This window comes from Apus apus, chromosome 1 (assembly GCF_020740795.1).
Source record: "Apus apus isolate bApuApu2 chromosome 1, bApuApu2.pri.cur, whole genome shotgun sequence".
NCBI classification, from domain to species: domain Eukaryota; kingdom Metazoa; phylum Chordata; class Aves; order Apodiformes; family Apodidae; genus Apus; species Apus apus.
Genome location: NC_067282.1, coordinates 151,938,308 through 152,008,877, shown reverse-complemented (window position 1 = coordinate 152,008,877; position 70,570 = coordinate 151,938,308). Strand labels below are relative to the sequence as shown.

Here is a 70,570-nt window from a genome sequence, read left to right as displayed (position 1 = left end):
ACTCCGGTACCACCGCTCACCCACCGGACCGAGCCCTCAGAAGGGGAACGGGGCCACCCCCAAAGCCCTGCAGCTCCTCTTGGCTTCGTCCCGGCTGTAGGAGGCACCGGGGGTGAAGGGCAGCAGGCTGCAGCCCTGCCTCCTTCACTAGGGAAAGGGAAAGGAGAAGATGGGTGAGGAGGCTGCAAGGGAGAGCCGTCCCGCTACATCTCTCTGCCATCCATGGCTGCCTCCGTCAGCTCACAGAAGTCCCACCGCTCAGACACGGGTGGTGGATGAAGTGCACCTGAAGTGTTCTTCTCCGAGGCGGTGGGTGCAGAGAGGCTCCAGCACAGAACAGTGGAGGAAAGGTACTGCCTTCCGCTCCTTGGAAGGACTGCTTAGCCTCAGGTCCAATAGCTGTGTGCCCGTCAGTGCCCAGTGCTGGCACTGTCCCTCCTTCCTTAGCTGTCGGTCCTGGTGGTGTCCCTGTTGCTCAGACAGGCCAGCTCTGAGCATATCCCAGCCATCCCCACCTTGCAGATCGTGTCACCAGGACTTACTTGAAGGTGCTTCCAGTCGAGGCTGTTCCCTTGGCAGATGAGAGGACTGCCTTTAACGGAGAGGACAGCAGCCATTTCAGCACTGCTGCTAGTGGCATGAGGTGGCCATGGCAATGGAGAAGGGCCTGGTGAAGCCCTGATAGGCTGAGACATCGTTGTAAGAGGTGCCCGGCAGCAGACTGTTCTGGAGAAGAGCTTTACACAGGCTGCAGTGCTGCAAAACCTTTCAGGAGACTTGCTGGCAAAGCTTGCAGGAAGCGAAGGATGGCTGCAGCGAGCCCTCTCCTGTCTCCTTAACACCTGGAATCCCTTTGCAAACAGCTCCAGGAGTGCTGCATGCCAGTGCAGGAGGGATCACTAGTGCTGTGCTCAAGGCGAAAGGGAGCAGCACGATGCCTCACGGGCATCACCGGGCTGCAGCCACAAAAATGGAGGTGCTTGAACTGCTGCATGAGCTCTGGACATCTTCCCCATCCTAGAGTAATATTACAGATACATAAGAAACCAGGATTCCCCGGAGCTCTTGGGGAGTCAGGAGGTCTCCCTGGCTCCTCTGCAGAGCCAGCAGGAGCAGAGCACCTTCCTACGTGCTCGGAGAGACTGAGTGCCTTGCGGCTTTGCTGCAATAAATCTGGAGCAGCTATAAATCTGGAGCAGCTGGCTTAAGTTCCTCCAGGGTTCAGAAGAAAACACATCCAGCCTGATGTGTTTTGTTTGCCCACTCACTGTGTTTCTAATTGGAATGTTTGTAGCTTGGGAAATTGCTTCTTTAGACTACAGTACCCACAGTCCTTCACGGGCGGCTCTGAGCAGCCTGTTAGGGCAAAACAAAACCCAGACCTCTGAACTGCTGGGTCTTTCCTTACCTGACCCACGCAGGCAGCTGGAGATCTTCAGTCAAGCCTTGCCTACCAGCAGGTGCATTTGGTCAATTCATTAGGAAAGAACTGGTGATATGAGTGAGTGAGAAATGCAGCTGTGGTTCCCTACCTTCTTCCAGAGGCCATTTCCAGACCCTGGTCCTGGCAAGCAGGGTCTCCTGACTCTGTTTGTCCTCCATTTCTGCAAAGCCCCACCCAGAACTTTTTTCTAAATGAACCCTGAAGTCCAGTTTGGGAGAGATCACAAGGCAGAAACAACAAGCATAATGAACCATATTTAAAATGATATTTTTTCTGCCTTTGGAGTTTGGTTAATTTATAATCTATAAAAGTCTCTGCATAATTGTGTCTTGATTAAAATGGTATAATTAGGTGCTCTGGATCTCTCTCCCCTTTCCCTAAGATTATTTCTGTCTAATTGCTTTAATCTGTGTTTTCATGCACCCACTAGAAAATCAAAGCATGCTCCCATGAGGACACGGGTGAGAGTGAATAAAGCTGACGACTCATTAAGTGCAGCAGAGAGAGGAAACTGCATCTAAATCACCACTACATTAACGAGGTAAAATTAAAAAAAAATAATAAATGAAACGAATAAATAACAAAGAGATAGAGGATTTAAAAAAAAAAAATCCAAACCCCACAACAAAATAACCTGACATAGATTTATTATTAATTAAGAACATATTGAATAGCAAATTGTCTGTCTTTAAAGCCAACTTCTTCCGTTGTTGATGGAGAGGAAAAGGTCTGGGAATTTAAATTCTCCAAATCCAGGGATGTTTTGTGGAGGGAGCAACTTGTGCAGAATACAGCCCGATTGAAGGACCTGGGTAGGAAGGGTGTCAGCCCAATCCAGCGGTTTAAGAGCAGTGTGACAAGTAGCCTGGATTTGAGTGAGAACAGGATCAGGCTCTCGGGATACCAGCACTTGCAGTGCTCTTGGCCCTCAAGAGTTGACCGATTCTGCCCCTTGACCTAAGACCAGAACAACTTCATTTCTCCCTTTCAGGTGACTTTCCATCTTATTATCAATTATGTTCAGGCTACAGTCTCTACCAGTTAGCCCCAGTAACCTGCAAACAAGTCACTTATTCCCCCCAGGTGAGATATCAGGAAAACAAGGTATTTCTAAAAAGCCTCTGGCAATGTGTATGATTTGTTCACATCTGCTCTAGTCTCCTGAGGAGAAGTCCACGGCAGTGCTGTGCTGTCCTCTTGTCTCTCACTGCAGGGGATACTAACCATGCTGTTGGCTATTTGCTTAGCTCAAGTGGAAATTCCCACACTGTATTATTAGTATTACCATTTTTACCCTAGATGTGACTGGAAAACCTTGTCCCCAGGCTATGCACAGTGCTGTTTGTTTTTAGCAGTGCTAAGCAGCCCAGGCAGGTCACTGCATAGGTGCACACCCTTTGTTGTGGGATCTAGAGCTCTGCATTGGCTGGCACAAATGTGGTCCATGGCAGGGCTGGTGATCCAGCTGCCCAAAGCATGGGCACCATGATTTCATTTCCAGTCATCAGTGATTACATGATTTATCATTAACACATCCATTCCCATGATATATATAGGTATGATATACCCATGATATATAGGGTATCATGGAAATGTGCACTCATGTGTGGTTCTGTAAAGATCCTCAGCCAGTAACCTTGGCCAAAAATTCTTTGTCTCCTCGTGACCTTCTTACTCATTGTTATACTCCACATTTTTTCTTGCCATGGATACACAGGTTTTAGAAAGTGAAGGCAAAAGACATGTGAACATGGCAAGGAAAGGCAGGAAGACCACTGCTTGACCCGTGAATAAAGCTGTTGTCTCAGAAGAAAGTTTGTCCCAGCTGCACCCCCTGGATCCTGGTTGTAGGGCAGACCCCAAAGCTTCAACTTGACTGAGAGAATGAGAGAACACTTCACCCCTGCTCCATCAAGTGGGCACTTCAGTGCAGGGTTAGGGGCATGTGTTTAAATACTCTACTGGGTCCCTGCTGGACAACAGCTCTTGGCCCCCAGGGCTTCCCATGAGGACCAGGAGTGGATGGAGACTTGATGGTCACGTCAGCATGGCAGCTGACAGGATAATACTGAAAAAGAAAAGAGGATCAGCTGCTTGCAACCCTTGAATTCAAGAAAAGCCTAACCTAATTAAGTGGAGACCACTATCAAATTACCAGCTCTCTTTTAACGTAGCCATTTTAAGTGATTTGGTGTATTTATAGTAGGTGGGTTCGGGAGAGCTTTTCTCTCTCGAGGTTATCCTTGTGTGTAAGGGAGAGAAGTATAATGTTAAGAAGCCTGCTTTGAATTAGTTCCCATCCCCAGCCTGGAAAACATTTTGCACAAGATTTAAGACACCAAAATCTTATTCCAGCCAGCCTCTTCCTATGCTTACAAAGGATGTGTTTACCTCGGTTGTTTCTGAATCTTGCCCCAGGCCTGCAGCACAGAAGTTTCCTTTTGGGATTAAGCTTTCCTTAAAGCAAATGTACCTTGTGCAATTGTCTCAGGTCAGTGACAGCCTTGAAAGGGCAAGAGGAGGGGCTGGCTTGACATGGTCAGGAACCCATGGCCAGTTTTCTGCTGAACTTTGATGGGAGTGGGATGGACCTGTCACTGTTGGTTAGAGAGTGAGTGGAGAGGATCTCAGCCCCACAGCCTGGGTTGCTGGCTGATGGAGTACCCCCAATTTGTCTTCCCCTGATTAGTGTCCCTGGCAGCTTCGGCCCTTCTGTTACTCTCCCTGTAATTGCATCTCTGAGGGAGTTCCTGTGTGGTGGGATCTGTGTCAGATGATCCCCCCTGGCTCAAAGGAGGGAGGAGGCGGGAAATGCTCGTTAGGAGCAGTTTCCATGCATAACAACAGTAATAATCCTTAGCCCTTTATCTAAAGCTTTTATGAATGTTAATTCATTAACCTCTCCAAATCACCCTCTGAGGTAAGGATTATTATCCACAGGATTGGACAGATGGATGAAGCTGAGATGTGGAGAGCACCCAGCCTGAGCCTGTGGGATGATGCTGTCAGTGCCACCAGGTTCTGTTTTGCCCTCCAAAAACTTCTCTCTCCTCTCTTGGAGAGGGGTGATCTGGCTTCTTCAGGTCACCCTGTCTCTGGCTTTGCTGGCCAAGTTTCTGTTCATGTCTGGCTTGGAAGTGCCTTTCAAAACGAGTTGGGGCACTGAGCCTTGTGCCTCTGTGCCACCACAGGCTGTCACCATGGGATAGCTCGACCTGCATCACACAGAGGCCATGACACTGCCCTTTCTCCAGGTGCTGAGGCCCCTGTGGAGTTTCTGTGTCTCATAGGTCACTACCTATAGTACTGCTAGTAAGCAGAGAGGAAAAAGGAAGTGGGAGAGAGAGAGATGTGGAGAAGAGGAACAAGGCAGAAGGCCTAGAAATAAAAGACCTTTTTTTCTCCTTCACCATTCCCATCTCCCTTCCAACTGGGATTTCTTCTACTCTTAATGGTGTGTCTCATGCCTGATGTGAACAATTAAAAAGAAAGAGATTAAAAGATTACAGACTGTGGATGAGATAAACTTGCTGCCTCCCTCCCTCTTGCTGGGACAGACCTCTGGGAAACCTCTCTCCTGCTGTTCCCACCTTCCTTCCTCTCCTTTACCCTCCCACACCTTGATCTTTACAGTTCAAAAGGCCTTTGCCTTCTTATGGTTTGAGCCACTCTGACGATCTTCAAGGCCACCCTCTGATCCTTGCTCAGGGGCAGGTAGAGAGAGAAAGGATATGTATGATTTGGGGGGAGCTGCTGACATAATGTTCTAGCTGTCCAACTTCATTAACTAACATTTCTCCTCTGAGGAACCCTCCTTTCCCAGGCAATCTTTGTTGCTGGAAAGCTCCATGACAAGGCAAGAAAAAGCTCCAAGGCATTCTGAACCCATTGCAATGAAGGTATTGTCCATGGTGATGTGAAGCCCCTCTTGGAAGGTGAGCATGTTGGAAGAAGGCTGGAGCATGCCAAACTGGTGGTGCATTCATTTGGCTATTCCTCCTCTTGCAGGGCAGGTGCCAGCACAGATGTGGGACCTCTTGAATAGATCTTCAGCTCTGACAAAGGGATTTTTCAACATCGAATCTGTTAGAGCCAAGATTTGCTCCTGTTCATTTCCAAGATGTTGGGTGTCTGGAGAGGAACGTGTCTGTTGCACTTCAGGTTGATCCCCCTGTTCTCTGCTCTTCCTTGGGATAACAGTTGCTCCAGGCTGTCTTCTGCTAACGGAGCCTTTGAGTGCTTGAACTGTCCCATGGTAGTTCCAGACCAGGGCTGGAAAACCCAATGCCCTTCTGTCCTCTAATTTCACTTCTCCCTCCTTGGTTGAGCTCACTATTGCTCTTCTTGATGGCACGATAACCAACAGAGTTAGGAACCAGCCTGGCTGCCCCTGGGCAATGTCTACAATATCCACAGCCAGGAGAGGGAAGAAGGTCAATTCCATGCCTGAAGGTGCTACCTTATAGCAAGAGAACCTCCTAGCTGTGGCATCCTCAGAGATTGCTCAGCCTGATGGAGACAGCAGCTTAGAACCCTTGCCCCCTCCTCTGGGTCCAAAGCTATTAGGGGACAACCTGGAAGGGCTTCCACCCTGGAGGCTGTAAGCAGGTTAATGTCCAATGTGCTCATGGGATGTTATTTCCAAACATGCTCCCCTGTGTAATGAAAAATTCCCCCCCATTTGACAAAGAATGAGGCATCAGCAGAACAGTTCAGGAGCCATTCATGCTACGTAGCACTTACATGGGACTTGACACCTCCCACAGCCATGGCAATGTGCACTTACCCACGTAGAAGGACCCTCACATCTTTCTTCCTGACAGCTGTCAGTCCCTAGAAAACAAGCCCTTCCCTCCCTCCTCCCACAGTCCCAAGGCCAAGCTGGGAGGCTGGGAGCACACGAGCAGCAAAGGAAATCTGCCAACTTTGTCTTTCTCCCTCTCTCTTTAGCTGCCTATGAAGGAAGTTGCAGGAAAATAACGAAATAAAAGCCAAGGCCCAGAGAAAGCTGATTCATCCACAGCCCAGGGCCAGCGGCCGGCTCCAAGCAGAGCTGTAAAATCAATCTGTCACTGCTCACCGCAGTATAGATCAGGGCAGAGATTCTGACTGCAGCGAGGGCAGAGCCCAGCCTCCTCCTGGGGCCTCTTTTCCCCAGCCGTGGGACACACTGTGCCCCTCCCTGGGGAAGATGGGCAGGGGGAAGAGGCAGAGAGGGAGAAGGGTTGATCTGCCGCCTCCGTGAGCTGGAAACTCTCCCAGCCAGACTCCCTTCCCTGGCAGCACACACGGGAGGCAGCGCAGGCAGGCTGCGTGGCTGCCACTCCTGCCTGATGCTTCCCACATTCCCACTGTTCACAAGGGCCAGGTGATGGAGGGAGGGGGGGGGCTGGCTGTGCCCCCGACCCCTACTCCCTAGAGGTACTGCCCTCAGTGGGTATTACCTCCAGTATTACCCCCCATCTGGACACAGAGGGTTAAAAATCCATTTCATCATCACCTTTGTGGCTCCCAGATTCTGGGCTATTCCAGGTCTTGGCAGCTTCCTGGCATATGTCGGGATAACACTAGGGAATTGCTCTAATAAAGTCAGCTCCAAAGAGCATCTCCAGCCTTAGAGGATGTAGTAGCCCAACAGAGCAGCAGCTGAGAAGCAAGGTGTAAACCAAGGTGGTTCTTGGGGCTGTTTCCATCCCCATTAAGGGGCAGAGCAGTCAGGCCTGGCTGGAGGGTGATGGTCTCAGTGACACAGGCACAAAAGAATTAGAAGTTGCTTCTTCTTCTGTAGTGCTGGACAAATAGAATGAGGCATCTCTGCAGCTGACTTGAAGTAGCTATGACATCCTGAGGAGGTTTTTTTCCTTGATGAAATTGTTTGGGTTTTGTTTTTTTTTTCTTTTTACTTCTGAAGTAACGAACAACAGAGTCTTTCCAGGGCGTTTGACAAGGTCAGAACCTCTGCAAAACAAACATGGGGGTGAGCTTCTGTACCCTCTAGGTGGTCCTCTGCAATGGGGAGGCCTGGCTTTGAATGAGATTGAGGACCCAAATGTCCCACACTGCTGGGGGTGTAGTGCTTGCTTCTGCTTGTTTCTCAGGGCTGTTCTGTTCAGCTGGATTTAAGCATTGTTCCTGGGCCAGTAGGACTATGAGCAAATACTGCCTGACTCCCCACAGGCCCTGGCAGCACAACGATCCTGCCCCAGCACTTCTGAGTCCAGGACGGATCTGTGCCAGCAGGAGAATCTCTGGGACACTCATCTGAACAGACTGCAAGATGATCCTGGAGGAACTCAAGCAGAAGCAAATCCTGCATTAATTTGGAGTTGGAAACCTTTTCTTCTACTTCAACATCCCACAAGATTAGATAGTGTCTGTCCTTGAAGAAAGTAGAGAAAGGTGGAATCAAGCCTCTGTTCCTTTAGCTTTTAGTTTCATAAAAGCTTGGAGAAATAACCACATGGCCATAACTCCCCAAAGGGATAAAGGCAAGGAAATGAGCTGCCAAGACAAGCTTCCTTGTCCCAGGTGGAGTAAGTAGCCATGGCATTTAATCCACTGGGAACAGACATCTATAGATGGTCCAGGGAACATCCAGAAGTTTGCTGAGAGCTGCTCACCTCTTGACTCTCTGAGGAGTGTGTGTGTATTTCTGTGTGTGTGTCTGTGCGGCTCTTTCCCAGCTGGGTTTGCAGGTCTGGAGTAAAAGAGGATACAACAAGCTTCCTATGTGTAGTTTTCAACAGAATTGGTGACCTTGTCTGTTGGTACCTGCTGGACCCCCTTGTTTCTTTGTGCCATCTAGGTGGTACATGTGATGCCTGGGGCTAGTTTTGCAGATGGATCCTTGGCACTTGTGCCTGTGCTGTGAGGGAGGCAACTCATTCCTGTAGGGCTACTGTTTGTTTGTTCCCTGGGTACAGTGTTTATGGCTTTGGTGTCCTGTACCTGAGGCTGTTGTACAGAATCACAAAATCATAGAATCATCTTGGTTGGAAAAGGCCTTTAAGGTCATCAAGTCCAACAATTAACCCAGCACTGCCAAGTCCACCACTAAACCGTGTCCCTGAGCACCACACCTACACAGCTTTTAAATCTCTGTAGGGGTGATGACTCCACCACTTCCCTGGACAGCCTGTTCCAGTGCCCGATGTGAGAAGGCTCGGAGCAGTCCTGTACTTACTGGGTTTGGATTTGCATGAGTTTATTTCTCTCCCAACAGAGAGAAAAATATGGAGGAGTGTCAGAGTAGCTCCCCACCCCACTACAGATCTGCAGGTGTGAGATAGCTGGGCCAGTTAAGTTTCTCTGTACTTCTACAAAAACTAGCAGGAGGGAGAGGTGAGCCACAGGTGAGCTTCTTTAGATGCAACCAGACATCACAATATAACCATATTTAGTAACAGTGCTTCTTGCAGTGGGGCCGGTGGCAGTGTGATTCCTCTGTAATTCTTGGACTGCATGGAGAAAGTAACTAGCTTCCCATCAGAGGTTCCATGGGCTTGGATGTCTGCACCCATGTGCATGTGAGCGCTGCAGGCGGCAGGGTTAGGTGCCTGTTTTCCTAGAAGATGTTGTAATCATGTTATTGTTTATGCTGAGGGGAATGTCTTCACCCAGCTGTTGAGTGTGTGGATGTTTGTGTGAGGCAGGGGTGCAGACGGTGCCTTTTCAGCTGCAAGTGGAGGTTTCAGAGCACTTCCATTTGTTATTTCAACCTCTCTGTGTGCACATGTGAAGAACACAGCCAACTGGCAGGTGTGAATTGGTCAGGTGTAAAGGTAGATGTTGGGGCAGGTTTCTAACATCAGAGCAGCCAGGGGCCAGAACAGCTTCTGAGCAGGGAGCAAAGATTCTCACTGTGCTAGGATGGACTTTGAGACATTTCTGAGCAAGATTTTATGAGGTGGTTGCCAGGAAGAGCAGGAGACTGGATTGCAGATCCCAAGGAAGCCAGCTCCCATCCAATGCCCTATGTTCCTAAGTTTCTTTGTAGCTGTTGCATGTCTGCACGTGTCTGAGTGAGTCCTGCCATCCCCTGGGCAGCTGCGGTGAGTGTCAGGGGATGCACCGTGTCCCTCCAGTTGTGGTCTGTATGCCTGCATGTCTGTGCCACGGTTGTTCACATGTGGCTATCATGTGTGTCTGTGCTTTCTGAGAACGAGTAATTTCTTAGAGTCACCCTGTGTTTGGTAAGGTGGTTTCCTAGCAGCTGTTGCCTGTGTGCAATAGCTGGGGGCTGTGCTGTGGCTGGCAGCCCAGCACAGAGAGGTTTGTTTCTGGCTGTAGGCAAGGTCTCCATCAGTGATGACATGTGTGGGTTTGGGCATAGGGAGGTGGAAGGTCCTCCAGGAAGCTGTTGCATGTACATGACGGTATGTGGTTACAGGAGGAGCTGTTGCTTTTCTGTGTGGGTGATTTGAGGAGGTGTATGACAGATAGTCTCTCCAGAGCAGTTGCATGCGTGTGTTTGTGTGTGGATGAAAGGTACCCCCACCTCCTGTTGCATCTTCATGTGTTGATTTCCTTAGCAGATACTGCAGGAGATGTACCAAGGTGTAGTTTCCCACAGCTGTTGCATACACCAGTGTCAGTAGGTGTAGAGCTGTTGCATGCACACGTGTGTGTATGCAGCTCCCCAGGAGCTGTTGCTTATACCTGTGTCATTCCCAGAAGCTGCTGTATTTTCATGCAGATGACTTCATTCTGAGAAGCTGTAGCCTCCGTGCCTGTGTGTGCGTGTGATTCCCCAGCAGCTGCTGCTGCGTGTGTGTTTCCTGGGAAGCTGTTGCATGTCGCGTGTAGCTTTTCAGCAGCTGCTGTAAGGACACGGGGAGTGTGTGTGCAGTTCCCCAGCAGCTGTTGCTCGTGTGCATGTGTGTTTTCGGAGGTGTGCGGTTCCCCAGCAGCTGTTGCATGCGTGCTCATGCCTCCGGTGGAGGCCCACCCCTTTCTGCCTGCACCGGAGCGCTGGCTGGGCAGGAGAGGAGAGCTCGGAGCTGGCTCCATGGGAAAGGGACCTTCGCCTGTCACAGCCTTCCCAGCCGGAAGAAGCAGTGCCGGCTCTGGTCCCAGAGCCCTCTCAGCCGAGACTGTGGCGAATTAAATCACTCGCGTTTTAAATGCCAATACAGCCCTTTTTGCCTTCTTCCCCCAGTGATGCGGATGCGGCGCAGGCAGCAAATCCTCCGGGTGTGCGTGGCCTCCCTGGGCTGCCGCTCCGTCCCCGCCTGCCGTGCTCGCCCCTGTGCGTGGCCGGGAGCGCTGCCTAGGTGCAGCCGGGAATGAGACTGCTGCGGGGCAGGCGACAGCACAGCTCCAAGGGGTGACACGAGGTGGGGGTATATTCCCCTCCACACACACACACACACACACACCCCCCCCAACATCCGCAGGGCTGCAAGTTGCTTGAAGACAGGGGTCTTTTTGTGCCTCCACTCCGTCTCTGTCATGCCCCGCACGGAAGCTGGGACCAATCGCCCCACCAGAAGCAGGTATGTGTGCGTGTGTGTGCGTGACACGTTTTCGTGTGCAGCCCTTGAGCAGCTGCCTCCTCGCCTGTCCTCCGCTCCCTGTTGTCGTCCGTGTCGCCTCTTGGCGAAGCGGCTGAGACTGGAGGGGGAGGACCGAGGAGAGGAGAAGGGCAGGATGGATGGATTGCCTTTCTCCCTCCAGCCCGTGCATGCCCTCCCTGGGGGGCGGATGTCTCTGATCTGAGGATGATGGCAAGGGGTGAGTGCAAGGGAGATGGGGAAGTGGCCGGGAAGGGGTGTGTGTCGGGGGGGAGATAATGCCCACATGGGGTGATGGGAGGGAGAGAGGCTTGGAGACAGGTCTCCCTTTCTGCGTGTGTGTGTGTGCACTCGTTTAGGACTGGGATGCTGAATAGGTCTAGGGCTTGCTGCAGGCAGCCGGGTTTGACTGGTCTGCTGCTACTTAAACCTTGCATGGGAACGGATATATGTACACACACATACACACACACATATATGTATGTGTGTATATATATGTGTTTGCGCTTTGTGTGTGTATACATATATATGTATAGCTATATGCATATACCCCCCCACACACATGCATGTGCACGTACAGATAGAGATGCACAGACATATGTGTATATTGCCTGCAGTTATGGGAGGGAGAAGGATACAGCCTTCTCCATCCAACTAATCCCCTGCTCCCTGCCTCTTTGCAAACTTTGCTGGGAAGCTTTTGCAGACAGTGATATGTGTGTGTGTCTCTGTGTGTGAACATTCGCCTGTTTTGGATGCAGGGGAGTGAGTAAATCTCTGCTCTGCTTTTTACACTGCTCTGCTGGGAGGCTGACTGGCTGCAGAAAAGTCATTGCGTGGTGTCTGTCGGGTGTGTGAGTGTGTATGTGTGGTGATGGGATCTATGTATTTATGCAGGGGCCCAGGACAGCTACTCCAATGCATACGAATGTGTATATGCATTGCTTGCAGGGTGTCTGTGTGCCCATTTATTCCACTAGAGAAAGCATGCCCACATTTTTTATGGATAAGGATCCTCCTGCTTTGGGGCGCGGGATGGGGGGAGGAGAAGCTGAATGAATGAATGGGAGGAAGAGGAGAGGGAAGGAGGAGGCGTGGGGGTGGGGGGAAAAACGAACAGACGCATCCTATTCTCATCCCAGGACAGGCAGGAGTGCACAGCCGCTGCTGTTCCCATTCCAGAGCCTGGATCTGGCTGGAAAGACAGCATAAATCTGCTCATGCTGCAGCAGGCAGCATATTCGGGAGCTGCTGTGCGTAATGCCCTCTCGTGTGTGTGCTGGTGCGGCTCCCCCCTACCTCTGCACGCACGCCTGCAAGCACACGCCTGTGCGTGTGTGTGTGTGTGTGTGTGTGTGTGCGGAGGCGGGGGTGCCTGTGCACAAACAAGATGCTTGCAAACATCCTTGCAAGCACCCAGGGAAGGAGCTGTCGGCGATGGGGAGGAGAGCACGGCCCGTGCGCTGCGGGAGCGTGCATCTGGCAGCCCCGCACAGCCCGCGGTCCATTTGCACCCAACTCTGGGCTCACGCAAGCGTCTGCTGCTGGGGGCTGGTGTGTGCTGACAAAGTGGGTGCAGATGTGCAGGCCAGACTTGGGAGCTGCTCACCCTCCTTTTCCCCTAAAGGCTGGCATGCACAAGCCTTCTCCCCAGCCTGGAGGTAGGGAGCTATAAACCAAGCTTATCGAGCAGGGAGAGGTTTGCTGAGATTGGGCGGGGAGGGGGGGCAAAGATTATGTAGGGCATGGGGAGAAGGAGGGGTCCGTGTCCCTGGAGGGGACCTAGGGAACTGGGGAGCCTGGCTGCATTGCACGCTGCGAGCCAAGGAATTTGTCATGCACCAGGAGGTGGGAGGGTGTGGGAGAGTGTGTGATGTGGGGAAGCTGGGGTGGAGGGAGAGAAAGGGGGCTGTGCGGGGGTATGAAGGGATTTCTGATGAGCTGCATCCCCCTCCCCTCCGCCCGGTCCCCACACACACTGTCGCTCCTGGGTCCCGGGAAGCGCAGCCTGACAGCATCACTAATGTAATATTCAAAGGAAGCTTCATTTGCATGGAACATGCATTATTAATATATTCAAATACAGCCCCCTCTCACCTCCCCCCTCCGCGCAGACGGTACCAGCAGCAGTGAGGAGGCAGCCAGGAGTGGAGGGGTGCCGATGCGGTGCCGGGGGTGAGAAACAGCCGCTTTAATCCCACCGGTTTCCCCAGCCTAGAAACCTTCCTCCCTCCCAACCCCTTCCCCGCCAGCCACCCTCCTCACCCCAACCTTTTCCTTTGGGAAGCCTCTGGCTTTCAGGGCATGCATCCCACAAGCAGGCAGCTTTGTCGGTGGGAGGCAAGCTGCCTTCATTGCTCTTTTTCCCCAAAAAAACTACGACACCGAGGGAAGCACCGTGGATGTGTGGCCTTTCCCTCTCTTCACCCAGCTCCAGGCAAAGTGGGTATTTGGGAATATGCTGTCTGATCTGCTGCACTGGTGGGAAGCTATGCTGTGGAGCAGAAGCTGCTTGGAGGGTAGAGAGGGCATTTGGGAAAGGGGGACATATGGAGGTGTAGTTTTTCCTGGGGGCACAGTTTGTGGTTGAAATCGGAAAGGTAAAAATCATGGGCAGAGGGGGAAGGCAGGAGGGAAGGAAACATAGCTGTGGTGATGTCTGTGACATTTGTTCCTACCTGGGCCATGTCAGAAGCCAGATGCAGCTCCAGACAGAGTGCAGCTGCTTCATCTGACCCTGCTGAAGAGTGGTGGAGAAGATCACTGCTCACCTGGGAAAAAAGCTAGTTGGTCACATCAGGGCCTGTTGAAACCTCCCAGTGGTGTCAGCAGCCGTGTCAGAAAATACCAGCACATCTGCTGAGAGAAACCTGGCTGCTCTCTCCTTCATCCCAAATATTGTGTTTTTACATCCATCCCCTGCAAGTGTGATGTGCTTCTTATATCAGTGTGATGGGGGGAGAGGGCATGCAGGGAACAGCTCCATTCTCACACTCCTGTGAGCATCCAGCTCTGGGAAAGGGATGTGACATCCTCCAAACTCACTTGCAGCCCTCACCCAGGCCCAGGCACCAGAGTAGGATGGGAGCAGCTTAGGTGCAGGGCTAATGTGCTCCAGGAAAATCTTCCTTTTTCTGGGAACAGAGGAGGTTTTTGTTTCTTTGCCACGGAGGAGCAGACCTGTCCTGAGCAATGATGGATTCCAGGCTACCAGCAAGTATGGGGAAAGCTGGAGCTTCCCTGGTAGCACTGTGGGTTTTGCTGATGGAAATTGTCCAGGCTGGTCCTAACGCTGAGTTACAGTGGGTGCTCGAGCTCTCCTTGGGGTTCACCCAGCAGCCTGTGAGCAGGGACAGAGTTTGTTGTCCCCCAGTGCCTTTCCATGCAGGAGAAGGGGTAACCAAGGATGTGGAGTTGAGCCACTGAAGAGAGGCAGGCTGAATGCAAGGGAGGACACCCTGGGGCTGGAAGGTGACAGTACAAAGCTCAGGGAGCAAACCAAAGGGCTGTGACCCACCTCCAGCCCTTTCTCTCTGCTGGGTCAGGATGGATTTCTTGCAGCTGTGAACCAGATGAAGGCTGTATTTAAAGGCTTGGATGAGTCAAGCCTGGTACTTTGGAGGTGACAATGACTGTGGGACTGCTGTTGTATTTGCTTCAGTTGTGAGATGGTACCATAGCAGTTATGGCTTCATGTGAGCAGAGCTGCATTTCTGTCCCAGCTTTCCTGTGATCCCTGGCTGGTGTTAGTTTTGTGGCTTGTTTTGTTGTTCCCCGACATCCTTTTAAAGGGATTATAGCAGTTCTTTGGATCTCCTGGAAGCTTGTGGGTACCTAGCCATTGCCTGAGGTGAACCACTTTCCTTACAGACAGGGCTAACCAAATAATTTTCTGTCACTGAGGAGAAATGACCTCATTTGCTCAACACTCATAAGCCAAGAGGAAACCCAGTTCCAGCTGACCAGCTGAGGTACAGAAGGAGGGCAGGGCAGTTGCCACTCTTCCTCAGCATTATAAGGAATGGGACACAAGCTGTTAAGAGCCAGGTTGAAGTGAATGGCTTGATGGGTTTGGTGCCTAAGTGTTGCTTCTTGCTGGGAGTCTTTAAGGTTCCCTAGTTTGGGCTGGGACAATAGCTACAGGATGCCTTATAACATAGCATCAAATGCCATACAGATAGGCAGGGGATCAAAACTCTGGAGGAGAATCTGTCCTGCAGCTGAAGGTGAGGCCCATCCATCCTTCTGTGCTGATCCAGCTGATGTGCTAGGGCCATTCCTTCCTATCTGCAGTCACCCTGGGGAGTGCATCTCCTGCTTTTCAGCCCTTCTGGGTAGGATCTTGTTCCAGGCAATGCTCTGGGGAGCTGGTGGTGCAACATGTATTTCCCGAAGGTGAGAAGAGGTATCTGGAGGCCAAGAACCCATGTTTTTCCTTACACAGAGGCACCCATACACCAAGTTAACAACTGTCTGATTTTGGTAAGCTGTAGGTGAAGGACTGTTTGCAAGAAAATGTGGGAGGTTTTGACTTCTGTGGCTGTTCTTTTGTCTGATAGCAGAAGGATGGAGAAAATACTGTTGTGAGGAAGGGTCATCAGTAACATGAGTTGAGGAGGGGGTCACCTCAGGACTCACCTCACTTCTGAATGGTTTTGGTGATAAGCTAATCAGCATGGAAGGCACTATAGATGTGCAGACTGTGTTTCAGGATGATGTACAGGCTACCGGTTGCCTTAAGGCAAGGTGTCATATGTTTGTATTCATTCTTTCCATGCCTCTTGCACTCAGCCTGTAGACCAGATGGGTCAGAGCTGCCTGTGTATTTTTAGGTTACTACGAGGACTCCATGAGCTATCCTTCCTCTGGGAACATTGGTTTATGCATGAGAACTTGGATGTTTTTGAACAGGGAGAGAGCCATTTTCTGCTAGACTTTGTCTGCCCTGTCCTCTTGTATGCACAGGTTAGATCTGTGCATGCACAAGGTCTATATGTGCATGTATGTCATTCCCTCCCTCTCAGCTTCGTCTGTATTAGCCATCATATGTATTCCTGTGTACATTGTATGTGCTTGTGTGTTACACAGACAATTTTATGTGGGTTTATTTATGGAGTCAGCACATATGTATGTGTGTATATGTATGTCTTCCATCTCTTGTACTTGATGTTTATTCTTGAGGAGTGTATGTGTTTGTAGTTGTGTGCCATGTTCAGCTGGAAGACATCCACCCTACCTGTCCATGTATCTTCTTGTCTCCACCTCATCTTCTCTCATGATGCTGCTTCTTTCTCTCTCTGGAGAGAGGTCCTGTGCTTTAAGAGACAGTCTTGAGTTGTATTTCCTGGTGCCCCATGTATGAAGTGAGTTAGCTTTCCTGACATCTGTGCACTCAAGTACATCCAGAAACATCAAGCCTTGAAGCACAAGGAAATCCTGATTCATGTTAGTTTCAAAGCTTTAGTGCAATCAGACTGGAAAACCTGGCATTCAAACCTGGGTGCTACACTGTCTGAAGGAGGGTGATGAATTGGAGGAAATTCAGAGAAGAGCAACAAAAATAGTGAAAGGGCTGGAGGGACTTATTTGGACTTATCTATGAGGAGAGATTAAAAGAACTAAAGATGTAGAGCTTGGCTAAATTATGATATGGTAAAAGTTTACAAGTATTTGAGGACTGTAAACACCAGGGGAAAGAAGAGATTATTTAAGGTGGCAAAATATGGGCAAAATCAGAGATGTGGGATGAGGCTGAGCAAAGGGGAGAATATGTGGCTGGCTCTGAGGATACATGAGAGCATCCTGGTGTGAGTGCTGAGACTGACTATGAAATAGTCTGGCAGGTTTATGGAGATGCAACTGCTTGCAGCAGGGAAACACATGGTGGTGAAAAGAGGTGGAGGGAACAAGCTTAGACTAGACCAGTGGTGGAGCTGGAGTGATCTGCAAGGTCTCTTCTTCGTATGCAGCTTTGCCAGGAAAATTTTGAGAGATATTTGATTGTCTTTCACCTTTTATTGTGTCACAGCTGGGGAGAAGCTGCAGATCCAGTTGTTGAGGGAGCAGGGAGATGGTACAGGAAGAATGAGTAAACGGAGCCTGCTGGAGGTAGAGTACTGCATCCATCTCTCCATCCTCTCTTGCTGGAGAGGTAGTCTAGGAAGCAGTCCTGTAGGAAGTGCCTGTGTCTGAAAAGCAGCTTTGCCACAACAACTTTCTAGGAGGGTACAGGCTGAGCATCCCAAAGTGAGCAGTTCCCTCTTTCCAGCCAAAGATGGCTTGGCATGGGGACAGTGGGGTCAGGAGGATCAGACCTCCCTCCTCTGGCTCCCTAGTCACAGATGGTCCAGAATTGGGACAACAAGGTCAGAAGGATTAACACCCCTCCTTTTTTCCCCCCATGGCAGTCACAGGCCAGGAAAATTGAGTCAGATAATAATAAAAGGATTAGCATGGAGAGGCTACCATGCATAGTGTGATAGACAGGTCAGGGAAATGGAAGGGAATTCAAGGGGGTTAGCCCTGTTACAGATGGTCTGCTGAAAGGGCTCTCTGTTTATCAACAGGGAAAGGGGATTTGGTCTTAAAATTCTGGAACAAGGCATCAAGGGGGCTTGCACTCAAGCACAGATGATATCCCCAGCAAAGATTTGTGCTGGGATGACTGGTTGAAATTATCTCAGATCTCCTTCCAGCTTTAGAGCAGAGGAAAAAAAAATCCTTTTTGGAATGGGCTCTGTTGTTTGGTCCCTTATCCATCCTATAAGACCTAATGCACCAAAATGATATTGTTGCTCATAGCTACTATTTGCCCATGACTTCTGGGTCAGCCTGGCTATGAAAAGCCACAGGAATATAAGAAGTATCCTACTAAGTCAAGTCTGAGATCCTTCCAGTCCAGTATCTCCAATACTGGCTGAAAGAGGAAAGAGCATAAAGGTGGGACAACTGTATAGGAGGAGCACTTTCTCTGAACACTCTTTTAGCCTCCAGCAGTGTGTGCCTGAGCGACCGTATGCTAGATGATCTGTTGTACACTTCACGGGTCTCTGTGGATTTGTTGCTTCCTTGAATTTGTCCCGCTACTTTTTGTTAAGTCAGGTAAAGATTTAGCATCCACAAAAATCTCATGGTAGGAAGTTCTGCAGCCTAAACATGCAGTGTGCAATGAAAGAACTCCTGTTGTTTGTCTTGAACCTGTTACTTTCTGGTTTAATTTCCTGGCCCTTGATTCTTAGGTGGGAAGAGACAGTTAACATCTATTCCCTCTATCCTTCCTGTGTCGTCCATGGTTTTATAGACCTCTCTCATTTTATGGTCTCTGTTGTCCCTTTTCCACTAGCCCTTCACCTTTCATCTTTCTGTATCCATCAGCTGCCTGTTTCTTGACTACAGCAGTGCAGCTTTGTAGCAACAGAAGGACATGGAGCATTGCTAGGTTGGTAGTGACACGGCGGAGATGAGCTGTGCCAGGTCCCACACAGCTGAAGACTTTGTGTCAGCTGCAGTGGTGTGGGTGCAGGAGGAGGTGAAGAAGCAGTGCAAAAACTCTGAAACCAGTTGAGGGTGGCCCTTGGCCATCAGGACAGGACTGGGAAGCCTCCTAGGAGGCTTGAAAAATGGGAAGAGGAATTTTGAAGTGGACCTCGGGATGGAGGGATAGCTCCTCTGAGCATGGGTGGTGGTGGTTAGCACAGACAGGAGTTGGGACTAGTCAATACAGAGCAAGTGGGGGAATTGAAAGGCCAGAGGTGGTGGAGATCTGCTTGGGGCTCTGAATGAAGGATGTTCAGATAAGCAGATTGGTTCTGGGACTGTCTGTAGATGGGATAGTCTTGGGAAAACATGGCTTGAATATTCTGCTGGTGTGATGGGCAGTGGAAGAGGGTAGGAGGAGAAGGTAAGAGGACATGGACTGCCTATGAGGGTGCTCTCAGGCCTAAGTACAGCACAGAGATGTCTCAACCCACTTGAAAGAGGTAACTAAGAGTCAGCACCTAGGTCAGGATTAGGCTCTTCTGTGGCAGATTGAGAGATACAGCAACAAACCCCTTGCTGAAATTAAGATTTTCTCATATTTGCTGGCTAGCTGAAACCCTCAGCCAGGTGATGGAGATGAGTGAAAATGAAACACCAGCCATCTTGTGAGTGGTCTTCAAACAGAATAGTTTCAAAGGGAGGAAACAGGTTCATGCCAGAAAGAAAAAGGCTGTGGTGGTGTTCAGCAACCTCATGGTATTGGAGGGTACAGGGAAAGAAGAAGGAGCCCTCAGTAGCCCTTATGACATTTCCTAGGAGAACTCTGGAGTTAAGGGCCATAGAGAACTGTGGTGAGTGATGGAAAGTCTGCTTAGATGCTATCAAATGTGACCTGGGCTGGGACAGGCAGCAGTGAGAGTGAGGGACAGTACTGTCATTGAGGGGAGGAAATGAGGGGAGTTGTTTGGTGTGAAGGGACTAGAGGTGAGGGCAGAAAGGCCTGAACAGCATCAGAAGGAGAGACAGTGGTGGTGAGATCTTTGTAGCAGCTATTTGCGCCTTGAGTTTTCAGTCTCTGCTCCCCACTGGATACTTCTCACAGGGCAAGGAGCTCTTGTCCAGATCCAGCAGCCTGTTCCCAGTCTGGTTATACACCACAGGACAGTCCTGCTGCCTTGTTCTTCCTTACAGACCAAGGAAGTTGGTGGGACATGTTGTGTCACACACCAATGTGTGTATCAAACTTTTCTGCCAGTAGTCAAGCATGAAGATGGCAAGGGAGAAGGTATTTTTTTCTGCCTCCTCTCTCACCTTCTGTCCTTTCCTTTCTTCTGTCTCCTCCATGCTGGTTACAACCATTCCTCCCTTCCCTGTCTGCTCAGCTAACACAGGCTGCATCTTGTGTCTCTGTTTCCCTTTAATCCCTGCAATGGATCAGTGACAGACCCCCACTGTAATTTTTTAAATGGAAGTCTTTTATCTTGAATTGAGCAAGGTCAGGGGAAACATCTTAAGGCATTGGCTGTGTTTTCTATCTCTGCCTCAGAGCAACTTAAAAAGATGGCTCAACAGGATTAGCAGAAAGCGCGAGATTGGACAAATGGATTTGGCAGGGGCTGGCCGTGGGCCTGGGGGGGCGGGAGCTTGCTGTGCTGGGAAGTGGGAGAGCTGGGCTCTGCTCAGGGCCTTTATCATTGCCTGCCACCTGCTGCACCTCTGGGCCCATGAAGGCAGCTGGGCTGATGCTGAGCACAGTCCTGGTGCTGCCCAGGGAGAGATCAGCCTGCAGGACTGATCTTTGCTAAGCAAGGAGACTTAGTGCCAGCCAGGTGCTGTAGGACCAAGGCACAGGGGATATTGCTCTGGGCTTCAGGGTTCATTGCCCCAGCATGTAGCTCCTCTACAGAGCCTAGAGGTAAACACCAATCACAAGAGAGCCATGTGCAGCTGGAACAGCATGGGGCAGGCCTCAGAAACAAGCCGGGATGCCGTTCCCTGCAGGTTCAGGTCCCCTTGGTAAACTTCCCACTCCCTTCCCAGCCATCTGGGTGGTGCAGGAGGTGTGAATTAGCAGTCCAGAGGCACTGTCATTAGACTCTGCTTTCTTGGCTTGGCTTCTGCTTCCCTCCTTCCCTGTTTTGTCTTACGCTTTTGCAAGTGCACGTTTCAGAAGAAGATGTCATCAGGCTTGCAGAATGACAGAAGGGCAGCAGGACATATGCAAGCTCTCCTCGCATGGCCTGGCTGGAACACCATGCAGCCCCAAACAGTTTGTGGCCTCTGAATCCCCTATGCCTAGCTGCTGCTGGCAGCACCAGTTCTCTCCTCCTTTCACCCAGAATGTCTCCTCCCTGGGGAGCAATTGGCTCCACCTGCAGAGGGAGAGTGTCTGCACCAGGCTTGCCCCTTCATCTATGATGACCAAGCTGACTTCACTAGCCACCTGTGCAGCCAACCACTGGCCTGTCCCAAGAGTGACCCATCCCTTCACCACTGCACACTGAACCCGTTCTAAGCAGGAGCCTCAGTCACAGAATCATGGAACCATGAATGGTTTGGGTTGGAAAAGACCTTAAAGATCATCTAATTCCAACCCCCCCTGCATGGTCACGGACACCTTCCACTAGACCAGGATGCTCCAAGCCCCATCCAGCCTGGCCTTGAACACTTCCAGGGATGGGGCATCCACAACTGTAGTTGATTTGTTCTCTGATTGCACAGGTGACTGCTTCCCTCCTACACCTGAACTCCCTCTGTCCCGTGCTGTGTTCTCAGTGTACTGGGGCTCAGTGGTCAGAAAGGAGGCGCATGAGGAGCACCTTTGCTGGCTGCAGCCAGCTACTGCAGCCTGTTCCCTACCAGGCAGTCACCCCATCCTTACACATGGTTTTCAAGGGCATATGCTGGTCTTGTTATGCTACGTGCACAGCTATGGCAGCATGAATCGAGTGTTCAAGGGAATAGAGATTCACACAACCTTGGCCTTGGGAAAGCCATCCCATCTTTCTGGAAGGCTGGCATAGCCAGGGACATGCAAGCTTCTCTCCACTGCAAGGATTTCCCTCACAGGACCTGCCACACCATCATCTTCTCGTTACCAGCCCTTCTTCTCCTGTGCATATGAAAGGTCTCTCTGGGAGGCCGTTTTCTCTCCGCTGTCCTCCTGCACAAATCTGGATGTGCATCCCAGGGCTTGTCTTTGGTCTGGGGCCCTCCAGCCCCTCAGCGTGTGCTGCCCAGGGGTGAAGCTCATGCCATTTCCACACAGAAGAGGATTTGCATGCATAGTGGGGGAGAGACTGTCTGGCCTGTTTATTCTTAATGCTCTGTATTATCTCCATTAATAATGCCACCTCTGCCTCACATGCTAATTAAGACTCAAGATTGTTAATGTAATAGGGAATTTGGGCAGAGACCACACAAGACTGCCTGGATTAAGTTAACCTTATAGACTGCTAATGGATCTCCTGGAGGGGCATTTCTGCCTAATGAGAATCCAGCTTGAATGGTAATCAGAGGCTTGCTCTCCGTGCGTCCAGCAGAGCCGGGAAAGCTGGTGAGGCTGCAGGGCAGGATGTGGGAAAGGCACTGGCTGGAGCTGCTCGTGAAGCCGAGAAGGGTGCCGGGCTGCAGGGAAAGACCTTGAGGTGAGGGAAGAACTTGGGCAAGTGGAGTGGTGGTGCTGAACAGGGAAGAGCCCTGAATGAGTGCTTGAGGCTGGCCCCGTGCTATTTGTGGTGGGCGTTTAAATATTAACACAAAGGGCCATTTTTCCCGGCTGTGATTGCCAGCAGTGAAAAGGTCACCCAAACTGCATTGGCTGTGAGTAGGGCTCCTCTCAGGGGAAAAAAAAAATCCTGGGAAGATCCTGGCCTGACTCCCGGAGACCTGCACTGTGGGTTGTGGCTGCCACTACCTGGCAGATCAGAGAGCCAGACTTTTCCAGTCTATCATGTACAGCAAGGGGAAAATGTCAGTGAAGGGACCTGGCACTAAGCACTCTAATGTGTGCAAAAAAACCACATTGCCTTGCTGGTATGCAACAAGGTGAAAGGCTCAGTCTATGCAGAAGAAACCTGGGGACAAATTGAAGGGGACAAAATTGAACTTAAAGACCAGGCTTTCAGGGTATAGGGTTGGGTAAAGTTCAAGATTCAGGATTTCAGTTGAGGCAAAACAGATGAGGCTTAAGTGTTAGGTTGCATTTTCAAGGCAAAACTGTACGATCCCAGGCCTGGATGAAACTGGGTCTTGCTGGGAGCCTGTGAAACCTTTTAGGGAAGGCATGCATATTTTCCCATCTGACTCCTGTGTGCTAGTTTTGTCCTCCAGAGGGAATAGGTGCGGAGTGGGATATAGGGCAAAAGAAAAGCTTGAAATGGAGGCCAGTGGTTTGCATTTAAATTTGAGGAGCTGAGTAATGTAGATCAGCCCCAGAACAAACATGTTATGCTCAGGGTAGGATGTCTGGGAGGAAGGCAGTGATCTGCAAAATAGGTTAAAGGAATAAAGAAATGTCTTTGGGGTTTTCTTCTTGCTAAAGTCCCACTGCCCCAGGAAGTGCTCTGAGTGGGCTGGCTCCATGCTTTGGATCCTAGCCTGGAGGTTACTCAGTACATGTGGGATCCGGCTGGAGGTTTAGCCTCTGATGAGGGAGCCATGGCAGAGCAGCTGAGACGTGTTGCTTTGGCTCCAGAGGCATGAGTTTGAGTTGTGCTGACTGAAATTTGTGCCAAAGGTTTCTTACAGCAAACCTAGCTGTGGGTGATACTGGCTGGGGAATTGAAAGTCAAAGAGGTATCGCTGTATCTGCAGAAGCCTCTCTGATTTCCCTGCTTGAGCTGCCTTACCTGAGCTGTGTCAGCTTTAGATGACCCATGGCTTGGATGTGAGCCATGAGTCTGGTTTATGATGATCAGGGTTTGGGGATGGAGGTTTGTGGTTTGGGTGAAAGTTTGTGGGTTTGTAATGCAGTTCCTGGGGGTTGGAAGTGGGTGACAAAGATATGGAAAGGGAAAAGGTCCAGTTCAGGTTGCCCAGTGACATTTTTGTTCACTTTCTGGCTCTTGGTACAGGAAGGTATCAGGGAATTGCAAGGAAAGGATTTCCCTTGCTGCCTGTTGGTGTGTGGGAGTTGGTTCTCAGGACAGAGTGTGCTGCTGCCAGAGAGTGAGGGGAACTGAGGGAAGGTAAGAAAGGAAAAACAAAGACAGGGAGGACAGGCAGCTCAGGAGCCAGACAGACTGTTCCTCCCAGAGAGGAATCCCATCCCTGCAAACTTGTACACATCAGGGGTGCAAGCAGCATATGCACATTTGCCATAGTTTTGTGCTGTACTGATAGCATTGTTTTTACAAGGCTGCTCACTCTGCAGGTGTGCAATACCACACTGATGTCACACAGAGGTGTAAGTGCTGCTGCACATACACAGGACAACGCTCAGAGGACACATCCCTCCCTAGGACACCTCACAAAAGCACCTATGTTTTCAGCAAAGAACGGATTCACACACATACACACTGTTCACCTCACAACACAGCACTTGCACGAACACACACAAGTTCCATACATTGATACCTGGAGTCCACTGCCCACAGCAGGCACACACACAACACCAACACATGGATGCTCATCAAAGGCCATGCATTTCTACACACCCATAGGCACACACGACACCACATTGTCCAGGTTGCCCCCTTTCAGCATTATCCCACACAGATGGACTCACTCACGGCAGTGCTGACAGACACACTTGGTTTTGTGTCTTCCAGGTCTCCTCGTTTGCCAGCACAAAACTGGCATGTGAAAGTGAGGTCAAACACATCCATTTAAGATTAACAAGATGAGCACCACACTGACATACATGTGCAAACACACATATACATCCCCCCTGGCTCCTGTTTGACTTGCTTTTGCTCTCCCTTGCCCTTTGTTTAGCCAGTCATTGTGCTTCTTCCATGCCCCTGAAGCACAGGAGCACTGGAGGCCAGTTGAGGATGATGGTTCTCTTTTCCACTAGTGACTATCTTCAGCTGCTTAGCTCAGTGCTAAGAATCTCAGGGATAAAGATGCTCCTTGCTTACCCACACAGTACACCTCTGTGTTACCTCTCAGCACCTATCAGAAATCCTGAGTTTAAAAACCTCTTTAAATTGCCCTCATGATCGTACTTGAACCCAAGTAGCACTTCAGGCCATGGTGGCTTTCCCAGGTTCAGCAGCTTCAGTTATTGTTGACCTAATGAGGCAATGCCATGTCCAGTCTGCTCTGTACACATGCCTTGGTGAGGCCCAAAAGGCTCTCCCTCTTGCTTGTCCCCTTTCAGCCTGCATTATTCATCTCCTGTAATGCACAATGGATGTCTGAGGGAAGAGGCATGCTGGTACAAGCAAGTGCAGTGCTGAGGAACAGACACTCCTAGCAAGCGGAAGTTGCCTGGTTGCATGGCCAAGTTTAGCTGAGAGGGGAAATTTTTACTTCTTCCAAGTGCTTCTGAAAAGGGAGTGGTGGTGGTGGAGGTAGAAAGGAAGAGGGGGTGGTTTGGAGGGGTTGTAGTGGTGGGGGGGGCTTCCCCATGTTTCTTTTGGCTCCTCTCACACTGCCACACGAACAGGTGTGTGTGTTGTGTGTGGGAAGGTGGGAATGCTCTGGGGGAATGTTGTGAAGTAGGTGGTTTTGGGGAGCGGAGGGTTTGCATGCCTGAGTAAGTATGCGGAAGGAGTACCTGTCTGCACTGGGAAGGGGGCTGGAAGGTGTTTGGTGAAGAGCTGTGGAAGCAGGGGGCTGGGTTCTGGAGTTCCTGGAAGAGGTTATTGTAAGGTATGCTTCACTGACTGACACTGAGGTGTGTCTGTATGTGCTCGGAGCCTGTGTCGATCCAACAGCACAAGAAAAGAGTTGGTGGGACTCCCTCCATTTTCCTTCCCTGTGTCTGGGGCTAGACCTGACAGCAAATCCTGCATTGCCTTGCATCCGGGCCGCCATTATGCCATCCCTTTTGTGCACATGGGCTCATAATCTTGTACCCGTGCCAGTATGTGGCCAGTATATGGCCTGAAGTTGCTCCAGGGGAGGTTTAGACTAGACAGAATTTCTTTACTGAAAGAGTGGTTGGACAGTGGAACAGGCTGCCCAGGAAGGTGATGGAGTCACCATCCCTGGAAGTGTGTACAAGAAATATAGATGTGGTGCTTAGGAACATGATTTAAGCACTGAACGGGTTGATTAGGTTATGATTGTTGGATTTAGCTTATGGTTGGACTTGATCTTTAAGGTTCTTTCCAACCAGGATGATTCTGTGATTCCGTGACTCAGTACCCACTGCTCCAGTGATCCCAGTGCAGCCATGGAGCCCTGCCCCACATGCCTGCAGTTGCACCTGCAGCCAGCTTCTTTTCCTCTGCCCAAACCCCCATGCTTTTCTGTACCTTTCCTATTTCCCATGGGTACACAGGTACACATGCTTTCCCTGATGCCAAACCCTGATTACTCCCGGACATCCACTCTCAGGATCATGCTGTGACACTATCCAGCTTGTTAAACAAGTGTGGCAGAGTTGTGCCATCCCTGGTGCCGGGCTGATCTCCCCTCCTTCTCTCACCCCTTCTTACCTACCTACAGCATTTCATTGTCTCTTCTGGGGGAAGCTGGCACCTTCTTGGCCAAATCTCTGCCTCCCATAAAGGCTTATGTACTTCTTCACCATGCTTAGGTTTTGCAGTCACATCCCTTGATGCCACTATCAGCCATTTTTGGAGCACTCGGGGCTGGTGGGACCTTGCACTGTTCTTTGCATGCAAATTACGTGCATCTAAAAAGAGGAGAAAGGAGGAAAGGAGAAGGAATGAGTGTGGATGCTTTTATAGGCTTTCTACTCCAGAGATTTTGCCCCCAGGAGCTGCAACACATGTCAGCAGACAGATACACAGGCTTTGCAGGCAGATGGTGGAATGGGCAGAACTAGAGAAAAAGGAAAAAAAAAAGGGGAAATCTCAGAGATGGTGGCAGTTTAAGCCGAGTTGGTGTGGCTGTGGTTGGTGTGTGTGTGTATGTGTACGTGCACAGGTGTGCAGAAAAATACAGCTGTCTCCAAAGTGAGTTCCAGCTCCGTAACTTTCAAGAATGTCATTTTGCTGGATGAGTGATGCTGGCTGCCTGCGTGTCATGTGTAGTTTGTGTTTGTCTGCCTGTGCTGGATGTTGATGAGTATTTTTGTTTCCCCTGTGACAGAATATGGCTGGTGTTTGATGATGCTGGAGCTAGCGTTTAGGATCCAGGAGGATGGTATGCCACTGCGTGGGCTGAGTTAGGTAGGTAAAAGTGTCTAATGGGATCAGGCTGTATGCTGCAGGCGATTTGTAAGCATCGTGATATGGATGTGATATGCAGCCAGTGGTGCTTACTTAACTTATGTTCCTGAGACAGTGAGAATGTTTTATGTGCTTCTGTTTTCTCAGAGATGGGTGCGTTGTGATATGCTGGGCACTGTTTGCCCTGATACAGATGTTTGTGTGTGTGTAAATGGCACTTTTTTTCATTTGGAGGTAGGTCTATTCAATGATGTGCATTTGTGCAGTGACAGTCCCATATCACTGGTTGGGAATTTGTGTGTGGCAGATACGTACAGATATTCATCATGAATTTGTGCAGTGGTCAGTGTTCACCATACTGTAGCTCACTGTTCTTGCTGTGTACTCATGAGTGGTGGAACAGGCTGGGTGGAGTTGATGTGGTTGTGTGCTGGTTGCCCCAAACGTCACGTACGCCCATTGGAGGGACTCTAAATTTGTAGAGGTGGTGCCTGTGGGTATCAAAACGCTGGGGGATGTGTGTGTGTGTGTACAGCACACGTGCAGCAGTCCGAGTGTGAGCAGTGTGTTTGCAGGGAGGGAGGTGTGCCCGGGTGTTGTGAGCAGGGCTGGGAGGCAGCGTGGCTGCCTGCGTGTGGCTGTGTTTGGAGACACACTTCACCTTCTCCCAGTATGGCTCTGCCAGCATCTTGCCCTGCGCTGGGCCAGGTGCTGTCTCCTTTTTGTGTGTGTTGGGACAGCTATGGTCTTAGGATACAGGCCATCCTCTTCTCATCCTTTAAATCTCTCTCCGTCTGTCTGTCTGTCTGCTCTGCTGCCCGTGTCCAGTTGTCTGTTCCCATAGTTGCTGATATGCCCTGACTAGCTCACACCCCACACTGCCTGTGGACTCAGCAGCTGTGCATCTCTCTGTCCCTCCCACACACACACACATTCACACACACACACACACCCTGGATCTTCATCTGTGGCATATTCAGTTGCCATTGGAAACCTAAGAAAGAAATGAATCTACCCTCCAAGTCTTAAGCTGGAGTGTTTTTTTTTTCCTTTCTTTTTTTTTTTTTTTTTTTTTTTCTTTTTCCCTCCCTCCCCTTTCCTCCTCTCCTCACAGAAGGCGAAGTCGTTCGCAATGAATCCATGGCAGCTTCGATCAAGCACCTACTCACAGGCCACTCCTTGACGTGACTGAAGAGAGGCCTTTCCCAGCACTTGCCGAGGAGAGCAGAGCCCTGGATTTACCTCCTGCACACCTGGGTACCCCAGCACAAGCACCCTGAGGTAAGCCAGTCTGGGCACCTGCACCTGTGCGCTTCCTTCCATCCCTCTCTCCCTCTTGTTCCTTGTTCCCCGGAGGTGTGAGGGAGGGGAAAAGCAGGGGTTTCTGCTGTGCTGTGAACAAAATCTAGGCTTTCCTCAGCCCTCCTCAGTAATGGAGAGCTGCTCCCTCCCCTCCAACCCCCTTCCCTTGCAGCTCTGCATGCACGCACGAGGGATGGCTTGTTCGCAGGGGGGAAGCGCTGCAGCTCCCCTGCACGCAGTCCTGAGCGTGTTCCCCTCCTTTCCCATCCCTCCCTCGGCACACACCTGTCTGCTCTTCCCCCTACGGCATTTTCCTCCCCCTGCCCTGTTTCTCGGGAGAAGGGGCGGCCGGGCTGAGGCTGCTGCAGCGGAGCAGCAGGCTGGTTTGGCCAGCAGCAGCACGGCCGGGCTCCGTGGCCCTGGTCGGTGTCCTTCTGGGGATGCAGCTTGCAGCAGAGCAGGAGTGGGCATCACGCTACCCAGAGTGGGGCATGCAGAGGGGGTGGGGAGAGTTCCCCCTCCCTCGTCATCTCACGGGTATTTTGGGTATTCCAATTCCCCACGGAGAGCGCTGGCCTCCATTTCCTAGCCAGGTACCTCCTCTGAGTACCCATCCCAGCCCGGCACGGAGTGTGAGGTGACAGGCACGCTTTTTGTCACTGCTTCTCTGCTGTCCCCTGGTGCTCCCCAGCTGGCTGGAGAGGATGCCTTCCTGACCAAGACGGTGTGTTTCATAAGCTGGGAACGCCGTGTGCCCATCACAGGCAGTGAAGGGGCCCTGTGCCGAGCCTGACCCATTTTGGGGTATAAAGCTCTTGGGATCACCTGAAAGGGCCTCCCGCTGCCTGGGGCTGCCCTCAGTGCCCCTTTACGCAGCTCCTCTGTGGGGAAGGCAGGAAGATCAGCCACACTCCTTCTGTGCCTCGTCTCTGTGCTGCTGGGGCTGCTTCAGCGTGGGGACGGGAGGGGAGCAGTGGTTTCTCCCATTTCCTGGGCAGGCCCAGCCATGCTGCTGCCCCTCAAGGAGCACGGGCATGCCTGGAAGTGCCTTTTCCCAGAGTGAAACCCTAAAACAGTGAGCTGCTGGCAAAACAGCAGGCAGAGGGCATCCTCGGGGAAGCAGACTTTAGAAAGGAAGTTGTGGGGGTTTGCACCCGCCAGGCTGTGGTTTCAGGCTCTGCACAGACTCTAGCAGACACTGGGGTTTTCTGAGTCAGATCTTGGGGCTTCTGCATTTCTCCAAGAGGAAGAGGACCTCAGGGTCTGTGTTGCTGCACAGCCCTGGCAGTGGTGCAGGTGTGGTGTGCAGGTGCACCTGAAGGAGGTGATAGGTTGTTCCACTCCTGCCCAGGTCCCACCTGGTGATACCAGCAAGGAAGGTGCACCTTCCAGTGCATCTCCCAGCTGCCATCACAGGACCCTGCCATAAGCCCTCCCCAGCTGCAGTACCTCCATGCTCCCTCTCTGACTACCCTGACACCTACTCTTCACCCAACCTGCTGTCTTCAACTTCTGTCTGGTGGCACCAGCTTATTTTCTTCCTCTTTTGGGGTACCCCCTGAGACTTTCTGTTCCCTCTTTCAACAGTTCCTCTTTCTCACCCCCTCTCCAGCACTTCCCATCCCTTGGGATCTCTCAGTGCACACCATGCTGGGCAGGAGCAGCTTTGGGCAGCCTCAGGAAGGGCTGTTGTTTCCTAATGGGATCATTTCTGGATGCTGCTGCAAGCTGACAATACTGTGAAGTGATCTTTTCCCCTGTGGTTCACACCCTTTGGTGTGCACGCGTATGTGTGTGTTTGTGTGTGTGTGTTGCTGGTGATGGAGTGACTGTAGCATTGTTGATGTGTCACTCTTCCTGGTGGCCAGGGCACAGCAGGGAGTGTGACCATGCAGCCGCACTTGGTTTCATTACTGGGGGAGTTTGCAGAAAGCAAGCTCTTCCTGGTTGGAGCCTCTGAAGCCATGTGGCATTGGTTAAATTCCTCAGCCCTCTCAGGACATGGCTTTGGCAGTGGCTCAGGGTGGACAAGACAATAAATCCAGCTCTAGGGAGCTTGGTACTGGGTCAAAACTGCTGCTGCTACATGGTAGAAAATGCTGATCCAGTATGAACTCACTCTGCTGCTTCAGATTTGTTTAGAAAACAATGTTGGCTTAACTCTCCACTGGCAAGGTTTATGTTGCATTGGGTATTATCTGTCTGCGCCACTCTAGCTTGATGCTGGCTCAAGTGTTGTTTGTCCTTCCACATCTGGCACGCGCTCCGGATCGTGTGTGCTCTGGCTAATTTGACAGATGCAATTGCACAACACAGCCAGCCTAGCTCAGTCACTCCTGTTGGGAAAGCTGGTTTGAAAATGGGTTGAATTACAGTCTCAGCAGGGAGCAAGCCATGTCCCACACCAGGCAGCTGCCCTCCCCTTTCAGGAGTTAAAACAGCCCTGGTCTCCCAGGTGCCCTGAGAAGTGTTGCATGGCAAGGCAGAAACGCAGCTCTCTATAGCTTCATCTCTCCTAGCATCATGCCAGGCTCAAGGAGACCCTAGAGAAACAAGTATGTCCTCTGGCTGGTGGCCACATCTCTGCCTGGCTCTCCCCATGGGCTTTTAAGCGGTGTCTCGCGTGCTGCCTGCTGCCCCAGAGAGTGTGTGTGCAGCTGGGAGGAGGGCAGGAACTGTGCCAAAGAGAAACGGGAGGAAAGTGTTGTCTCAGCAGGATGATGTTGCTCTTCAGCCTTGGCCACCCCACAGTCAGTGCACAGGGCCCAGGAGAGGTGTAACTGTTCCTCGCAGGATCATGTTGGCAGAAAACGGGGTTGCACCACGGGCAGGAGCCAGGACAGCCCCATCAGAGGCAAGTGCTCACTTGGGACTGCGTACAAGCACAAACTGTTACTTTGCAGGAACTTTTTCCAGATCTATTACTCGGTTTGTATGGCTGAAGGAGATAGTTTTGTTTGTAGAGGGCGGCGGGGGGTGGGGTGGTAGTGAAAGGGCAGGAAAGTGGTGAGGGGTGGTTTGCCTCCTGCTTCTGGATGTACATGTGCAAGTCTCTGGTGAAGAGGAGGAGCTAACCAGGTTTTGCATTCTGAAGCCAGCTTGACTCTAAACCCCAGCAAAATGAACTTTGGGGGTTGAAGCCATGGGACAACACTACCTTGTTGCTAAGGTCTCCTGAATCCTAATCCCATTGAGGTCTCTCACCAGTCACCATGCTGTGCCTCAGTTTCCCTGTTTGTGGCTGCAGCCACAAACACTGGGGGTGAGGAGGTGGCTGAGGAGGAGGGATGTGAAGGCATTCTTGCCCTTTGCATGGTGCTTCAGGCTGCATGGAGGGATGCTGTGGGTAAGGGGAGGTGCAGCCTGAGGACTCTGTTGGCACGGCTGCCTGCTGACCTTCGCAGGGGGCTGGATGCTGGAGGAGAATCTGTAACCACCGGGATGCTGTGTGCCAGGGCCGAGGCAGTGATTCATTCAAGCCTCTGTCTGTTTGGGAAAAGAAAGGGAGTTTGTGGCTTGTCACTTGGGAAACAGAGTGAGGATTCAGCGGCAGAGGGAGGGATTCTTGGCTGGGCCTCCCCGAGCAGCCACGCCACATGTCTGTGTGTGTGTCAGGGGAGCAAAGGGGACCCTGGTACAGGGCATGACTGGTGGCTGGCCATCCTTGGCCCCTGTCACTTCACCTCCCCACTGCAACCGCTGCACAGCCACTGCTGAGTGGCTGAGGACAGCCCTGAGGTTGCACACACGTGACAGATCCGTGCACAAGAGGAGAGGGAGAGAGAGGAGTAAGAGCCTTGCTAGAAAAGCAGCTGGAAGGGATTCATGCTACTTCCCTGCTGGGCTTCTCACACACATGGTAGCACAGCATCTGTGCAGGTGTCCATGGTGCCCCATCCCAGCCCAAGAAGGCACCTTCAGCAAAGTTGTGCCTGGGGTGTGGGGCCACATCTCAGGCTGTGGTTTCACATTTGGCTAATTTGGGGACTTAAGAAGACCTCTTCCTTCCCTGAGCTCCTCCCTTGCCCACTGTGATTCCTCAGGTGTGAGTCCTGCCTCCTTTGCTGGAGGTGGAGACCTGCAGGCAGTTAAGGGAAGTGTTGCAGAGGGGAAGGGGATTGTGAGGGACATAGGGATATGGAGGGGATGGAGACAAAAAGAAAGAGGGAAGACCTGAGAGAAAAAGGACAGAAGCAGCAAAGCAAGAGAGAGGTGGAGAGGCAGGCAGGAAGAGAGCAGCATGTCTCTGAGGTGACAATGCAGTGTGGAAGTCTCTTATCTAGACAGATATTACAGGTTGGAGTTCAGCCTGACCATGTTTGTGCTGGCACGTATGTGGTCTGAAAAGCTGTGGCAAGAGGACCAGCTGTGCAAAGGGGACTGCTCATCTCCCATCCCCCTCCTTAATAACCAGTCTGAGATACTTTTCTCCTGCTCTGAGCTGTTTTCTTCTGTGCATGTTCCCCTGCTCCCAATATGAAGGAGGGAGCATGGCTGAGAAACCCCTTCTGTCTTCTGTTCTCCTGGCCCTGTAGAGCCAGAGGAGGTGAGTGTGTTGCCCAGCACTGCCACAAATTGCCTTGCTCTGTACTGGAGGGATGCTGGTGAGGGCTACATGAAGCAGAATCTTCTCTACAATTTTCCCATCAACATGTCCCATAAGAACTGAATAGCAGCGATTAAATAAGATGGATTTATTGAAGTTTCTCTTCCTCTTGTAAGTTTCTCGAGTATGTGTCTGTCAGGTAAGGTGGGTCTGTCATAGGGTAGGTAGATTGCTTACAGATGTTCCAAGTGTCATTTCTGATGGGAATATGGCAGTATCCAGAAGCTGGAATGTCACTATTGGTTGCAGACTGGATTGCAGTCAAACATGTACCTACAGCCAGTCATGTGCTCACTGTGGTGTACCTGTGACACAAAGCTGTGGGTGCTTCTTGTCCATCTTTAGCTTCCTCCCAGTCCTCCTGTGTTAGGACCAGTGGGCTATGTATGTGGCTTAAAGTCAGAGGAATATCAGGGCCATCAGGCTGTGCCCTGATCTGAACTCCTATGCCTTTTAAAGTCAGCCATGATGGTGAGAGCTATCAACAACCAGCCCAGCACAAAGAGAGGAACAGTCATATAATGGGGCTTCTTATTTGAGTTCCCCAGCATTTCCCATTGCACTTCATGTCTTGAGGCTGATTCAGCTGAACGGCAATCAATGGAGCTAACAGCCCAGCATTGTTCTGCTCACCTTCTGATTTAAATCTTTTCATCCTCACTGGGTTTCATCTCCTCACAGGTTCATGCATCCCCCAGCACTAAGGTCACTTTCTTTTTATTGCACCTTAGGCTGTGTATAATCAAGCCAGCTCCATTCCTGCCCTGAATCTTCTGGGGTCAAGATGGAAATCACTGTTCAGCAAGAGGCCCAAACAAATGAGCAGAACTAGCCTGGTGGGTCAGAACAGGGTGGAAGTTATCCAAGAAAACTTGCACTGATCAATTCCAGTCACCTCCTGTGTTTAAAGTGACTCAGTATCTCCATTTTTAGGATGTTGCCGGGGAGCTGAATTCTCTTACGATTTCTCTTATATCAGCTGTCCCTACCAACAGTGTTTGTGAGATTCTTTTCCCATATCTGCTTAGATGAGGAACTGTTGGAAACCATGCTGGTAGAATAATGGGTGTGGGGACAAAGCCAATCATAAAAAAAACCCCAAACCCCACTGAAAAAAACACCACAAAACCTCCCTCCCTTTCCCCGAACAATAAGTTATCAAGTCCAGATGGTTAAATCCAACAGTTTGGAAGGAGCTTAAGTGATTTAGCTGCTAACAAAAATATGCAATCTCTTGTGAAAAAAATGCTACGGATTTGGGGAATTGAAGAAGACCAAATCTTGTACCTATATTTAAAATAAGGCTCCAGTGATGATCAGGGGAATTAAAGATCAGTAAGCTTTGCATCTATATCTGGTAAACTGGTGGGAATGATAATTAAAAAGTGGGCTTGAAGACATCTGGAAGATTGTGGTCTGATAGGGCCTAACCAGCATGCGTTTGGCAGACAAAAACTGCATCTTGCTTATCTTCTACAACTCTTTGAATGTGTCAATAAAGCAGTGGATAAAGGAGAACCAAGTGATAGAATGTATTTGGACTTCCAAAAGACTTTTGAAGGATCCTCCGCAAGAGCTACTGAAGAAACTAAGAAGTCAGTGAGAGACAAAATATTGACATAGATCAAAAACTGAGTAGGAGACTGAAAGAATTAGGGGATTAAACAGTCAAGTTTCACCATGGCAAAAGGTTAATGTGGCCTCCAGGTTCTCTTCTAAATCCTATGTGATTTACTGTATTGTTTAATGACTTGGAAAGGTGGGAGGAGAGATATGCTGTATGAAAATTTGCAGATGAGATGAAGTTATTAAGTTGCCTGTAGCCAGAAAGGGCTGTGGGAAATGCTGTAGAATGAGAGCTAACTTAAATGAATGTGCTGCACTCTGGTGAACAAAACTCAGCTCTGATATGTCCAAAGTAATGAGTGTTGCAGGGCAGACTCACAACTCTATAGATACTCCCAAAAGGTCCTGAATGAAGGGTATCAGCCAAATGAAAGCGTAGGCAGATGTCAGGGAGCTTTTTGCAGAGCTATGCCCAGTACTGTGTGGCCCTTGAGCAGGCAAAGTAGCTGTTTTGCTGCAGGTAGAGAGTAGTTCGGAAGAACTGAGAGGTTCTTGGTATACCTGCAGTGCCCTCTCACTTGGAATTGCACACTAAACCAGGGTCAGCCCATTTCTGAAAGGATTCTGGAGAACTGAAGTGGCTCTGAGGTGAAACAGAAAACCTGTGGGTTTCCTCAAGTGAAGAGATGGAGGTCACAGGGGTTGCTGGTGTTAGTGGACTGGAAGTGGATGTTGGAAGGAAATAACATTATGAGACTTATGAGGACATCTGTCCTTCATTTCCTCATCACACACGATGGAGGGAATGCACAATGAAATTAAAACATGGGATTCAGGTTCACAAGGTTGGACTGTGGAGCTCTAGGTAATGAGATTTTTTCAGGACCAAGAATTTAGAAAGGTTCCTAGCAGGCTTGTGTATTTCTGTGGAGGCCAAGAATACACAAATGAGCTTTAACTAAGGACAAGCCCAACTTTGGAGCCTGTACCTTCCGGTTCAGTCTTCAGAGCCTATATTAATCTCCAACTCTTTGCTGCCAATAAGAAAATTAAGATATGAGCACATTGTCCCTCATCTGTCTGCTCTGAGGTTTTTCTACCCTTTCCCAAAAAAATCCAGTGATGTCTTTAATGAGAGCCAGTGTGGACATCCCTCTGATCTGGAATGGTTGTTCCCCATCATGCCCCTTACTTTAATAACAGTTGCTGGGACATGAGCAGTGAAATTCTGTTTCCAGTTCTTCCTAGCATCACGTTTTTGGGAGCATACTCAAGGACGAATGGTGTCAGATTCTTTCCTAACATAAACTGGCATAATCACATTGAAGTCAACAGCAAGAAGCAGAGTTTTCAGTCTCTCAGCTTGAACTCAGTTCCAGTGAAAACCAAACAACAAATGCATACATACAAAAAATGCAAACTCTTGAAATTGCCTGAGTTCAGAAACCTAACCTGGGAAGTTCCCAGATATTCCTGGGAGATTGTCCTCCTGCCTAAGCTATGGATACAGGAATCAGCATTGGGATAACAAGGTATTGTAGCCTTGCCATTTGCCAGGAGAAGCTGGAGCCCGGGATTAAAAATCTGCTGGGGTTGAAGAGAGAAATCCCTGAGCCTATAGAAAGATAGAAAGTTTGAAACGTTATCTGATTATTTCCTCCTCTCTTCATCCTGAGGACCTGAGTCTGTAAGTACCTCCTCTCTGCCCTACAGTGTTACCTACTCAGGAACACAGTCCCAGTTCTTGGGGTTTTTTCACCATACATGATATAGGGTGGCGAAGTAATTAACAGCTTGGCTAACTGAGCCAGTTCACAGAGTTTTGATTTCCAGGTCTTTGTGTGTAACACACATCAATCTCAGACTCCTTGTAATTATATCTCCTTTCTGGGCAGCCCACGAGGTGGGAGTGGAGTGACTCCTTGGGCAGGGAAATGTTTTTAAGCCAGGAAAATCAACACTGAGGATCATCTCTGCACGCTGCTCTTTGCTGGATCTCTGAGCTCTCTCGTACTCTTAGAGCTGTAGTTTGTTTTGGTGGGTAGCTCGGAGCTACACCCACTGCAGCTGATGCAGATAGAGTGGGAGCCGCTGACTTGTGTCCCAGTGCCAAGGGACCTGGGGACAGTGCCACACCTTTCCATGGGGTTAAAAGCTCCTGTACTGCCGAAGGGAACTTTGGCAGTGTTTCAAAGCTGACATCATCACAGCCCCTGCGAACCTCTGGGGTGGAAGTGACAGCTCCAGCACCTCTCGTGGAATCCAGGAGCCGGGGACTTCGGGGGCTGAGAGACGCTGACGTCACCCCTGCTGTGTGCCAGCAACCTCAGGGCTTTGGAGACGGCTTGATCACCACCACTCTATTACAACACCTAAAAAGACCTCTGGGATTGGAAGATGATTGCATCTCCCTGCTCTATTACAGCAACCAATGAACCTCCAGGGTCAAAGGATAAATGCACCATCTCTGGAGTATTACAGCATTTAGAAACTTCGCTCACTGACTCACCACTGGCTTCCCCCCTCCACCACCAACACCTTCAACTTGTCTCGGCACCCAGCCACCTCCTCTACTGAGGCATAGCTGGATAATCCCTGTGCTTTTACAGTACCTGGCTGTGTGCAGCACCAAGATGAGACTTCATTTGTTATGCTACTGGGGAACATCAGTGTTGTGATGCATTTGCAAGCCCTTTGCTCTAGGAGTGCAGCAAGGAACCACTGCAAGAGACTGTTTCCTCTCTTATAACAGCATCTGTGAACCTCTGGTGCTGCTCCACAGTGGCAGACAATCTGCTCTTGGCTATTACAGGGTGGGGGCTCTTCTTACACTGTGATGGATGTTTCAGAAGACTGCCCAGCACCTGGGAATGGCTGTGTCATATCAGCAACTGTGGCTCACTGACAGGAAGGGGGATACTTTGAATGTCTGGTCAGCAAACCTGGCATTTAGAAAGCACAAATTAATTTATCTGACACCCGAGAGAGATGGAGTTCTGTCATGTTACAAACCTGACTTGTAGATTCTGGGGAAAATCCTAAAAGCTTTTTGGTAATAGAGGTTTTAGTGAGTTTAATGCCGATGGAATTAGAAGTCTCTAGGCACTCGTCGTGAATGGATTTACATCAGGGAGATTAGAAAAAGGAAAACATTATTGGTGTCCAGGAAACTCAGGAGAGCAGCTGTCAGCGGGTTCAGATGGAGTGGCAAGCACCCTGAGAGCCGGGCAGCAAGCAGGCATGCACATTTGGGGTCCAGCTGACACCCTCATGGGCTGGGGACATGTCCCAGGGCCCACTGCAAGACACCTCACATGTGAACATTCGCAGTGGGATGTTGGCACTAGCCAGTTTTATGGACAGTTTGGATATGAGTGGCTGCAGTCATGATCTCCCCTTTTGGGTTGGCATGCTCTTTTGCAAAGACCCATAAACCTCACCCGAGTGCTACTGGCCTTTCCCAGCAGGTTCATCACCGTTCCTTCCTACCTGGGAGTGTGGAAGAGGAAGACTTGCCCTCCTCCCTGCCTAGAGAGACACAACTCACTGGAAGGACTGTGAAACGGTCTCTTCCTTCATGGATGGGCCTTTTACTGTCCCCTTTCTTCCCACCAGAAGTTCACATGGCATGTAGCTGTGAAGTGTAACTATGAACTGTACTGAAGGGGGAGACAAGGCAAGATCCTTATGAAATAATGTTGTGAGGTTTAGTAAATTCATAGTAAATTTAATCCAACTCACAAAATCCACTGGCTTGAACTTGTCTGGGAGAGCAACCCGAGGAGACATCACTTTATGTTGGCCAGATTCTGCTCCTTTATCCAAGGCTTCAGTGTTTGTTACTACTGGAGAAGGCATCCTGAAGGCAAGTGGCCCTTGCCTGTGCTCTTAGATAAGAAAGGCAAGATTCTGGAGATTTTGGCCTTTCTTGGACATCCCTGCTGGGGCTAGGTTGTCCAGGCTATGCTCTGCTAACAGATCATAAAGACAACAGAAGAAAAGACACCAAGAGACTTACAGGGACAGTGATAAGTGTTTTGGCCTTAAGTACATGAGCTGGTTGTGCTCCTCTCAGGAAGGCTCTCAGGAAGGCTCTGAGAGCCAATTATTCTGCTGCCCCTCTTGTTATTTCTCTCCAAAGTCCTTATCACTTCTTGGTGCATCCTGTTGAGAGCAGAGATCAGGGTTTATTCACCCTGGCTTTCCTCTTAAGTGGGACATCATTAAGCTGAGGGCTCAATTCAAATCCCAGATTCAAAGACCTTTATCTCCTCTGCAACCAAGGAGAGCTTGGCTGGGACATCAGGCTTTGCTAAAGCAGGGAGCTCTCAGCCCCAGGGAAGATGAACAGGACTGAGAGCAAGGTGCCTTGCCAGAGCAGGGAGGTAGTAACCTGACTTTATCAACTATGTGCTCACAAGCAAGCCAAGGGCAGAGTTTCCTTTACTTTTTAGGGTGGAGATCAGCCCCAGTCCACAAAATGGAGCAGTGCGCTGGAATTCATGACATCCCTTTTCTTCCTACACAGCATGGGTTGCTGCCTGTTGGCTGTGGCCGAGGCTGGGTGGGAGGGAAGGCTGCTGGGGTGGTTGATAGTCCCCTCAAAACAAGAAATTGAGTGCCAGGGGCGGGGCAGGCATGATGTCTCTGATAGCCCTCCCTGTGAGTGGGTAGATGCCACCAGGGGGTCTACACAAGGGAAGCAGGAGATGGGAGACAGTAAACGCTAGGAAAGAGGGTGGGCAGTCTCAGTGCCTCCCCAGGGTCCTCTTGTACTGGCAGGAGGTGGTGGAAGTTCAGGGTCAGGGAAGGAAGGGGGGGGAGGGAGGGTGGATGCTCTGCTGACAAGCTAGCACCCCACAAAGCTTTGTGGCAGACAGCCCTTGTCCCTGGGCTCCCATTTGTCAGCTGGGAGATGCTGCTTGGAGAGAAGAGAAACTTTTTAAAGTAAAACTCAGGATTTAGAAGCAAAACCACTAATATTGTGACTGGAAACACAGCAATGTGCAGTGGAGTGATCAGCTGTGATGTCTGGACAGGAACCGGACCTGCCCCTGGAGGTGTGAGCCTAATCTGTGATAGGGAAAGGAGTAAATCTGTTGCTGTGACTGGTTATCCCAGGAAGGTGCCTGACCTGGCACTGCTGAGTATATATTTGTCCTGAAAATATTTCACATCTGAGCTGCTGGACGTACAGATACCTGTCTTTGGGTGGGTAGGCAGCGAGCGTGGGACATGCTTCTCCCTGGTTTGCATCGGCACTGAGAGAACCTGTATGTCTCAGCAGAGAGACCCACTCTAGAAATGGCTTTGCAGCTAGCACTGCAAAAAGCTTTTTTGTCCTTGCATCGTGGGTGAAAGCGCTTCTGTCCCACCATTGTCTTTCTTGAGGCACCTCTCTTTCTGTTGGTCTGTCCACCAGTGAAAAGAGGACATGGTGAAGGTGCCTCAACCTTGCCAGAGAGCTGTGATGGCTGTTGCAATAAGCTCATTCAGGCAGGATGTGTTCAGCCCCTGTAAACAGTAGTCATTGTCTACTCCCAGGCAGAACCATGCTTCTGGAGGACATCTAGCACAACTAACTCATCATGACAACCCACAGCAACTTCAGGCTGCTTTCATAGAGCTGTTTGTGGAATCACCTCAGCCCTTTAGCACAAGATGTACACTTGCAGGAAGCCCTGCCACTGCAGTAGAGAGAGGCTTCTGCTTTCTGTGAGTAGTGTGTCCCTGGCAAGTGCTGGTCCATGGCTAAGGTGTTAACTGCCGACAGGACAGCTCTCAGAGCTGCAGCAGTAACAAGGAGTAAAGCAGCTTGTGCTGCTGTGAGCTTTCTTGGAAGGCATGAGACAGAAGAAAGGGGTTCTTCACCTCAGTGGGACTGCTGAGAGAATCTGAGCTCTTCAATTGTAAGGATGCCATGATGCTGTCAGCTGCCAAAGACTGGTCCTCAGGCCTTGACTTAGATGAGGGCAGGTTCATGAACACACAATGGAGAGCAGCCACTGCTTTCCTGGGGATGGGAAAAGTTATTCGAGGGCAGTCCCTAGGATTTTCAGGACCTGTCAGTTGCTTTCTGGTGTTAGGGAAATTTGACATTTTCCTCTTGGAGCTGACTGGCAGAGATTCGAAGCCCTCTCATTTGCATGATTAGCAGTGTTTATGCTCACTGTTTTTTTCAGGGACTGCCCTGTGTGTGAAACTGTATCCTCACCATGGAACACTGGGCTTAAAAGAGTATAGTGGAGAGTGGAGGCCACATGCATCTTTCATTTATAGGAAGATTACAACACTGTCTAGAAATCCACATGGATGTCAGCATGGTTTATATTATCTGCGCCAAAGCGGCACGTTACATTCTCACAGCACGTGAAGGCGTGAGAAGGGGCAGACTTTTCAAGGGCAGCTGCCTCTGGGCATTGCTATTTTTTAGTTCATCCTTGGAGCTGGTGATCCCGGTGGTCTTGCACAGTGACATGTATCATAGAATCACATAGAATCACCACAGCTGGAAAAGACCTCTAAGATCATTGAATCCAACTGTCCACCCAGGAGAAAAAAAAACCTGAGGAGACCTGATACAAAGCTGGAGGACCCATCAGGCTGTAGCATGATGTAGCCAACAAAGTGTGCTGCTTGCTTTTGCTTTGATGTGATCATGTGTGAGTCTGATGCTTTATTCAAAGCACTGGTTGCAACTTGCTTACTCTTCTTTCCCAAGCACTTTGAGGCCAACCAATGTATTAATAAATTAGAGGGATTAAAATAAACAGTGCTTTGAAAATCATTAGGCATCCCAAATGCCTGGAAACAAACAGCAGTTGAAATAAAAATACAAAATGCAAATAGATTGAGAACTGGGCCATAAATTATTGTAGCTCAGCCCTGGGACAGACGTGGAAAGGAAAAATGTGTTTATTACCTTGTCTCTTTGGGCTGGTACAGATGATGTAGTACTGGGGTACTGTGACTGGGGAATGGTCCCTGCCTCTGCTCCTGCAGTGGTACAGACCCTGCCCCACCAGTGGCTTTACTGGCTGCAGAACAGTGATGTGAGGAGATGAGACCATAAGCACCAGCCACAGGGCTGGAGCTAAGGCAAGATCTGAAGGCTGCAGACCCAAGACCATCTGGGTGAGCAGCTGTCCTAGGCAGCTCCTTCTGCTGCTCTTGATCCTGACCCTCACCCTCCAGGCACTGCATACCCAGTTCTCTCCTCCTCTCAGCTCATTGACTTTCTCATTCCAAGTCCAACTCCTCCTTTCCTCTCTGGAGATCCAGGGACTGACCCAGACAATTCACACAGCATTAATTTCGTTTTCCCTCAACGGTAGCAAAGCTGGTCCCCCAAATCCTTGGTGCCCACATCAGCAGAGATGCTGGCAGCTACCAGGGCAATCAGAGCATCTTACTATTTCTCTTTCTGCATCCTGGCTGGGGAGATATTTTTGTTGTCGTGACCTGTTTTTTTTTTTTGTCAATCTATGCCAGCCCACAGACACACCATAGCAGCACTGTCCCAGTGAGGGATCACAGTCCCCAGGAACTTCACGAGGGCTACAAGCAGTTTGTGAGAATGTAACTGATGATCTGATTGCCATGATGTTTTGGGTGGTGTTTATAGAGGAGTTACTTGAAACAAAAGAGAAGTCTGAGAACTGCATTAGGGCAACACACAGGCCTTTACTGTGTCTAAAAACTGGTGCGGTCCTGCTTAAGATGTGAAAATGATGATGGCAGTCAGTCTCAGCTCTGTGACTGAAGGATGATTTTAGGCCAGAGAAGTGCTAAGGAATCACAAATGGCTGGCGCTCCCATCCCAGCAGGGAAAGGGGAGATCCAGTTTTCCAGGCAGTTGCTGGAAGTCCTGTGTTGGTAAAGGACATACTCACCACCTGCAGGCTGAGCAGCCTGTCAGTACTTGGAGAAGACAGTCTTACTCATGAGGAGAAGGAGGGGGTCAGCTCTGAGAAGTCTGCCTGATTCAGGAATTGCCCAGAACATCTTGAGCTTCTCTGGCGTGACAGACTTCTCAAGCATCACTGGCCAGGGAGAAAGCAGTCAGACAATAAGAGAAAGCTGGCCTAGGAAAAGGCAGAGCCTGCCTGATAATTGAATACTTCTCCCTGCCTGGCCAGCATGCTGTGAGTGGAAGGCATCGTGAAGCCAAGTGCCTGCCACTGCCAAGGGACTTTTCCCCTCCACACAACCACTGAGATTTCTAATCCAGGCTGGACAGGACAATGCTGTCATGTTAGCACTGGTATAACTCTCTTAGCAGTCTACCAGTGTGACAGAGTCACAAAGAGAACAGTGGAGGCTGAATATGTACTCATGCTTGCTAAGCCTGTAATCCCAGCTTTGATTTTTCTCTCCCTCTCTTTCGATTTTTTATTTTTTTTTAAAATAATCAGTTCAAACTCAGTGATTCACTAGTTGTCTGTTTATCTATCCTTGGTGTATTCGGATTGCACAGGGCAGAAGAATGGGGGGGAGAAGAAAGAACAGGGGGAGGAAAGAGGGGACTGGAGAGTGTCCCTGTTGCCTCTCTCCATGAAAACTAAGCGTGGTATCTTTCTGTTAACCTGAAAATCCTTGTTGTCATTTCCCCCATGGTAAGAAGAGGCTGGTGATCAGCTCTGTTCTCTCAGCTTTTGAGGCTTTCTTAGTAATGGTTCAGCAGCTAGTAGCAGCTGATGGGAAATATTTGGTTGTCTGTGGGATGGAAGGAAGCAGGGCACACAAGTGCCCTGGACTTGACTGGACTGTTCTGTGGTTGTTACACTTGCATGATACAAGAGTCAGTGATAAATCTAAGCCCTTCCAAGGCTGTATCTTGCAATTGCATCTGAGATTGTGTCTACACCTGCTTGAGGCTGATCTCTTTTCTTTGCAGATCCTAGCAGACCCCAAGATGTTTCTCAAGATCTGTTTTGGGGCTGATTTCAGTACCATAATGTGCTTCTGCAACAAAAAATTTTTACTCTGTCTGCCTAGGAATTTGACGACCTCTCCTCAGAAATGGCTTGGGTTGGGAGGTAAGATTCATGGTTAGGCAGTAGTAAGAAAGCAGACAGGGAATTGCCAGATGTTCATGTGAAGACTTTTGCCCAAGAGCTGATGTTAAAAATTGCCTGGCACTGGTCCTCTTGCCAGTCACTGGCCTGAGTCACACCTCAGCCTGTCTCCCCCCAGGTGCTTCTCCCAGGGTGATGCTCCCCCCTCTTTGTCTCCAGCAGCAGTCACAGCCCTGCTGTATTGCTCTGAGCTGCAGGTGGCTGTGCTTTCGGCTGGGTGACACTGAACATGGGAGACATGGAACAGGTCATCTGGAATAAGCAATTACGCGTGGGTTGGTGCACAGGAGGATAGTGAACAGGAGAAGGTGGAAAGGTCAGAGAAACTACAGATCTGGACAATTGTGGAGAAGCATTAGAGAACTACTGAAAGGCAAGCTCAGCTCGCCTTCTGCTTCACCTTGGCTAAATATTGTGTATTGTGGCAGGACTGGTCCTAACACTGAAACAGCTGTGTCCAGGTGACCCATGTGTGGTGCTGAGGCAGTCTGGCATAGAGAAGGCAGCTCCCTCTGGAGCTAAGAGGAGCTGTGGGGCACTCTGGCAGCTTGTGGAGTGGTGAGTGATGGCAGGGAGCATGCTGTCGTGCAGGATCAGTGAAACACTGCTTCTCCCTCAAGCTGTCTGCTTCTGTTGCTCCTCGTGAGTCTCTTCTCACTTCTTCTCCTCATGTACTCATATCACCTCTCTTTTCTTTCCCTCATTTTCCCTCTATGCTTGGTGCATGGCTTGGTGAATATAATCCACAGATAACCCTCTATTCTCTCTTCTCTTCCTCACCATCCTTCTCACTCATCCTTTTTTCCTGTCTCTCACTAACACTCTGTTGCTCTCACTACCAATTTATTCTTCTCTTTCCTCCCACATTCTGTCCCCGTTTAATCAATCTCAGCACAGGCCTGTTTTCCACCAGAGCTGCTGTTTCATGCTTACTCCCATGGAGGCAGGCTGGGCAGGTGTACAGTGAAGATGCCAGGTAGGAAGCAGGAAAGCTGAGCTGAGACTCTCTTTGGTGGCCATGACTGAGTCACATCACACATTCTGAGGCTTGGCTCCTTCCCTTTGACAAGGGAATGCTACACATATGAGGCAATCTGCAAGTCTGTAGGACCAAGGTCTGTGAAGCTACTGGAAGTGGGCTAGAGCTTTTTGGGTACCCTTGCAGTGCTTGTTTTTCTTTGGTGCCCAACTGAGATCAGAGCCTTGTGCCTAGATGGACACTTTGGAGGCACATTCTCTGCTCTGTCCGTTGTCCTATTCACAAAGTTTGCAACATCCAGTGTCTGGTGAGAAATAACCCTGTGGGATGGAGTTGACAAGACTCAGCCATGGTGTTTTGATCTGTGGTGATCCAAAGCTTTATTCCCTGGAGACTAAAGGTAACTCCTGTTCACATCAGTGCTACTTTTGCAAACCAATCGCAGCCAGTCCCTGCCTTCCCCCTTCCAGCTCCTTCTCTTCTTTTCTCTCTTTCTGCCATGCCCTATGTCTACATTTTATTCTTTCCAGCATGATGTCCCTCCACTTCCACTGGGACCTTTCTGGTCCCCATGGCAGCACACACTCCGTACCGGAGCCTGCCTCGCCTACTTGCTGTTGAGGGCTTGTCTGGAGCTGCCAGATGCTTGCACCTTCTTAGCTCTCATGGGTAGGAGTTGCTATGGGAGACAGGGAGAAAGAAAAAGTGCCTTCCCCAGCAGCACTAGGAGCCAGAAGACTTCCATTGAGTGGAGAACACCCCCCTCTTGTGCTCCTTCCTCCCCTCAGCCCCCCTTTAGAGAGCACTCTGCAGAAAGCTGCCTTTGAAGCCCCTTAATTAGTGTCCCACGTGTCCTGAACGGAGCCCTTCATTACCACCAGCAAGAAGCACAAATTGGCATGTGTTTCAGGCTTGGGCTCAGTGCCAGAAATTTGTTCCAGTCCTGTCCCTCCAAACCTCTCCAGCTTCCCCCCTCCTTGGCACACACGCATGCACACACACACTCACTCTCTCACAGAAAAAACACATACACAGAAGGGATCCTGCCAAGAAAAGAGACATCCTCCTTCCAGCATCCCAGATTTGAGGGAAAAACACAAATGGCAAAGGTTATTCTGCTCCTGGCCACCCCTTGGCTTGCTCTTGGCTCTGCTGACCCTTCAGCATATGCAACTGCAGGTTGGGGGTCATTATCAGTCCCAGAGTATCTCTCACAGCCTGTGGATGTGCTCAGAGGGTGCTAATTAGTGAGAGAAGGGCTGATTAGGTTAGAAATTAAGTGTTTATTTTCTCTTCTTTTTTTTTGTCTATGTGTGTAAAAATAGTGAAGCCAGATGGAGTCCCAGGAATGATGGGAGAAAAGGCAGCCAAGAGTCAAAGGAGGGGAACTGATGCCCCACCTCACCTCTCCGGTGTGCTCAGGGCTTGGATGCCCAGGCACTCTGCAAACTCACAGCATCCCCGTAGTGCTCACACAGACAATACACATGCCCAGCCACAGCCTTGTCCTCATTGGGACTGAGCTGGACTTCTCCTCCCTGCACAATGTTCTGGAGAAGCTTTTCATGCCTGCAAGGCCTCTTATCTCCATCACCTCATCTTTTCCAGCTCAACCTTAGCCCCTTTGTTTCCCTTTTTTTTTTTTTTTTTTTTTTTTTAACCTCAATGTCCTTCAAGTCACTGCTAGCAGCAGACAACAGGTTTGAGGCATCACCACCCTGCCTTGTCTTGGCAGTGTCTCAGACCCCATGTGCACTGTTCCCATGGAGATATCCCATCACACAGGGCCTTGCCTTGCGGGACTGAGGAAATACATTCTATCTCTGCCACGGACTTTGCCTCTCCATCCCAAAAGTTGCAACACAGAACTCCTAAAGCTCATTGGGAGTCTGATACCTGGGAACACCGAGGTCCCTGTGGCTGAGCCATTTCTCCCTGGTATCTTTGTTAGCCTCAGCCTGTTACGGGCTGTGGGATAAGAAACAATAGACTGTGATGTGACTGAATAACAATTTTGCCTTGCTCTAAGGTTATTCCGTGCTTCCACACCTCCAGGGAGCAGCTTTGAGTCTGTGAGAGGCAGCTAAAAAATTATTTCCTTCCTTTTACTTGACCCAAAGTAGATCTCTGGGTCCAGTACCTTGGCTGCATTGGACATTGAGGCTTGCTCCAAAGACCACAGTTCAGGCTGAGAATGCTCATGTCCCAGCAGGCTGGATGAGAGGGAAGGAAAAAGGCTGTACTTAACTCTGCTCTACAGCTTGCTTTCTGGGGTGGGAAATGTGCTGTCAAACTCATAAAATGGTGGTGTCAGAGTTGGAGGCTGGCATCAGCAAGAGGCCCATTTATGTGACCTGAGGGCTCACTGTGATGTTGGGACTGGAGGCCATTTCTCCTGATTTGGGATATGACTGTTGAGACAGGCCTGAATTTGTTTTGTTGATCACTTTGTGGGTGTTAAGAACCACTCACTGTGATGTGCTAGAGGAGTGTTTGCAGGAAAGAGTTTACTCAGCAGCCACTGGGAGGTTGGTGACCCCTTCACATCATGACTAACTGGGATGGGTGGACCCGATGGCAGAGGAGATCCTTTTGCTGACACAAGCTGATGGGCCCCAGACTCTTAGTTGTACTTCAGAGCCCTACTGGAATGTGTCTGGTGCATGGGGGCTTTGTACCTATGAAATATGAAGTCTGGCCTCCTGGGACAGTGGGAGAGTAGCCAAGGGACCCCCAGTTCCAGATGTGTGGTGGGAAGACAGGATATGTGTATGTGCTGGTGTTCCTCAGGCTGTGTACCGTGGGTATGCCTGTGCACATGACTGTTTTGCAGTTGCATGAGAGAAGAGCATATTTGTCTGGGTACAGTTGGGGCCCCATTCTCCTATCACTGTGAGAGTGCTTTTTCACCATTGGCTCCTGCAAACAGCAGAACAAACAAACAAACAAACACATGGGAACCCAGACTCCCTGATACCACCACATTGCAGATGCAGTTTTCTTTTGGCCTGTTTTTCTCCCGTTGCCACAGCAACAGTAAGCCAGAGAGTAAACTGGAATATCCTCTCTGGTGCTCAACACCCTCAGATGGTAAAATAATAGTGACAGTGTGGAAAGCCTGGTCTAGCTCCCCTACCTCTCTTTCCCAACTCCAGTTCACCAGAGACCCTTCAGACTCCTATCACATGCCTGTCAGATGCCTGTCAGAGTTCCAAGGAGATCACAAGCCTCCTCCATAGGGAATGAGGGAGCACCATCTTTGCTGTAACCAGCAATAACCCTTATTCCCTGCTCTGGTTGCTGTGTCTCCCATGGCGGGTGTTTAGGTCTGAATCAATGTTCAGTGTTCATGGTTTCAGCTCAGCTGGCTTTTAACAAGACAAGTCCTGTCAGCTCCACTAGAGACCAAACAGCATCCAAACCAGGCTTAGCAACCTGCTTCTTGCTTCAGCAAACTCTGCTTACAGCTGGGAGATACAGAGCCTTTAGAGAAGAGCAAAGCAATCAAAGCACATTTAGGACCAAGACTCCTGTCCAGCTGAGCTCAGAAATATGCTCACTGGGACAGCTGCCAAAAGGGCTCCACCAGCTATGCCTTGTGTTGGCCTTGGGCACTTCCAAAGTCAGTGATGAGCTGTCTGCCCAGAGAGAAGAGTCCTTTGGAGGAGAGGAGGGACTGCTGTCCCTGGAACATGTGTGGGGCAGTCCCCTGGATGGAGGGAAGCAGCCAGACATTCATTTTCTACAGCAGTTCTTTCTATGCACATCCTAGTCTGGATGGAATCTCACTGTGTTCTTTGGTTGGATTTCCCCAGAGAATCCAATGTTAAGGCTCCCGAGTGATTGCTAATGTGTAAATACAGTCTGCTTCAGCATGGCAATGTGATTGCCCAAGTGGATTGGAGCTGTTAGCTCTTCAGCAGCTGAAGGTCCTCCTCACATCTCCCTGTTGTGGCAGCCGCCTTGTTTCACTGGCTGATGGCTGGTAGGAGCCCAGGCTGGTTCTAGGCACACTTACAGACCAGTAAGTGGATAAGTGGAACCACAGGCCTCCTCGTGATTCTGTGGTGAGGAGGAGAAGAGGCAGGAGCAGCCCAAAGAAAAGGCAGAAAGGGCCATTTTGATGATTAAATGCTAGAGCACAGCAGCAGTGTAAAAATACACATATATCACAAGCCTTAATTAACACAAGTGAAGGGAAAAGGAGGAAAAAAAGGCACTTTTTAAAGGTTTCACTGAGACTATAAACTGGCAGCAGAGACAAAAAACGTAATACATGCAAATTAATGGCATAAATTTAGGGTTACTTAACTTCACAAATGTTAACAAGCTCATAAAAAAAAAAAGTTATTCTTTCTTTCTCAGTTTCCTGTCACTGTTTGTTTAATTCTCTCTCTTTTTTTTTCCTGTTGAGAAGATTATGTTTTCAATATATTCCTCCTAAATTAATTCTGCCTCTCTCTCTTCCTTCTCCTTCATCTGTCTCTTTCTCTGTGCCTGCCTCTGTCTGTTTGCCTTCCTTCCCTGCTTATCTATCATGTTCTTAATGTCCTCATCATCATAGTTTCTAGTCTTGGGTACAATACTGTCTCATTTCTCTCCCTTTTTCCTTCCTTGGCTCTCTACAGCTCCCACCCCACCATTCTTCTCCCCAGCTCTCAGTCTTCTCCCCTGTTCTTCTGGGGTTTTTTTCTTTTTCTTTTCTTTTCTTTTTCTTCTTCTTTTTCTTTTTCTGTAGCAGTCAGTGTAACTCAGCCTGGTAATGCTATACACAACACTGCCAATTTCCAAACATGCATTTTTCCCTGCCACTGGCAGACAAAGAAGGCAAGGAGCAAATTAAGTGGTCTCTGGCTGAACCACTCCTTTATCAACCATTTGAATGGCTGTTTGTTGCTGCAGACTGTGTAGCTGGAGGCAGAGGTAAGAGTGTGGGCAGGCTGTGTTGGTATGCCACAGTCCCACTTTGAAAGAGCTGTCACAGTTCCCCCTACACCATCCCCTTTATTCAAGACTCTGCCTCTGTACAATGGTGGATAATAAAGGGCACGGTAGCTCCTTGCTGAGCCCAGGAAGTCATGAGCCCCTGAGGTCATGGTGTCTCTGCTTCCCACGTGTTTCTTGCTTTGCTAAGAGATAAAACTAAGTTTAGAAAACTCAGGCAACTGCCAGTTTAGTTCCACCAAGACTCATTTCTCCAGAAAGAGGACACATGCCTTTTGTTCTGCTTCTTTTAAAAAACACCAAGGACACCCCAAGTTGCATTAATTGTGACACAACCCATCCTGCCCGTGATACTATAGCATTCTTAGGCTTTTGTTCTCACTGCTTAAAGGGTGGATGGCTAAAAAAAAAATATCTCATTTTGACTTCTGGACCAGACTGAGTCATAGGAAAGCATCATTTAAAAAAAGAGGGGGTGGATATCATAATTTTTGGCCACAAGCCATCCCTGGAGCTTTCAAAGTAGCCTGTAAATATGACTGCCAGCTCAGTTTCAGTATCACAGACAGCAGTCCTGGCCAATTGCTTTTCTCCTCAATGGCCCAATTTGGTATTTTGGAGTACTGGAGAGCAGAGGGGGAAGTCAGTTGTTCAACACAGCAATGTCAGAAAAAGGGAGGTGAAATTACAAGCTGGAGTCCCCAGGTAGCAGTGAAAATAGGAAAATCAAAACAAACAAAGGGGAAAAAAAAAAGAGAAAAAAAAAAGGAATAGTCTAAATTTTTCGAAGCAAGAGAAAGGATGTTGGTGGGTGGGTAACAAAGAGGCTAGGGAGAGGAAGAACAGAAGGAGAATCTGTAGTGTTTGGAAGATGTGGGAACCATCAACACAGATGTTGCAGAATAAAGTAAGTGAGAAGCTGAGTGGGACTTACAGAGGTTTGCAGTTGGGTGCATGCTTGGGTGTATTGCTAAATGGAGAGCTGAATGAGTGAGAAGACAAGAAGAAATAACCATGCGGGAGTCCCCGTGCAGTATCAGTGGCTGTCCAGATTGACATCACAGGCTTTCCCACCGATTTAAATCGTTACTTTTCCTGGGTAGGAAGTGAGTCAGGGTGAACACAGAGCTTGAGGTTTAGCCTATGCAGATTAAAAGGAATAGTAAGGAATAAATAAAATACGACATATCCAAGGGTGACTAAGGACTGGAAGAGAAGCAAAGAACAGTGTGGGGGAAGGAATAAGGCCTATGGAGAGGAATGAGGAGGGACTGACAGATGAGTTACTTGCTAGGGCTATCTGATGAAGCCTCTGAAGAAAGGTTTCGGGGCATGTTGCATCGCTCCCTTGTCATGGAGTGTGTATTACCTGGGTTAGTGGGTAAGACATTTTTTGTGCCCCTATTAGCTGAGTGATGTTCCTTTTTTTTTCTGTCCTTCCAGCTTGGAAACAGTCAGGAGCAAAGTTTGTTTCTCACTGAACATACTTACAGCACCTAGGAAACCAGAAGCCCAGTATCACTTGCAGCCTCCACCTACTTAGCTACTAATGGTGTTGAAAGAGGCTGAGCAGCAAATAGGTAGGGGAAAAAAAAAAAAAAAAGACTGAAATCTGGACCAAGCAAGAACAAGGAAAAGGGTGGGGTGTTTTTAAAATTAAGTTGTCCCCTATTCTTGATTGCTTCATACCTTCATTTAGCTTTGGCCTACATAATTAAAATGGAGGATGACAAGGCACCAGCAGAGGCAATTATTTTGTTGGATTATTTGCATGGATCATCTGTTGCATGGCATGGCTGCTGTAGGAAATGCAACACCACGAGTAGACATATATAATTGTAGAGTGGGGGAATGAATAAATGTGTCTCAAAGAACAAGGAGAATTCTAAATGTCAGCAAAGGGCTATATGACTCACTCATTGGGAAAATACTATTATTGGATACGTAAGTAGGACTCTACAAAGCACTCAGAGGAGGGATGCTACTAGAAGAAAGGAGAATTAATAAGTGAAGGTAGCATTTGGATAAGTGACAGTTAATGAATGAGGAGATGTGCTGCAAGTGCCACGAGCCAACACAGGGCCTGGAGTGAAAGCAGAAAGAGAATGCACGGAGAGGGTGGCGAAGGATGAAAAGAGAGATCATGGACAAGGAGGAAGAGCATTACTGGGGTCTGCTGAAATACAATGAATGGATGAATGTTTGTTAAAAGATTCTGCTTGGCTTGTGGCAGAGTAATGGTGACAAAGTGTTTCTGTTCTACCGAGTTGGGATTAAGGAATTAAATGAGGTGGAAATTCATGGGAGGAGAGGCAATGGCTGTGCTGAGGCAGCAGGAGGAGGCCCAGGGCTCGGCTGGAGCTAGCCTCTGCAGTGGTGGGTTAGGCTGTGATGGATGAGTGGTGTGGAGCAATACTGCTCTGTTTTTCAAGGGGAAAAAGCAGTGTTTAATTGTAACAGACTGTGTTGTATAGATTAAGGACATGGTTGAAATAAGAACTGTAGGGTCAGGCATAGAGAATAAATTTACTAATGCTCCTGGTACGTTTGACAATAAAGTGGCAGATTGCTTGAGTCCAGAACATGTTTAACTTGAAATCTTTCAGTTGCCAAATCCAGGACAACATCCCAGCAGACCCATTCCACATGTCTGGCTGGTCATCCTCATGGCCTGAAACACTGTGTGCTAGCATGTCTGCCCACGCAGAGGCTGAGTAGTCCAGCCACTTTCCTGAACGGATCAGTCCAGTTTGCAGCAGGGGCCAGGGGATGTCCAGTCCTGGAGGAGGAGGTTCCCAGAGCCTTTAGTTTGGGTCCAGCTGGGAGCTGCACCAGTTCTTATTTTGGTTGTGAAACCCTGAATTTCCAGCAAGCAGCTTTTTTGGCTGGCTGGGGTTGATTGAGTCGGTAGAGAGACAGATGTAGGTGGATAATGGGGAGAGGGGGTGGTAAGTGGCAGAGCTATTGCCTTAGCGAGAGGGAAGGATGCTGGATAAGTACTGCCAGTCCCCATTCAGTGAGCAAGTGGTGAGTCAGGGGCAGATACTGAGTCAGCAAGAAGGCGGACGGGTAGGTGGGTGGGTAGAGCTCACTGGCTCTCTCAGTACAAACCACTCAGCCACACCGTTGCACTCGGCTCCCCGCGGGAAAGTTGCAGACAGCGGTTCAAGCTACTGCATCCCTTGTTTCTCCCCTGCCCGTGCAACTCCCTGGGCTGCTTTTCTGAGTCTTTCAGGGAGGGCCTCTCACCGTGGCCTCTGCAGGGCCGAAGCAAACCACATTTTTTTCCCGACATGTTTATGATCCTACTTGCAAATGCTGCCCCTCTGTGAGGGGCAGTCGTAAAAGAAGAGGAATGAAAACAGCTGATGGAGGTAGAGAGAGCCCTTCAGCCTGGCTCACCAGAAAGGTATCACTCATGCAATCAGGGAGCTGGTGAAAGGTAGGAGGGGGAGAGAGAAAAGAAAGAAAAAAGAAAAGAAATTAGGTAGAAACGAGAGTGTGAGAGAGAAGATATTTGAGAGATGAAAAGAAATTACCATACGGCAGTATCCTGTTATTCAACCTAATTTTCAAAGGACTGCAGCTGTCGCACTGAGATAATCTGTTAATTATAACAGTCATTGTGTTTTGGCAATGGAAGAAAAAAAAACAGGGTCTAAACAAGGCAAGGTAGTGGAGAAAAGAGAAGGGAGGCACGGCTGTGTCAAAATGCATGTCAGATGTTAGCTTGAAATATAGGTGGGCGAGTTGGCTGAGAGGAGGGTCCCTCTCCATCGGCACTGAGCTCTGCCACTGCTTGGGCATGGAGAATAAAGGGAAGGTGGAAGAAGCTGTGTGCAAACATAATGTCCTGTCCAGTGTGGGGCTGCTCCTCTTGCTGAATCCAGGCCCACATAGACCAGAGGAAGAGCTTTGAGGGGCTGAAATGTCCCCATTAGACTATGCTGCCACTGCATTTTGCTCTTGGGTCATACGAAAAAGCTTCTCCATGTTCCCCCACACCCTTCCATGTTCCCCCACACCTTTCCTCTTCTGCCCCAAACCAGATCATGACAGCATTTACTGTATTTGAACCACCATCTGCAACAGCTTCTGGTCGACTCTCCTTTTGCTGGAAATCTGAGCACAGAGTCTACTCCAATGTTTGACATCTTGCAGACTAATGACTTGGGGTAACGACACATGACTGTCTCAGACACCCTGTCTGGGGAGGTCATTCAAGGGCAGCCCCTTCCTCTCACTGGAATGGTGGCTTGACCTCTGGGCTTTTCTTGCTAGAATTATACTGAGGCGACTCTCTCTTGAGCTGAGAGCACAGTGAAGGATACTGTTCCCCACCAGAGTTTGCAGGCCTGAGGTATTCTCCCCAGGATGACCAGATGCCAGTGTACCTTGTGAAGTGACAGCCGTCTTCAGCCAGCCTAGTGATTCCCTAGGCTGTGAGTCCCTTCAGCAAGAGACTGTAGTGAGCTATAATACAAGGACTAATCCCCTCCATGCCCCTTTTGCTGTCCCACCTGCAGAGTAGCATATTTGGAGGCACTCCAAACTGTCACCAGTGGGTTGCTAGGGATGTATTTAGGATCCAGAAATTCTGGATGGATGCTTGGTTTGAGTGAGAGCATGTCTCAAATAGCTTGTGGACCCCTGTTGTTCAGAGCCAGTCCAGTGCAAGACAGGAGCTGCTGTTTTATGAAATAGGGCAGCAAGGCCATCACAGGGTGGCAGAGGTGTCATGGTGACCCTGAGGGTATGTGGTTCTTTGCAGCAACATTACATATTGTGCCTTAGAATTTCTTCTGACCTCATGCAGGACATGCTGCCCTCCCCTGCAGCAATGCCCCTGCACTCAAACTATGCCAGCACTCAACACCTGTTCCCTAGAGCAGCTCCTTCTGTGCACCCAGAACCCCCAGTACCTGCTGCAGCTCACATGCAGTCCCATGCAGAGCTGCTGCTCCTGTCCTCTTCCCCCTACAGCTTGGGAGAGCAGAGGTCACTCCCTGTCCCCTACAGCAATAACTTCCTACGTGCACATGCACAGAGCCAGCCCCACACCCTGCTCCCTGCAGTGATCCATGTGTGGGGACACATGCAGAAGCAGTGCTGCCCCCCCCTTTCCCTGCAGCCCTTCCCCCATACACACACTCGCACAACCACGGTGGTCTCCCCGTGACCCACGCACGCCCGCGGGCAGCCCACACTCCCACCCCGTTCCCTACGGCCCGTCACACACAGCCAACACTCCCACCCCTTTCTCCACAGGGACTGCTTCATGCAAACACACGTGCACACACACACAAAGCTCCCAACCAGTGCTTTGCCTGATTCCCCATGGCAATTCCTCCCCCCCTCTAGGAGTCAGCCCTCATTCTCTGCTCTGCGAAGTGATGAACCTACCTACACACAGACCCAGCCCACACATCCACCCCCTCATCCACAGCAACTCCTCCGAATACCCTCCGCCTTGCACCCCAGAGCTGGCACTGGCACCCCTTTCTCTCCAGTGACTCACACCCTTGCACACCCGTGCACATGTGCAAGCAGAGCCAGCCTCACTGCTGCGCTCCCTATGGCAGGTCCCTACAGACAGTCACAAAGAGCCCACGCTCCCTCCACATCGCCAACAGGAATTATTTCTAAGCCCTTCCACTCCCTCCTGGCTGGGCCCATGGGATGACACCAAGGGGAGGGAAGTTTCCCAGGCCCTCCTCTCCCCTGGTGTTGCCACTGATATTTTTTAGGGAACCTGTAATCTCTTGACATTCTCTTCTACTTGGAGAAGGCTCTTTCTCAAGCCTGTGCCCATTCACATGCTCCTGTGGACTGCTGCCTCGGGCTATCTAGGTGGAGCTGGCTTGATGCAAATCCCCCTTAATCTTAAATAATCGTATTAATATAAAAGGTAACCATTTCACTTTGGAAAACCAAGGTGGCTCTTTGGCCTGCCAGGGAACCGCTGGCATATGAAAGACCTTTCTGCCAGTATTTATCACTTTAAAATAAGATTTATGCTTCTAAAGCTCTCTCCTTTATTTCATGCTTCTGAGCTGCTTCGTTTTTCTCCCCTGAGCTTTCCCTTTCTCTCTTTCTTGCTGCCTAACAAATTAGGCATCTAATCGCTGTTGGGGAGGCGTGATAGGAGAGCAAGGATTTTACATAAAGCATTGTGATGGCTTTTTTCCACGGTGAGACTTTAAGCTGTTTGGCTTCAGCAAAGCTTTGGAGTCACTGGCTGTGCATTTGCTTGCGCCTGGGTGCAAGTGTATGGCAGACGGGAACTTTCAGGTTAACACCTGAACTCTTCCCATGTCCTGAACTGGCCAAAAGGAAGGACTGTAAAGAAACATCTCCTTGGGGCAGTTCTACAGCCTCGTATTTCAGCCCTCTGCCCACCTTCTTTGCTAGGCCCCACCACTGCTGGCTGTAACTTTAGCTCTGTGAGCATCCTTACAGCAGTGTCCTCTGAGAGCTGAGATCCTGTGCGGTTCTGTGGGCTTCCTCATCACAGTGTCCTAGTGGGATCCTAGTTCTTTGAGATTCCTCCCCACTCATGGCTGGGACAGCTAAGCTTTCAGAGGGATGATTTTTCCCACAGAGCCTCTGTAGATTTGTATATAGTGACATGAACTTGCCCAGAGTTGAACCAGGAGATTTCTCTTGCAGCAGTGTGCTGCCAAAACTTTCAGAGCCTCTAACATTGAGTGGGCACCCTTCAGCAGGAGACCTATTGATGCCAGCTCAACCACTGAAGGAGGTGCAGTCAGTGACAGGAAAACACCTTTTATTGCATTAATTTCTAGGGTGGGTCTAGAGCTTTCCACCACTCACTTCCCCACCCCACCCCCCCTTTTTTTTTTTTAATGTTTCGTTGGGTTTTTTTGCCTAAACTGGTTCCTCTGTCCTCTAGATTTTCTGAAGCTACAGGGCCAATTTCAAACAAATGTAACATTGGGATGGATCTTAGAGATGCTGAGATCTTACATGTTTCACAAAAACGGGGATAAATTACAGAAGAGAGAAAGAGACAGAGAAACCTTCACAGAGCCCCATTAAAAAGAAAGAGTGCTGTGTGAGCTTAACCCTTGGTGGACATCAGAGAAGCTGCAGTGGAAAACATTCTCTTTTGCACAAAGAAATGTCTTCCATGTCACAAATCCACAGATCATCAGGCTTCCTTCTCGCTCCTCTCTTGGTCCCAGACTTCCCAGGGCTTCTGGAGCACCTCTGAGCACTGTCACAGGTTCTTTGCTGGGTGACACGATGGTAACTCCTACAATACATGGGAGTATCCCTGGAAGCAATGAGGCTGAGAAGGCAGGGGCTGCTGTTGAGTAATGCCACACCCATGCTATGACCTTCTCCTGTGACACTGTCCTTTCACTATAGACAGGGACAAAAGCAAGGACCCTGTCTAGGTGGTGATTTGAAGCAGCTGCAGTAATGCCAACAGACCAGTGTGTGTTGCAGAAACTATCCAGAAGGTGTGGAGGATCCCTTCAAGTAAGGCATCAACCCCAGGTACCAGGCACCCTCTGGGAAAGACAGCTCCCCTGTTTTTTGGAGGGTGGTTAGAGAAAGCTTGTAAAGACCCTGAAGCCATGAAAGGGGAGCCAGAAACTCTTGGAGATGGAGTTTGTGTTCTGGGGGTTGTCAGGAGCAGGCAGCACATGGAGCTGGGAAGAGGCCTGATGCCTAACTGCAGCACAAAGTGTAAGGAAGCAGAAGGAGCTTTGGCCTGGTTTTGGGGCGTCCCCAGAGGAGCAAGAGTGTTTGGCAGATTTTTAATGCATGCATTTCTAATGGGAGGCTCTTAGCACCGTTTAAGCAATGGTAGAGTTAAGTGCTGGCTTTTCCAGTGCACTGGGCCCCCAGAGGGCAAGGCTGACACAGTCAGGATTTCAGGCCCAAATTGCTGCTGTGTGTGGCTTTTGTGACCCCTAAACCTTGTATACTCCCTCAGGCATGGTTCTTCCAGCACCTCAGGCCCCCAGATTTTCTCTGACCCCTTATCGTCCCTGCCCACAGTTTCAGTGGTTGTATTATAATCTGCCTTCATACCTGGTCATCTAACTTGTGACCATACTCCTGTGTCACCCGCAGTGCCACCTTGGTCCCTGAGCCAAAGAGTTGCTATCAGGACATCCAGCTCCTGACTCAGATTTGGGGCTTTCCTCCCACCATTTCCCCCCCCTCTGCTTTCTCCTCTGAACAAGGGAAGCATCCCTGTGGCTTTCTACTCTTCTCCAAACACTCTGGTGTGAAGAAATGCCAATAACTTTGGGGCATCCATTAGTAGAGAATAAACCAGAGGAATTCTTGGAAGCTTGGAGGTAATGGGTTGACTTTGTGCCAGTCAAGGAGGGTACAGCTATTCATGGCCACATTGCCAGTACTGTGCCTTGATGCTCTCACATACGTAAGGATGGCCAAGAGCCAAAGGCACATTGTAAGACCCCCCCTGGGCTACACTGAAGAGTCTTGGAAGCCTAAAGCTGGGTAGGCCCAGCATGTGGGGGTGCTGACCTTACACCTGCCCTATAAAACAAATCCCATGTCCCAGCTTTTCCCCTCATCCATAACCACAGCCTCCCTCCAAGCCAGGCTCCCACAAGTTGTGCCTCCCCCTTTCTTAGCCCTTCTCTGGGCTGTAGTTGCTTATCTTGCTCTCCCTGCCCACCCTCCATCTCTGTATCTTCTTGCTCTGTTGCCTGAGAAGTAAGGGAGAGAAACAATCAGCTCCCCTGTCAACACACTTCAGGCCAGCAGAAAGGACAGTGTTGCTTTGGTGGCAGAGACTGGGCAAAGTGAAGGAGCACTAGAGAGGAAGGGAAAGGAACGGAGCTGGTGTGGGGTATTGGCTGTATCTCTGCCTGGAGTCACCTCTGGATAAGATGGGACAAGGCAGGGGACTGGCACAGAGGAATATCACAGGCCTGTGGGTCCTAACTTGTGGAGAGCCAGATGTGTCTCCGGTCTAATGCATCTGGGTAGGCTGTGTCAGGAAATTATTTCTCATTGGATTACAAGGCTGAGAAACTAAGCAACAGACTGTTAAAACCTCTGCCCTCTGCTTCAGTGCTGGCTGATGTAAACTGGAGGCAGCAGCTGGAGGCCATCATATGACAACCATAAATGACATGAGTTGGGCGGCCTCAGACAATGAGCTGTGGGGAATAGAGGCTTTCTCTCTTTCTTTTCCATTGGTCTAGCTCTTCTCCCCCTCCCCTTCTCCATCTTGGCTTTACTTTTTGGATTATTGAATATTTAAGTGTTTCTCTGTGACACTATCTCTGATCCCTTAATCCAGCTGGCCTGGTAATTCCACAGACCCAAATCAGCTCAGATTTCTCCACAGACGTAAGCCTTGTTCCTCAAGGGTTCACTCCTCCTTCATTTATCTTCCTTCATTTTATTTCTGCCCTTTGTGTCTGTGTGCTAGAAATTGGTTCAGCTTTTGCAGCAAAAGCTTTGGCGATATCTGTAGTGAGCAGCTTCCCCCCAGAATAAATGCAGAAAGAAGGGCTCTTTATTTTTTCATGAACTAAGAATCTTTTTCTCTGTTTTTTATTGATTTGTTTCTCCTCAAAATAATAATAATTAAAAAAAAGAGAAAAAAGATAAAAGAAGAAAAAAAAGAGTGCCGTGCCCACATGTTTTTTCTGCTATATGAAATGATTTCCTCTGCACTGCCTGAGGACATCCCTGACAGGGTCCTGTCTCAACACAGTTTGCAAGGGGTTGAAGCCATAGCCAGAGGGAAGGGTGCTCCAGGCTGCCCTTCCCAGTCAGGACCAGGAGCTTGTCCAGAGCCCAGAAATGTCTTGAAGCAAATGTCACTTTGCCCTTGATTCCTGCAAGGTGTCCTTTCCCCACAAAAAGCCAGTGTTCATAGCCCCCAAGGAGAGGTGGCAAAGTAGGAAGCTGGAGGCTGTGCACCTCTCCTTGCTGGGGGGTAGGTGGGCGGGTGATGTCCTCCATCCAGCTCAGGACTGCTGGCACTGCTGGGTGAGAGACTGGAGGTTGGCATTTGATTCACTGCCTGCACCTTGCTCCCCCCTCCCCCAGCATGCTCAAGCTGGTGCACTTCAACTCTCATCCCTGCACTAAGAGGCAGGAACAATTTTTAAAGCACAAGTGGTTACACGTGGCTTGAATTATTTATCCCTCTTGCATCAACGAAGGAAGGAAACAAACAAAAAAGGTTTTGTTGTTGGTTTTTTTGTTTGGTTTTGTATTTCTTTTTGTGTTTTGTTTTGTTTTGTTTTTTCATAGGGGGAGGCTTGTCTGCATTTTCCCTGCTTCATGTATTTTGTGTACATCATTTTCAGGCAGCTGAAAATCCATGGCTTTAGCTCTCTTTGGGGCTTGCCTTTGTTTACACTAGTTTTGAGCTGCCCACAATAACAGCCTTACATTTCCCACCCTCCCTCCCTTTCCCTTTATGTCTCCACACTGCTGCCTTCCCCCAGGTCCCTGGCTGCAATCCCATTACTTAAGGCAGCCTGAGTATCCTTCTGCATACCCCTGATAGGAGATTGTATGTCATGAGGGTTCCCTTCCCAAAGTTTTATCAGCATGGCAGGCAGTACCACCCTTCTCTTGCTTGCACCTCACATAATGGTGTCCCTTCCCCTTCTCCCTTTTCTCATGAAGCCTTGCTGCCCGTACACTTATCTCAAAGACCCCGCCAACTGATGCCTCTTCTTGTCTCCCATGTGCTTTCTTTTCCAGATTCCAATGACAGATGGATCTCTCTCGTGCACACTTGCTCTTTCCCTCTCTGTATTTTTGTTTTCGGCATGTTTAATCTGAAGCGCTGAAGCTTCTCAGAGAGAACCTGAGAGAGAAGGAAGAGAAGGAGGAGGAACCGAGGGAGCGTGAGCAAGAGAGGAGGCATCCCTGCCTTGTTCTTTCGAATCACACCGTGGAGGGGTGGGGGAAGATTAGAGGGAGGTGGACTTGGGTTTGTTTTGGGGTGGGTTTGTTGTGGGTGGGGGGGGAGGGTGGGAGGGAGGAAGGTGAAAAAGGTGGGTGAGTTGCTCATGAGCATCAAAGAAGATTTGTTTCCTTTGGTCTGAATTTTTGTTTAGAAAAGAAGCACAAGGTAGTTTCCTTCAAGACCAATCATCCATGGTGATTGCTTTTGGGTGTGTTGGAAGCAGATTGCACGTGTTTCCCTGGCTTCATGCTCCTGGCTTCACCCAGAGGGCAAGAAGAAGTGATGATGGCACCCAATAGGACTGGGGTGCTCATGCCCTTCCATTGCTAAATCCCCCATAACTGCCCCTTTCTCTTCCCTCTGCTCCTGATTTTCCTTCCGCTGTGGTCCTGAATTTTGGAGTTGTTTTTTTGTTCTCTTTTTCATCCTGATGAGGGCATCACTGCAGACCATGATATGCCTGGGGTTGTGGGCAGCTGCGCTGCTCTGCTTGCTTTCCCCTGGCACCGTGCGAGGTGACTGCTGGCTGATTGAAGGGGACAAAGGTTATGTGTGGCTGGCCATCTGCAGCCAGAACCAGCCCCCGTATGAGACCATCCCCCAGCACATCAACAGCACAGTGCATGACTTGCGTCTGAACGAGAATAAACTCAAAGTGGTGCTGTACTCCTCCCTCAACCGCTTCGGCAACCTGACTGATTTGAACCTGACCAAGAATGAGATCTCCTATATCGAGGATGGGGCTTTCATGGGCCAGTCAAACCTCCAGGTCTTACAGCTGGGCTACAACAAACTCACCAACCTGACAGAGGGTATGTTGCGGGGCATGGCTCGTCTCCAGTTCCTCTTTGTGCAGCACAACCTAATTGAGCTGGTCACCCCAACTGCCTTCTCTGAGTGCCCCAGCTTGATTAGCATTGACTTGTCATCTAACCGTCTCAGCCGCCTGGAGGGGAACACTTTCACCAGCTTGAGCAATCTGATGGTCTGCGAGCTGGCTGGCAACCCCTTCAACTGTGACTGTAGCCTCTACAGCTTTCTTAACTGGTTGGCACTCTTCAACAATGTCACCAAGAACTATGACCGGCTCCAGTGTGAGACTCCTCGGGAGTTTGCTGGGTACCCGCTCCTGGTACCTCGGCCTCACCACAACCGCAATGCCATCACCATCTTCCAGTCCATGTGCAGAGGTGGCACCATCCCGTCCCTCTCCAGGGTCAACCCCACCCCCTATACCCCTGACTCCCAGAGAGACCTGGATGAGGGCTCAGCCATCAGCCCTGGGGACTTCCTCTCAGTCAAGCCTCCAGCCTCCTCCACCACTGACTCCTCCTTCAGTCCCAGCATCAAGCTCCACGATGTCACCATCACCTCAGCTATCCTGATGGTAACCATCCCCATGCCCTACAGTAAGATGTATGTGCTGGTCCAATACAACAACAGCTACGTTTCTGACATAGCAACACTGAAGAGCAAGAAGGAATATGTCACTGTCAACAAGTTGAAGGCCCACACTGATTATACTTTCTGTGTGGCCTCCATCCGCAACAACAGGCGCTACAACCACACTTGCCTGACCTTTGCAACCCGGAGCAAAGGCAGGGAGGACCCTATTTCCAGTACTTCCACCACCACACACTACATCATGACCACCCTGGGTTGCCTCTTTGGGATGGTCATTGTCCTGGGGGTGGTGTACTATTGCCTGCGGAAGCGGAGGATGCAGGAGGAGAAACAGAAGTCACTCAATGTCAAAAAGACCATCCTGGAAATGCGTTATGGATCAGATATTGATACCAGTACCATGGTGCATCCTTCCCAGAAGCTGGGCGAGCCACCAGTCATCCCTGTCTCACGGATGTCCTCCATCCCTTCCATGATTGGGGAGAAGTTGCCTCCATCAAAGTCAATGGATGCTGGGTTGGAGACTCCTAAAGTCACCACTAAAGGTAACTACATTGAGGTGCGGACTGGTGGTGGGGATGGGCTGGAACGAACCCAGAGGGATGAGGACCTGAGGGAGCTTGACAATGGGCAAGGCTCAGCTGCTGAGATCTCTACTATAGCCAAGGAGGTAGACAAGGTCAACCAGATCATCAACAACTGCATTGATGCCCTCAAGCTGGACACAGCTTCCTTCCTGGGTGGTGGGACTGGTGTTGACTCAGACATGGCCTTTGAGTGCCAGTCCATCCCAGCCAGTTCCTCAGGTGGGCTAGAGCGGCCCAGCTTTCTTTCCCCACCCTACAAGGAAGGCTCCCACCACCCTTTGCAGCGCCAGCTCAGCGCTGATGCTGCTGTGGCCAGAAAGACCTGCAGTGTCTCCTCTAGTGGTTCCATCAAGAGTGCCAAGGTCTTCAGCTTGGATGTGCCTGACCACCCGCCACTCAGCAAGTCTGATTCCAAATACATTGAGAAGGGCAGCCCACTCAACAGCCCTTTGGATCGTCTTCCCTTGGTGTCCTCGGGCGCCATCCACCACTTGGAGGTCAAGCCTTCTTACCATTGCAGTGAGCACCGTCACTCCTTCCCGGCCCTCTACTATGAGGAAAGTGCTGACACCTTGAGCCAGCGGGTGTCATTCCTCAAGCCGCTCTCCCGGTCCAAGCGAGACTCCACATACTCCCAGCTCTCCCCCAGACACTACTTCTCGGGCTACTCCTCCAGCCCTGAGTACTCATCAGAGAGCACCCACAAGATCTGGGAGCGATTCCGGCCTTACAAGAAGCACCACAGGGAGGAGGTTTACATGGCGGCTGGGCACGCCCTGCGGAAGAAAGTTCAGTTTGCCAAGGACGAGGATCTGCATGACATCCTGGATTACTGGAAAGGAGTCTCTGCTCAGCAGAAGCTGTGACTCTCCCTCTCTCTTTCCAAGGAAACAATACAAAACAAGACCCACCCCCAACAACCAGAAAAAAAAAAAAAAAAAAAAAAAGCCACTTGACTGTGAAAAATAAACCAACAACAAAATACTCCCGACAAATACAAAACTGACAAAATGGTTTCTTAAAGTTTACAACAACAACAAAAAACTCACACACACAGACACACACAGACACACTCAGACACACACAGGCCGAATTGTCTCTACTGTGTTACGGGGACCATTGTTCTGCCTGCAGATGGTTGGGAGGAGCATCCTGCTCTGGCACTGTGGTACCAACACTGGAGTGTGGGTGGGTGGGAATGGCCCGGGAGGGGGTGGCAGCAGTGGCAGGGGACGGACACTCACTGGACATGAAACTCAGCTGTGAACTATTGCTCTTTCTGTTCCTTTAGGGTGGGAGGGGAGGACTTTTTTCTCTGCCCACCTGAAACACCTACTTTTCCAAATCTTCCATCAGTAGTTTTCCCCTCATTTCCTCTAGCAGTGGAGGCTTTTGTTTCTCTCCTGTCCCTTCCAAAATAGGTGGGATTTGTTGGCAGATGTTCTCTCTCTTCTTTTGCTTTGCCCTTCCTTATCCTTCTCTGTTAGGGCTCCCTAGGCTTGTACTTTTTGTCTTGATGCTTCCTGAACCTGCATCCTCCTTAGAGGAAGGAAAGGAGAAGTGAGGGACGAAGGGAGATAGGACCTGACATACAACAGGTTCTGCGCCCTTGTTGCTTTTCCTCCTTCCCTTGTCCTGCCATGCTATTGCTGATGAACACCAGCAATTCTGGAATGACAGGCATTTTCCAGGGCTGCTCAGAGCCATTTTTATGCCAACTGGTGGAGGGGTATGAATGTGCTCTTTAGCACGGCAAGCCACGTCCTCAAGGATTGGTGGAAGAAAAGGCAGGAAGGTCTGGTCTCTCAGAAGGTAAAGAGTACCCATCTCTCCGTGCATGTCACAGGTCCACCCCACCATAAGCACCTATGCTCAGACTGCCCTTCTGCAGTAGTTTTGATACTCTCTGTTCATGTCTCCCTTACCTTGAAGAGGGGACCTGGAGAGGACCTGAGCAGAACAAGTTCTACTCAAAACTCCTGCAGCTCTTCCCAGCTGACTTGCAGAATGGAATGTGGGGTGGGCATGTGTGTGTGAGAAGAGCACTACTCAGACTCCTCACTTGTAGGATTTCAGTTGCTCAGCTCACTGTGTTGACAGAAAAGCCACCAAGTGGCTTCCCCTTGAATAGGCCATGGATGTTCTGACATGGATAGGTGACAGCCAAGCGTGAAGGTAGGAGCACAGGCAACAAAAGGGATGTGAGAATGGGGCTTGGGAGTAGCCCAAAAGGGATGGCTCCAGGAGAAGCTCCCTTTGTGTGTGCAGATACACTGTGTGTGCTGGGATAGAAGAGGATACCAGCCTCTGGATGGCAGTGTTCCTTTCAACACTGAGAGGTCCTCATGAGAGTCAGAGCAACTTATCACCTCCTAAATCATCCATGTCCCCACAGTTAGCCGTGACAAACTTTTCTTAGGGATGCTATAATGTCTTGGCAAAAACCTAGTTTCACTTGCTAGGTCCCATCCTCTATCCCTTGGATAGAAGATCTGCCCCAGAGTTGGGAATAAGCCTACTGCCCTCTTCAACCCATTTCTGAGCAGCCTAGCAAAGCACAATCTTGGCACCCTTTCCCCCAAAGTTTTCTTGGCAGACAGGGGTCTGCTAAGTGCATTTTTATGTGGCACAGTGGGCCATGAGCTGCACACCCCAATTCTTGACAATCATTCACCTGATTCAGGATGAGGACCTGTGTTGTGTTGTACTTTCCCTAGTGGCTTTTTCCTTTCTGAGGTGCTCCTCAGAATCGCAAGTGTTTCTGGGGGCCCTGGGAGAAGGGAGAGACTGTAGAAGCTTCTCTGGGAGGGATTTACATGCTGCCTTCAGATAACCTGCCCATTATCTGCCAGGTAGTAGCACTGCCAGCTGTGAGAGCTGGTTTCCATGCTGCCAGTGACATGGCTTCATCTTCTGTAAGTGAGGAGCAGCAGTAGACAGAACCTGGTATGCAAAAGCAGAGGGGAGATCCCCAAGGTCTGAACCTGTGAAGACCCTCAGGGTTGCTTACTTGTAGGGATGCTGATGGTAACAATCCCAAGCCAGGTCCTGATCTGTGCTTCCCCACAGTCAAAGCATCATTTTGCCTTGAGTCTAGTGGTACTTACAGGACTGACTCCACACTGGAAGAGCCAGTGCAGCCCAGAGGAAGGTATGTGTGTGCCCACGCATGTATGTGTGTTTGTGTGTATGTGTGGGAGGATTAAGGGAAGTCACATCACTGCTGCCAGGCGTTCCTCCATGTTGGGAGAACGCAGCAAATCAAGACAGGCAAATGCTGTGAGAGGTGCTCAGGCATAGCAGAGACTTCTCCAGCTACCACATGGAGCAGGCCCAAAGGTCTTCCAGCATGACAGTGATCCAAACAGGAAAGACTAATGGCTGGAGCACAGAACTGGACAGGAAAAAGAGGGGTGACAGGCATGGGGTGATGGAGTCCTGTTCCTCTTCCCACCTCTTCCCTCCCTGTGCTCCTCTGCTGTATGGTCTTGTAATCAGTTCTGCTCAGTCTGTACTTTTGGGTGGAGCAACCTGCAACCTGCACTGGTTTCTGCTCCCTCTTCCCATCACCTCAACAAGGCAGAAAAGAAAGGTCAGGGATACAGCTATCATCAGGCCCTTCTTTTGCCTGTGTCAGAGGTAAGGCTGGGTAGGATGGACAAGCCATTTCTCTCCCAACTGTAGCCTCCCACTGCAAATCAGTGGGTGAAGTTTGCACAAGATGGACTGTTCTGTGGGAGGAAGAGGGCAAGGAACAGTGTCTCACCTTTCTTCCTCCTCCCTTCCTCCATGTCCTGCTCCCTCCCCAGGGACAAGGGCTTGCAAAGGGATGCCAGCCCTGTTGGAGGAAAGCAGATTTAACGTTCTATTTGCATGACGATTTTACTGTATTTTTCTGAGCAAACACCTGTTGTGTATGTGCCAGTTTGTTGGAATTTAGCCTCCTCCCCCAAGGTCTCTCCTGTCCTTGTCCCTGTTTTCCTTATTCTTTTCCTTCATTCCTGATGTGATTTTATGAGAGACTCTTCCCAGTTTGGGAGGGAGCACACCCCAAAGCGAACCAAACCCAATCAGCCCCATAAAAATCATTCCTCCTTCTTTACAGTATCCCTCTTCCCATTTCCCCAAATGGGGTCTCTCAGCTGCTTTTCAGAGTCATGTGCGTGAAAGGGAATGTGTTACATACCAAAGGCCTGCTCTTTCTAGTGGTCATAATTTCTCCTAATTATTAGAAATAAACAGGAGTGAGGCCCATTAAGACAGATCTCATAAGAGAAACGATCACTACCATCCCCATGCCCCGGTTGCTTTTTCCCCAAATCTACAAGCAAGGCTGCTCTTGCGGGAACAAGAAGTGCTTCAGCTGCAGGGAAAACTCTGATTCAGTGAAATCTTGTTGTGGAGATGGCGGCAATCACTAGAAGACCTCCTACCACCTTCCTCTCATGGATCGTGGTGAGCTCTGGATTAGGTCTGTTTTAACCTTGCTCTCCTGGGGGTAGCCCTGGTTGAGGGCAGGGCATGATGAAACCTTTAAGGCCTCTGTGGTGAGGAGAGTGGAGAGACTGCCTGGAGATTCTGAGCTCTCTATGGCTTGGCTTTGGCAAGAGTTCCTTTCACTCCTGCCTTCTTCCAGGGCAAAGTGGGTGCATAGGGCAGAACCAGGACCCGCCCCTTTCACACTTTATTTCTGGGTTGGTGGCTCTTGGCAGGGAAAACGGGAGTTTAGTTCACCTCACTGGAAAGAGTGGACGGTGAGGAATGAGGCTGGGTTCTGACCTGCCCTCTTCCCCCAGGAACAGGCTCAGGAGGAGCCTGGTTCATGCACCCAGAAGAGCGAAGGTGAGATCCTAGGTGTGCTGTTCCTGTGGGGCAGAGCTCTTCCCCATCCCTGCCAGTGTTGCTCCAGTTTTATGCTGCGGTGTCACGTTCCTCTCTCCCCCTCCCCACTCTTCCATGCTGAATAAATCCCTCCCGAGGCAGGTGTGAAATATTCATGACTGACAAATGAAGATTTATGTCGGGCTGAGGAGGCCTCTGTGTGTTTGCAATGCTAATCAGCCTGCCTTCCTGGAGGAGACTCTGCCAGGCAGGCCTCGGGGAAAGAGGGGGAGATGCAGGAGAGAAGGGGGGAAAGGAGCTAAGGAAGAGAGAGGAGGGGCAGACACAGCAGGGGTGAGAAGGGTGTGGTCAGAATAAGGAATGTGGAGGCAAGGAGAAGGCAGATGGAAGAGGATGGAGAGAGTGGAGAGGAGGGACAGGCTGGACAGACCAGGGGAAGACTGGGAAAAATTGGATGGTAAAGCCAGAAAGGGGTGAGAGACAGGCTGAGCGCAGGGTAGGAGGCTGTCTGAGAGGAGATGGGAAGTTAGTAGTGCCTGAAGAAAAAAGCTGGGCAGACTCCATGATGAGCTGTGGCCCTTCTCTGTAGGGCTGAGCTCAACGTTACAGGGCGAGCAGCTGCCGCACGGGCAGAAGCTGGACCCAGGGCACTGAAGGCACATTTGCCATGTTTGTTGCTGACCAGAAAGCTGAGCTGCATCTGGAAGGACACACAGCCTCCGGGAGCCTGGAGAACACCCCTTCCACCGCCACCACAAGCTGCACACAAGAAGAGCCTCATGGAGCTGCGTCTTGCTGGAGCCAGCCTGCTGCTGTCCCACCATCGGAGCAGGAGGGAGCATCTTCAAGGTGGCTTGGTGTGGGATGGACACTGAGTGCCACCCTCCACTGGGTTACAGGGGTCACTTGTAGGGCTGGCGGAGCCTGCCCCACCTTAGCTGACCCCTGCCCACCCTGGCTGGGGCAGGTGTTTCTGGGTCTCTCCCCGGAGAAGGGACAGAGGGGAGCATCTGTTGCCTCCCCCCCACGCACGCACGCACCCCGTCCCTCCAGCCGCTTTGGCCTTGTACTGTGAGGGGCATTCTTGGTCTGCCTCCCCTCAACTTCCCCTGCTGCGTGCCGTGCCGTGCCGTGCCGTGCCGTGGGGAGACCTCTCCGTACCCTTCCACCTGCAGTCCCACCACGGCAGCTCTCCGCAGGGTCACCCTAACCCACACACCCACCCCATCCCCAAGTGGAGAGGGGGGCAATCTCTGCCCTGGCTTCTCCTTCTCCCGCCGGGTGGGTGCCTCCTTCCCTCCTGGCCCCGCTGGGAGGTGAATCCCCCCTTCCCTTCTCCCTCTGGCCCCAATCCTTGCGCGTTTGGCTTGGCCTTTGCCCCCCGATGACCACCACCGCCACTGTGAGGCCTTGCTCTTGGGTTGCCTGCCCCCTGCCGCCTGCTCTCCCCCTTCCCTGGGGGTGGCAAGAGGCAGAGGCTGGCCGGGCCAGGGCGGACCCACCAGGGCTGGTTCGGCTGGTCCATCCACAAGCACAGCACCCGGGGCGAGGGGGTGAGGAGGGGCGGGCAGCTGTCGGGCACAGAGCCGGGGGTGTCAGCCCTTGAATGTAAGGAAGGGCCTGGGAGGCAGCTGCTGGGACTGGCTCCTTGTGGCCTCTTTGGTGTTCCTCCTTCCGTAAACAACCCTGTGACCCCCCTTGGTTGTGTATGGACAAATTTCAGTTGGAGTTATGCTCTTTTCTTCTTTTTTTTATTTCTATTTTTTTTCCCCCTCTCTTTCTTTTAGATTTTTATTTCTTTCTTATCTTTCTTTTTCCTTTCTTATCTTTCTCTTCTTTTCCTGTTTTAAAACTGAATGGCACGAAATCGTTTTTCCTCAACTCGGAGATTCCTGTACGGAGAAAATCAATTTCTATATTTGCAATAAATTTCTTATTTAAAAAAAAAAAAACAACCACAAAACAACAAAAAAACCCAAAAAAAACAACGAAGAAAAAAATGAAAAGCTGCCTCTGACTCCGTTTGTCCCAGCCTTGTCTTGCAGAGGAGGTGGAACGGGAGGGTATGGGAAAGGGGAGAAATTGAGAAAGCTGGGTCAGGGAATGGGAGGAGGATTGTGGGTTCTTCCAGGCACCAGGTGACCATCTGCTCCTCCCCAAACACACTGCTTCTTTGCCCTCCGATATCATCTTGTTTGGACACATCCTCGTGTTTACTGAGTCTTCAGTTCTGCCATGACACAGTCTCCTCCTGCACCCATCAGCACCCAGTTCATGCCCCATTTTGGACATGCATACAGCACTGCCTGGGTGCAGGGCAGTGCTTCCTCTGCACAACATCTACACAACAAATACTCAGGTGATGGTGAGAGGCATCCTCTGTCCAGGCTCCAGGGCTTTCTGGAGAAAGGCAGTCCAAGCCAGGTGATTTGGCCGTGGATAATGACTGAGCAATCTGCAGCCTAATCCACCAGCACATATCCTGATCTCAGCTCTTCCTAAGCATCAATATTTAAAGTCAAGGATGCAGCCAGTGAAACTGTGGCTATTGGTGCATTTATACACCTAATTAGGCCAATTTGTGCATGGTGACATAGCAGCCATTCCCTAGCATATCTTGTCTCTTCTCCACCTCCTGTTTTGTCTGTTTTCTCCATGAATGGCACTGCTGCTTGGCTCAGAGGGTTTATTCTTTTGCCCTTGCACTTGCAGCTTTAATCAGACAGGTCTAACTATGGCTTCTGAGTTTCCTTCTTGGGTGTGCTGAGCTCACAGCCTCTGCTCCTAGTGTAGGGAGGAGCAGCAATAAATGGTCTTGGGGGTTTGTGAATATGGACGTAACACTGACTTTCAGCTCCTGGGTATATATATGCTGCAGTAGCTGATGACTCTTATTAATGCTTGAATTGATATTAGAGCAGCCTTGAGGGAGATGCTACTACAGGCAGATGCTTCACAGTCTGACACACTCTGTGTTGGACTTGGGAGGAATGATTCAGTGTGGGAAGGAATGGTGGTGGGCTGTGCATCTCTAGGGGATGGACAATGGTACATAATGAAGAGGAGCTCTGCTGGGGTTAACCGGAGCGTCATGTGCATGTTGGAAATCTGGATCTTTGGATCAAGGTGGCGTTCCTGGCATCTGCATCTCTGCAGTGCAGGGGTATCTGAGACAGGGAATCTCAGACCTTGGGAGAAATTAATGCATAGCTTATAAAGAGGCATAATCTAATCAGTAGAGTGCCCCCATGCTGTTTATTTTGTTGCTAAATTAAATGTTGTCTCTACAGTCCCTGCATTTCATCTGGTTGCTTTGCCACAGGGATGAGAAAGGACAAGATGTATTTGCAAATGCTGTCTAGGGTGAGGCTGTCAGGGCTGAAGGTATCACAAGTGTCCTGAAGCCAAGTGGCAACTGTTAGGATGGGGGGGACATGGAGGCACTCTAGTCAGTCCTCTGGGCCAAGATTATCTGTGATGAAAAAGTTAAGAAGTGTTTGTACTTAAGCAGCCTTTGGCTGATGCCAGACAGGGACCTTGGGAGTCCTTGGCTCTGCACAGGGTTGTGTGATCC

General features: G+C 50.0%; 1 protein-coding gene and 1 long non-coding RNA gene across 3 annotated transcripts; both read left to right on the top strand.

The window, feature by feature from the left end:
- Nucleotides 1–10,987: 10,987 nt before the first annotated feature.
- On the top strand, nucleotides 10,988–60,153 carry LOC127391413 (uncharacterized). Of its 2 annotated transcripts, XR_007891043.1 has the most exons (4): nucleotides 10,988–11,176; nucleotides 26,665–26,744; nucleotides 27,859–28,025; nucleotides 59,956–60,153. It is a non-coding gene; the product is annotated as an uncharacterized LOC127391413 (long non-coding RNA). The 2 variants fall into 2 exon arrangements; XR_007891044.1 differs by lacking the exon at nucleotides 26,665–26,744.
- A 104-nt stretch (nucleotides 60,154–60,257) lies between these two features.
- Nucleotides 60,258–63,343, top strand: ELFN2 (extracellular leucine rich repeat and fibronectin type III domain containing 2). Its single transcript, XM_051608181.1, has one exon. The coding sequence runs from the start codon at nucleotides 60,594–60,596 to the stop codon at nucleotides 63,018–63,020; it is 2,427 nt and encodes an 808-aa protein (XP_051464141.1). The 5' UTR covers nucleotides 60,258–60,593; the 3' UTR covers nucleotides 63,021–63,343.
- The last annotated feature ends 7,227 nt before the right edge of the window (nucleotides 63,344–70,570 follow it).

Bases quoted from the DNA above. Each gene is read 5' to 3' on its own strand.
- ELFN2 (XM_051608181.1), top strand. From the start codon at position 60,594: ATGAGGGCATCACTGCAGACCATGATATGCCTGGGGTTGTGGGCAGCT.